The sequence below is a fragment of the Bolinopsis microptera genome, chromosome 10, assembly GCF_026151205.1.
Source record: "Bolinopsis microptera isolate Bmic1 chromosome 10, MBARI_Bmic_1.0, whole genome shotgun sequence".
Classification (NCBI taxonomy): domain Eukaryota; kingdom Metazoa; phylum Ctenophora; class Tentaculata; order Lobata; family Bolinopsidae; genus Bolinopsis; species Bolinopsis microptera.
Genome location: NC_087081.1, coordinates 17,826,226 through 17,887,173, shown reverse-complemented (window position 1 = coordinate 17,887,173; position 60,948 = coordinate 17,826,226). Strand labels below are relative to the sequence as shown.

Below are 60,948 nucleotides of genomic sequence, written 5' to 3'. Positions count from 1 at the left end.
TTTGAAATCTTTAAAAACCCAAATTCCACCCCTGCCAGCCAAAGCAAAAAAAATTTTGTTTTTTTTCCCTTCTTTTTCGACGTGTTTTGATTTTAATTTTAACCCCAATAATGGAGTTATTGAACGAATTACTTTAACCCGGGCAATTTGAATCCCCAACAACGTACTGTTTTTTTAAAATCAAAAAAAATCTTAGAAATTTTAAATTAAAAATTTCTCCGAAAAGGGGCAACGAAAACTGGGGTTGTTAACCCACAAAAAATACTTTAAATTTAAAGAAATTGGTTTACCAATTGAACAAAAGACCCCCAAAAATTTCCTTTCCCCCCCAAAAACGGCAAAAAGTCCTAAAGGAAACCCCAAAAACGACAAAAAGATCCAAAACCCAAACCCAACAAGGGGCAAATTTTCCACCCAAGTTGGCCTCAACCTAGGGACAACCCTTTAAGATCCAAAACCGGGGCGCACCAATCTGTCTCGTAGTTATTTTTACAAACCCCCCCTTAAAGCGCCCCAAAAAGGTCCTCGCTATAGGCCCCAAAAACCCCTTTGCCGAATCCCCATACACCTAAAAACTCCTCCCCTTCAAGCCCCGTTTTAACCCTCCCTCAACCCCTTTTCTCCTATCACTCCCATTAACTTTCGAGCCTCTACCCCCCTGGACATGCCCCGGGGCCCTTAAAGTCACCCTAAATTTCAAAACGAACAAAACCCCCAAACTCTCCTCCCCCCCAAACCTCCCCCCCAACCCCCATAGGTTCCCTAAATCAATTTCCCCTTGGGACAACTCCTCCCCTCGAATTCAACGCCCCCTTTTTTTCCCCCAAGAGAAGGGGGCCCAACCAGGGGCCCCCCCCTAAATCTTTAAAACTAGCAGAAAAAGGCCTAGCAGAAATATAATCCTTAGCGCTCTCCTCATGCCCCGATCCCCCCTCTTCCCAAACCCCATTTCCCGTTGACGATGGCCCGGGCCCCCCCTTTTTAGAAAAAGACAGCAACGCAGAACCTTCCCCCCCTTTCCAAAAATTCCCTCCCCCAAAGCCCCTTCAAATTCACTCAAGAACCCCCTTTCTTTCCCAACCCCCCTTTCCCTTTTCCCGAGCCCTCAATCCCCATCCACCCTAAAACAACCCCACCTCATTTCTACAGAAAAACCCACGCCCCACCAACCTCTACAGTAAGTATTCCCCCCGAAACCCCCAAATTCCCCCAAAGAACGCTGTAAACCGATCCCCTCCCCCCAGAAGAGCCTACAACTTTGTTTCACCTCAAACACCTCGAAGATGAACCCCAGACTGCCCAGCCCACTTTTGCCTTTAAAACGGTTTTCCACCCCTTCCCCATCCCCACCATCTTTGGACGAAGTTCACCACAAAATTCAACCTCGAAAACCCTTTAAACCCGACGACCGAGATCACGAAACCTCTTTTTCCCTTTCCTTTCCATCCCTCATCCCCAAAAACCTATTTTCCAAATTTTTACCCCGGAAACACGACATCAAAGTAAACCCACTAAATAAACCCCAATTCTCCAAAAACTCCTCACCAAGACGAAAAACCCCACCTCCGCCACCCCCAACGCATTTCCTAACCCAACCCTACGAAATATCTTGCTAAACAATGTCCCCCCAAAAGTATCCCGGGAACAGACCTACAGACCCCTAAACCACCGCAAAAGAACACAAACGATTTTTACAGCCCTAAACAACGCCATTACGAATCCACAGACAGGATCAAACCCGCCCCCCCCTTCATCCCTGACCACGGGACTTTCCATCTCCTGGAACAAAAATAAGTCCTCAAATCCCACCTTAACGATAAAAACTTAAACCTGAAGAACACGCCGCTTTTCAGATAAGCAACCCTCCATGAACGAACTGCCGGCCCCCAAATTTAGCTCACTAGGGGGGCCCAACTTACCAAGTTTGTTTCACCCCCTCAAAAACCGGGCCACCCGGTTTTCCTCTTCTTTTCCTCACAAGCCTATTTTTTTTTTTGAATTTTTATTGAAATTGAAAAATTTAAAACTTTTTTTACCCTCACCACTCCACCCTTGAAACCCCCTCATTTTATAATCAACCCTTAACAAACCCCCCCAGCGGGAAGACGATTTACACATTTTTTTTAAAGCCCCTGCTAAAAAAAAAAATTTCGTATCATTTTAAAATTTTTAAATAACCCCCTCCAGCAAAAAGGGGATTTTTTTTAATTTTGGTCAAAAAAAACGCGGCTATCTTCCCATAATTTTTAGTGTAAATACTAGTATTTTTTAAAATGATAAATTTAAATTTTTCACAAATCTTTTTTACAAAAAAGGGAAATAACCACTAATTGAAAAATTTTTTCCAGGCCCCACCCCAAGCCCAGTTCCTGGAACAGAAAAATATGACAATGACCCCACTTTCAAAAAATTTCCATTCCTCCGGAATCTTTTGGCGTATTTGGTGGGGGGAATGAAAACCCGGGTACCTAAAGACAAAAACAGGACTTATCTTTGATAGTCCAGTAGAGGGGAAATTGGAGATACACTTTAATACTTTGGGGGGTGCCCCATGTTTAGAAAATTTTCCCTCTTTTCCCCCCAGATTTTGGGAACTCGCGGGCTTTTTACAAGGGGCCTCCCTTCTTTCTATCCAAAAAAATTAACTTAAACTCTCAACCCCCCCTTTGCTTTTAAACCGCCCCCACCAGTCTGCAGCCCCCATTTTTTCTAAACCCTTCCAGATTTCCCGCCCCCACATTTCCTTTTTTAAAAACCCCAAACCAACTTTCCCGGGCCTTGAAAACCCCCCACTTGCCCTGCTCCAAAAAAAAAGCACCGTGGGTTAAAATCTCCAGCAGCCCAATTCTTTCATGCTCCAAGCCCAATCTCAAATTATCTGCCGAAAAGAACGGGTAGCGGGCCCGTATGATTCCCTCATTTGCAGTCTCACGTGACGTCACGAGATTTCGCAAACGTCACGTGATGCAGTGATCCCTCCCCAAGGGCAAAAGAAAAGCTTTTCCACAGTTGCAGCCCTATATCAGTTCACAGGTTCTCGCTCCCAAAAAACTATTTAGGCTTCGGGACCCCCTGAACACCAGAAAAAACGGGAGAGCCCTGGCAGGAGGCCAAAACCCAGTTATCAGCGGGGCCCAAAAACCCTAACTTCAGCATCAAAAAAAAACGTTTTTTTTCCCAAAGGGTTATTTCACTGTTATGAGGGTCACTGGTCCTTTTAATTAATGTGAAAAAAAGGGTTAAGTGAGATAAATTTTGGGTTGATTTTTTAGGGTTAAGCAAATTGCCCCCCCCCCCCGGGGTAAGTGTGGTCCCCTGCTTTTTAAGTGTGGTCACCTCCCGTAAGTGTGGCCCCCCCGGGTGTAAGTGTGGCCCCCTCCAAAAAGTGTGGTCCCCTGCCGTTGTGGGGGCCCCTGCTGTATGGTGGCCCCCCTGCTGTGAATACCCCCCTGCTGTAAGTGGGGTTTCCCCTGGGGTTAGTGTGGTCCCCTGCGGAAATTTGGGGTTTCCCTTTCTGTAATTTGTGGCCCCCCTCCCTGTAAGTGTGGTCCCGCTGTAAGTGGGGCCCCTGCTGAAAGTGTGGCCCCCGCTGTAAGTGTGTCCCCTCCCTGAAAAGGGGAAATCCCCTGCTGTAAGTGGGGTCCCCCTGCTGTAAGTGGGGCCCCCTGCTGTAGTTGGGCCCCTGCTGTAATGGGATCCCCTGTGAAAAGTGTGGTCCCCCGGGCGTAAGGGGTGGGTCCCCTGTTTGTAAGTGTGGGTCCCCTGCTGAAGTGGGTCCCCTGCTGTAAATATCCCCCTGCTGTAAGTGTGGTCCCCTGCTGTAAGTGGGGCCCCCCTGCTGTGAATACCCCCCCCGGCTGTAAGTGGGGCCCCCTGCTGTGAATATGCCCCCCCTCCCTTTTAAGTGGGGTCCCCTGCTGTAAGTGGGGGCCCCCTCGGGAAATTTGGCCCCCCTGCGGTAAGTGTTGCCCCGTTTGAAGTGGGGTCCCCTGCTGAAAATTTTTGGGCCCCCCTTTTTTAAGTGTGGCCCCTGCTGTAAAATTTTTCCCCCCCCGGCTGTAAGTTTTGGGCCCCCCTGTGTAAGTGTGGCCCCCTTTCTTTAAATTTTACCCCCCGCTGTAAGTGTGGTCCCCTGTTTTGAATATCCCCCCTGCTGTAATTGTGGCCCCCTGCTGAAAGGGTGGGGCCCCTTTGCGTAAGTGTGGTCTCCTGCGTAATTTGTGGCCCCCCTGCTGTAAGTGTGGTCCCCTCTGTAATGGGGGCCCCCTTTGCTTTTTAAGGTGGCCCCCTGCGGGTAAAATTTGCCCCCTCCCTGAAAGTGGGGTCCCGGGCTGTAATGGGGGCCCCTGCGGGTGAATATGCCCCCTCCCTGAAAGTGTGGCCCCCTGCTTAAATCCCCCCCTGCAAAAAGTGTGGCCCCTGCGGGAAAAATTGCCCCCCTGCTGTAAGTGGGGTCCCCCCCTTGAAAGGTGTGGGCCCCTGTTTGTAATTGGGGTTTCCCCCCCTTGAAAAGTGTGGCCCCCCTGCTGTAAGGGGGCCCCCCTGTTTTGAAAGTGGGGCCCCTGCTGTAAGGGGGGTCCCCTGCTGAAAGTGGGCCCCCCTGCTGTAAGTTTTGGCCCCCCCTGCTTTTTAAGTGGGGCCCCCCCCTTTGTTTGTAAGTGGGGTCCCTTTGCTTTAAGTGTGGTCCCCTTTTTTAAAGTGTGGCCCCTGCTGTGAAAAAGCCCCCTGCTTTTTAATGTGGTCCCCTGTTTGAAAGTGTGGCCCCCTGTTTGTAAATTTAGGGCCCCCCTGTTTGAAAGTTTTGGCCCCCAAGCTGTGAGTTTTGCTAATTTGGGACTGAATAAAGCCCCCCTGACACGAAACCCTTTTTGGGGGATCGGGACAAGAAAAAAGCCCCAGAAATTGCCAAGAAGACAGAAACGAAGAAAAAATAGTTAAGAAATGCCCCTAAAAAACGAACGATACAAAAAGGGAAAAACAAATCTCGGCAGTTCTTGATGAGACTTCTGGTTTGTAACTCATTTTTTCTCCTACTCCCTCTACAAAACCCCCAAGTTTAGGACCCTGGGGTAAAATTTTTTTTAAATTTAAAAACCCTTTTTGCCGAAATAAATTTTAAAAACAATTTTTAGGACCCCCACGGTTATAGCTGCGTGGCCAGGTAACGCCCCTGGAGTTCCTATGGGTTAAAAAAGAAGAGATACCCAGAAGGTGGGGGATTTTAAAAAACCCGGGGGAAAAGTTTGAACTTCGCCCAATTTTCCTCCGGAAGCACTGAGATACCTACAAAAAAGGGGAGGATTCTAACCCCACAACCCCTAAATTTGGAGACTCACAAAGCTTCTTTGAACAAACCCCTGACCCTTTAGTTCAAAAAATACTTTTAAATTAAGGGGGCGTAGGGGCACGTGGTTTTTTGGGGACGTCATGACAGGGGTTTGTGACGTCTTGCCCACGTGGTGTGAGGGTCATGACCCCGTGGTGTGACGTAAAGACACTAAATTGTGCTCACTTATGCTTCATGAGACGACCCGTGACCCTTTAGTTAAATTAATACTATTTTTAATTTTGTAAACGTCTGCCCGGGGGGTGTGACGTAAAGACAGGGTTGGTTTTGGGGGACCCCAAACCCCAAGGTAGACTCTACTTCTGCTTCATGGGGACGCCCGCCCTGACCCTTTTAAGTTCTAATAAAAACTATTATTAAGTTTTTGCCCGTCATGACACGGGGTTTGTGCCCTTATTGAAAACGGGGGTTGTGACGTCATGCCACGGGGTGGGGGGCTTTCAAAAAGGGGTTTTGGGGACGTTTGACACTAAATTAACTCACTATGCTTCATGAAAAGACCCGCTGACCCGTTTTTTTCAAAATACTAAAATTTAAATTCAGCAAATTAACGCTTACTTATCATTCAATCGCTGTACTTGGTTAAGGTATAAAATCAATTCATTTAGGCAATAAGATTAATCCATACCGACATTATATATTTTCATTTGTGATAATTATTTGCAAATAAAATTTAATTTTCGAGCTAAAATTAGTTGCATTTTAAAATCCTGTAGTGGAAGATGATAATTTGGTTTACAAACATTTTAGTAAAAAATGTGACAAAAATAGCTAAATAGTGCATGTTTTCTAAAAATAGTGCATGTTTTCTAATATTCGCCAAACCGGCTGCAGGTATTTTGCGAGATGTTGCAGTCTGCTATGAGAACGTTTACCCAACTTGCACGTGTGCGGCGCGCTCTGTAACAACTCAGCACACTCCCATGAAATGGTAAGTGCTAACTCAATAGTGGAAAATATGAGAATGGTTGATTGATATAATTTGGTAATTCTGTAATGACTTTCGGCTTTCCGCACTTAACTTTTAGTTCAGCCCTATAAGTAGGAATGGTTCTATTTCTTACTGACAGCTTGTCTACTCTAGCAATACGAGAAGAGGAAGATAAGAAGAAAGTGTGTAGCCCTACCTTTAGTGTGACGTCATGACACGTGGTGTGACGTCATGACACGTGGTGTGACGTCATGACACGTGGTGTGACGTCATGACACGTGGTGTGACGTCATGACACGTGGCGTGACGTCATGACACGTGGTGTGACGTCATGACACGTGGTGTGACGTCATGACACATGGTGTGACGTCATGACACGTGGTGTGACATCATGACACGTGGTGTGACGTCATGACAAGTGGTGTGACGTCATGACACGTGGTGTGACGTCATGACACGTGGTGTGACGTCATGACTTGTGGTGTGACGTCATGACACGTGGTGTGACGTCATGACACGTGGTGTGACGTCATGACACGTGGTGTGACGTCATGACACGTGGTGTGACGTCATGACACGTGGTGTGACGTCATGACACGTGGTGTGACGTCATGACACGTGGTGTAGCCCTACCTTTACCTCTATGAAACTAAACCTTTTCAAGTTGGAACTGTCTGATTTGAGCAATCATCTTATCAACTAAATACTTTCTTTTCGAGTTAAATTACTTTTTTATATGTTATAAATCCTAAAACATTGTGTCATGAACTATTTATATTATTGTAACAATTTAATACTTAGGTTTGATAGAACTTTCTTGTTTTGATGTATTCTATAGAACTTGTTTGTTTTGATATATATTCTATAGAACTTGTTTGTTTTGATATATTCTATAGAACTTGTTTGTTTTGATATATTCTATAGAACTTGTTTGTTTTGATATATTCTATATCTTAATCCATATAATATAGAGGAACACAGGATCCCGCTATACTATAACTGAGAGTAAGGTGTGCTTAATGTTTTTGACCTTATTTAGAGAATTAGTAGTTTCAATTTATCCCATTCAACTTTTCGGATACTTAATTATTGTTATGTTAGAAGCGACAGGTTTATAACCACCTCATCATTATTAAGATGTCATGGGAATGGGGTTTACTGTATACAACCTTCCCACCACATAAGTGAGAGAGCTTGAGGCAATGTGTAATATATTCCTTGAAACGTGGCCAGGGACTGCACATCCTTGTACCACAACGTCCTCTACAGGAGTAGAGACCAGAAAGGATTGCAGCTGAAGAACATCTACATATTATTATAGTAGTGCACCTCCTAATTAAGGGACATCAATTTTGTAACTCAAGTGACCCCTGGCCCCACATCAAAAAAGTGTATTTTTACCATGAGGTTTATCCCAAAGAGCTGAAAGACCACACCACTTGTCATGACGTCACAAATTCACAACTAAGAGTTAGTAGGCACGACTGGCCTCGGGTATGGGACGAGGTACAAGGACACATCTGAGAGAAAACTGCTAATCAACATGGCGAGGAGCTGACCATGAAGAGACACTCATTTGTTCCATTTTTTATGAAAAGCGGCAAAACCTCTTTTCAATTAATGCTTTTCATGCAAACAAGTGAAAACGAATCTTTTATGTCATATGTTAATACACTGTAGAAGTTAGCGGGAAGTTAGTTATTGCTTCAAAAAGTGAACACCTTGTCGTATCAGCAACTCCAGCTGTGTTACTAAGTCTGGACGCTGAGCTGAGATACTGAGATAATACATTTACTTGTAAGCGAGCGGCACCAGTAATATATCAGTTTTATATGAAAGGTAAGCCTATACTACACATTCTCTATGTTTATCAGCTCAATATCTACCTAACTGTGGATTCTGTGTTCAAATAATCGCAAAAAATGAACAAAATCGACCATTTCTCAGTTCGCGATATTCGCGAAACTGATTTCGCTCAAAATAATAGAATTCAATAGGGTTTCAATATTATTTCATGAAATTTTCAGAACCAACGTAGAATTGCCTAATGACCTTAAGTTTTGGAGTGGAATTTTGAGTTGGGCATTTAAAAAACTTTGGCTGCCAAATTCTGAAATGTGCAAAGTTTGTCTCATCTAAAAACATTGATAATTGACCAATTTATGGGTTAAAATCTATCAAAATTGGTGCATATGCCCAAATATGGTAATATAGTATTTTACTCATAACTCAGCCAATTTTTATCCAATTTTGATAAAACTTTATATTTGTGTTCAGGAGACTAGTAGCTACAAATGAAGCACCCCAAAGCATGGTTTTGAGCATGTTAAGGCGTTACCGCGAAAACCGTGAACGACATACTATTGAAACTTTTTTGGCTGGGTCGAAATAAAAAATTGGTCAAGGAATAAATACTCTAAGTCCCGCAAATTGGTCCCCTAGGTGGTGTCAAAATCACAAATAACCTTTGATTTATAAGCAGTATTTAAGGTATCAGGTCCTAGTCCACCTGCTCTGTAACTAAACTAACCTTTGATTTATAAGCAGTATTTAAGGTATCAGGTCCTAGTCCACCTGCTCTGTAACTAAACTAACCTTTGATTTATAAGCAGTATTTAAGGTATCAGGTCCTAGTCCACCTGCTCTGTAACTAAACTAACCTTTGATTTATAAGCAGTATTTAAGGTATCAGGTCCTAGTCCACCTGCTCTGTAACTAAACTAACCTTTGATTTATAAGCAGTATTTAAGGTATCAGGTCCTAGTCCACCTGCTCTGTAACTAAACTAACCTTTGATTTATAAGCAGTATTTAAGGTATCAGGTCCTAGTCCACCTGCTCTGTAACTAAACTAACCTTTGATTTATAAGCAGTATTTAAGGTATCAGGTCCTAGTCCACCTGCTCTGTAACTAAACTAACCTTTGATTTATAAGCAGTATTTAAGGTATCAGGTCCTAGTCCACCTGCTCTGTAACTAAACTAACCTTTGATTTATAAGCAGTATTTAAGGTATCAGGTCCTAGTCCACCTGCTCTGTAACTAAACTAACCTTTGATTTATAAGCAGTATTTAAGGTATCAGGTCCTAGTCCACCTGCTCTGTAACTAAACTAACCTTTGATTTATAAGCAGTATTTAAGGTATCAGGTCCTAGTCCACCTGCTCTGTAACTAAACTAACCTTTGATTTATAAGCAGTATTTAAGGTATCAGGTCCTAGTCCACCTGCTCTGTAACTAAACTAACCTTTGATTTATAAGCAGTATTTAAGGTATCAGGTCCTAGTCCACCTGCTCTGTAACTAAACTAACCTTTGATTTATAAGCAGTATTTAAGGTATCAGGTCCTAGTCCACCTGCTCTGTAACTAAACTAACCTTTGATTTATAAGCAGTATTTAAGTATCAGGTCCTAGTCCACCTGCTCTGTAACTAAACTAACCTTTGATTTATAAGCAGTATTTAAGGTATCAGGTCCTAGTCCACCTGCTCTGTAACTAAACTAACCTTTGATTTATAAGCAGTATTTAAGGTATCAGGTCCTAGTCCACCTGCTCTGTAACTAAACTAACCTTTGATTTATAAGCAGTATTTAAGGTATCAGGTCCTAGTCCACCTGTTCTGTAACTAAACTAACCTTTGATTTATAAGCAGTATTTAAGGTATCAGGTCCTAGTCCACCTGTTCTGTAACTAAACTAACCTTTGATTTATAAGCAGTATTTAAGGTATCAGGTCCTAGTCCACCTGTTCTGTAACTAAACTAACCTTTGATTTATAAGCAGTATTTAAGGTATCAGGTCCTAGTCCACCTGCTCTGTAACTAAACTAACCTTTGATTTATAAGCAGTATTTAAGGTATCAGGTCCTAGTCCACCTGTTCTGTAACCAAAACTTCTCTTCATTGCTCCGTACTCTTTTAAAGTATAGGGTCTGTATGTAACTTGCGGTTTTGGAGCTGAATAACCCTCACCAGCCTTCTTGGGAGAGGGAGGGGGCAGAACTTCCTCCTCTACAGCTGAAATAGTTACGGGTACATGTTGTGGTGAGGTTTGGAAATTATCATAATAATTATTTCGGAGACCACTGATCTGAGCTAGATCAGTATGGTATGGCATGGTAAGAGGTACGTGGCTGGTTTTTTCGGTATAGTGCCGAGAAAACTATCCCGCACCTACTTACCAGACCCGCAACGGATCAAGGCTGACCTTAACATAGTATAGTATAGAGCTAAATATAGTATTATGCCTTGACATAAATATTTTTTTTAAATATGAGCCACAGTTCTTTCTTCTACCTTAAACTCCACACAAACTCCTGCATCGTAAATAATACATATTGAAAACGGTTTATAGAATAAACTTACACTAAACACATACTAATTACTATGTATAACAAACTACACAGTATCGGCAGTGATTCGGCACGTAGATAAAGAATAAGAACATTTAAACATATACAAATTCTGATTACACTCAGTGTACTTGTATCTATAAGGCTTTACAATTACATCTCACTAAAACAATGAACTATTGCCTCTGATTTTTGCAATTGTCCTGCTTTATTTAGTTCTTTCATCTTTTTGACAAGTCCACTGTGTATCCTTCTCTGCTCTTTTGTCCTATCCGGTGCAAGATACACTGACTTAAAATCTTATTATTATTATTAATCAACTATATACAGCAAACACAAGATAATAGGAAATAAATCATAAAATCGAGTGGCCGAGTAGTCTCGACTCACCCATAGCTTCTCCATAAACGTCTATCATGAGCTTTGTACACTAAATCGTTGAAATTACTTAAACTAAATCTTTTATTTACAATCACAATAATATTCTTCGTCATAATGTCTTTTAATAATAAATCAAATAAATTTGAGGTCTGCCCCTCCTTCCTTTGTAGTCAAGACATCCTAAACATGCAAATCTAAAAGATAAGAAAGCGGGAGTGTCATCACCGCTTCTGAGAACGTGCCCAAGCATCTTCCATCGTGCTTTCTTGATCCTTTCAGTAAGGGGACTGACATTACATCTCTTATATAAGTTCTCGTTACTGATAACCGTAGGCCAATAGGTGTTGATTATCTGTCTCAGATGCTTCCTTTGAAGAACGTCGACAGATGCCATTACGGTTTCAGGAGCAGCCCAGCTGCTACAGTTATACAACAACACTGGCGTGACAAGAGCTTCGTACAACTTCAGCTTTCTACTCTCACTGATCTGAACAGAACTATTCAACCAGACTTTCTTGTAGGTGTAGAAGGCAACATTGGCTTTGTTGCGTCTGTTGACAATATCTCTTTCTGAACAGAGCTTTGATCCTAATAGCACTGACTCTCGCCACTCTTCATTTCCTCTGATTTTATTGAAATGGGCATCTAAAGCATCTGTCTCTGCCAAATACACTCTTGTAAACACCGTCTTTGATTCGTTAACAAAGAGACTCCAGTCCTTTAGTATGTCACTGGCAATTTCTAGTATCTTCACCAGACTCTGACCATCTTCACTCAGAAGCTCAGCTTCGTCAGCATAGGCGGACTCTAACGGGAGGCCTCTATCAGAGACTGGGGGGTTCGGTCTAGGAATTGTGACACTGATCACGGCTCTGATGTGATTCAGGGCACCGGCAAGGGTCAATGTAAACACTTTACCTGCCAGACTGTCTCCCTGGTAAGCTCCAATATTAATCACGAATTCACCAGACTCAGCTCTGTTGACCGTCACCTTGAGCTTTGTATTTGAGAGGAGGTACTGAACCAGGCGAATGTCGTCTCTAGAGCATCCTGCATCAATGAGGAGGTTGATGATGGTCTGTCTGCGGATGGTATTAAACGCAGCGGTCATGTCAATGTTGATTTTACTATACTCAAACTCGCGCCTGGTAACCACTGATGTCAACATTCTCTGAGACCAAACCAGGTCAGCACAACTGCGACCCTGCTTGTATGCCGCCTGCCAAGGTCCAGTGTACATATCAACGTGGTAATTGATTCTGTTCAAGGCTACGAGGGATAGGACTTTTCTAGTTCCATTTAGCAATGTGAGGGGCCGGATAGACTTTACCGGACCTTAAAATCTACATGTTTTTAAGTTTGTGTGCATTCCTTAGTATAATGTCCACATCGCTAGAGATTTGAAACTCAACTTGGATCGGTCGCGTTTTCTCTGAATCGTTCTTCATATATATATGACACTGACACTGATACACTGACTTAATCTGCATATCTCCAGGGGGTCAGTACAAAAACTGACCTGATAAAGGCCGGAGAGTGTCAACGTCCTCCCACTCCCCTTCTTTAGTCTCCTTAACGTCCTCCCACCCCCCTTCTTTAGTCTCCTTAACGTCCTCCCACTCCCCTTCTTTAGTCTCCTTAACGTCCTCCCACCCCCCTTCTTTAGTCTCCTTAACGTCCTCCTACTCCCCTTCTTTAGTCTCCTTAACGTCCTCCCACCCCCTTCTTTAGTCTCCTTAACGTCCTCCTACTCCCCTTCTTTAGTCTCCTTAACGTCCTCCCACCCCCCTTCTTTAGTCTCCTTAGCGTCCTCCTACTCCCCTTCTTTAGTCTCTTTAGCGTCCTCCTACTCCCCTTCTTTAGTCTCCTTAACGTCCTCCCACTCCCCTTCTTTAGTCTCCTTAGCGTCCTCCTACTCCCCTTCTTTAGTCTCCTTAACGTCCTCCCACTCCCCCTCTTTAGTCTCCTTAACGTCCTCCCACTCCCCTTCTTTAGTCTGCTTAACGTCCTCCCACTCCCCTTCTTTAGTCTCCTTAACGTCCTCCCACTCCCCCTCTTTAGTCTCTTAGCGTCCTCCTACTCCCCTTCCTTAGTCTCCTCCCACTCCCCTTCTTTAGTTTCCTTAACGTCCTCCCACTCCCCTTCTTAGTCTCCTTAACGTCCTCCCACTCCCCCTCTTTAGTCTCCTTAACGTCCTCCCACTCCCCTTCTTTAGTCTCCTCCCACTCCCCTTCTTTTGTCTCCTTAACGTCCTCCCACTCCCCTTCTTTAGTCTCCTTAACGTCCTTCCACTCCCCTTCTTTAGTCTCCTTAGTGTCCTCCTACTCCCCTTCTTTAGTCTCCTTAACGTACTCCCACTCCCCCTCTTTAGTCTCCTTAACGTCCTCCTACTCGGGCCTACTCCCCTTCTTTAGTCACCTCCCACTCCCCTTCTTTAGTCTCCTTAACGTCCTCCCACTCCCCTTCTTTAGTCTCCTTAACGTCCTCCTACTCCCCTTCTTTAGTCTCCTTAACGTCCTCCCACTCCCCTTCTTCAGTCTCCTTAGCGTCCTCCTACTCCCCTTCTTTAGTCTCCTTAACGCCGTAGATAATCAAGTTTCTCGATCTTTCTTCTTCGTCATTCACTGATCTCACGGCTTCTTACACAGTTTTTGCTGATTGTTCTGGGTGCTGTTGTTCTTGATAACATCTGGCCAACTTTTTATTTCACTTTTTACAGTTTTCTGCACCGAGCTTAAGTTTTTTTAAATCGGCCGGTGGTAAGTGGTTTAATGGGGGGGGGGGGGGGGGGGGGGTGTCATGTCCGTCTATGTCCGCCTATGTCCTGTCCTTTTTGGATTTTATGAGACAACGGACGTGTTTTTTGGGACATTGGCGGACACGGACGGACATTGGCGGACTCGGACGGACATTGGCGGACTCGGACGGACATTGGCGGACCCGGACGGACATTGGCGGACCCGGACGGACATTGGCGGACTTGGATGGACATTGGTGGACATTAGCGGACATTGGTGGACATTAGCGGACAAACATTTTGAGGACTGAAGAGCACTCAAGAGTACTGAGGAGGATGGCTGAGAAGGATGGCTGAGGAGGATGGCTGAGGAGGATGACTGAGGAGGATGACTGAGGAGGATGACTGAGAGGGAGGAGAAGGATCACGAAGACCCAGGAGGAGGAGGAGGAGGAGGAGGAGGAGGAGGACCCAGAAGGAGGACCTAGGAGGAGGAGGAGGAGAACTGAGGAGGATGACTCAGGAGGAGGAGGACTGAGGAGGAGGACTGAGAAGGAGGAGGACTGAGGAGGATGGCTGAGGAGGATGGCTGAGGAGGATGACTGAGAGGGAGGAGGAAGAGGAGGAAGAGGACTGAGGAGGAGGAGGAGAAGGACTGAGGAGGAGAAGGAGGACCCAGGAGGAGGACCCAGGAGGAGGAGGACTGGGGAGGAGGACCCAGGAAAAGGCCCCAGGAGGAGGAGGAGGACTGGGGAGGAGGAGAACTGTTGAGGACTGATGAGGAGGACTGAGGACGAGGAGGAAGAGTAGGAGGAGGACTGAGGAGGGGAGGAGGAAGAGGACTGGGGAGGATCAGGAAGACCCAGGAGGACCCAGGAGGAGGAGGAGGACTGAGGAGGACTGAGGAGGAGGACTGACGATGACTGAGAAGGAGGAGGACTGAGGAGTACTGAGGAGGATGGCTGAGGAGGATGGCTGGGGAGGATAGCTGAGGAGGATGACTGAGGAGGATGACTGAGAGGGAGGAGGAGGAGGACTCAGGAGGAGGACTCAAAAGGAAGAGGAGGAGGACTCAGGAGGAGGACTCAGGAGGAGGACTTAGGATAAATGAGAAGGAGGACTGAGGAGAACTGAGGAGGAGGAGGAGGAGGACTGAATAGGAGGAGGAGAAGGAGGGGGACTGGGAGAGGACTGGGGAGGAGGAGGACTGATGAGAAGGATGAGGAGGAGGACCCAGGAGGAGGAGAACTGAGGACCGAGGAGGAAGAGGAGGAGGATGAAGAGGAGGAGGAGGACCCAGGAGGAGGAGGACTGAGAAGGAGGACTGAGGAGGACTGAGGAGGACTGAGGAGGATGGCTGAGGAGGACTGAGGAGGATGGCTGAGGAGGATGACTGAGAGGGAAGAGGAGGAGGAGGAGGACTGAGGAGGACTGCGAAGGAGGAGGAGGAGGAGGAGGACTGAATAGGAGGAGGAGGAGGGGGACTGGGGGAGGACTGAGGAGGAGGATGGAGGACTGAGGAGAAGGATGAGGAGGAGGACTAAGGAGGACTGAGGACTGAGGAGGAAGAGGAGGAGGATGAAGAGGAGGAGGAGGACCCAGGAGGAGGACCCAGGAGGAGGAGGAGGACTGGGGAGGAGGAGGACTGTTGAGGACTGATGAGGAGGACTGAGGACGAGGAGGAGGAGTAGGAGGAGGACTGAGGAGGGGAGGAGGAAGAGGACTGAGGAAGATCAGGAAGACCCAGGGGGAGGAGGAGGAAGAGTAGGAGGAGGAAGCATCTAAATGTTATTTCCATTTTTGTCCGTTTTTGTCCATTTTTGTCCGTTTTTGTCCGCTCTATTTTTTGTCCGTTTTGAAAATATAGGGTACCGAACGGACAAAAAACATGATCCTTCTATAACAGCAAAAATTGAACATTTTATTTAGCAATTTAGGTGTCCATTAATGTCCGCCTATGTCCGCCTATGTCCGTCTATGTCCGCCTGTGTCCGCCTATGTCCGCCTATGTCCGTCTATGTCCGCCTATGTCCGCCTATGTCCTGTCCTTTTTGGATTCTATGAGACAAGCGGACATAGACGGACGTGACACCCCCCCCCCCCCCCCCCTTTAATTGATGATTTTGTGACCCAAATGTGATACTTAAGTGTCTCACGTTCTCTCCTTCTCTCCCACTCTCGTTCTATCTCTCCCTCATACTCCAATAACACATTTGCTATATAATTAGGTAATTTGGCAGTGGACCGCAAGCTTGCCTATCAAGTATTACTATTAGATACGTGAGGTGCACTCAGTATTGAATTGAAGTATGCTTTGACTGAGCGATTTTATACTTTTGCACCGTTTTAACTGCGACAGTGCAATGCGTGTTTTCGAATAAGCGGGATTATGCTTTTGCATTTCAACTGTGATAGTGAAGACTCGGCACGTAGGCCTGGGCCCTGGGTTACACTAGTGTTTTACATAGCATAATGTTTTTCACTCCAACTGTCTCACGAATATTTCTCTAGCTTTCATATTCCATGTTGTTTGCCTCATAGTAGATATTTTGGTCATCGGTTTTGTGTAAAATTCGTTACTTTAATATATTGATGTAAAATTCATTTAAATTTTGAAATAAAAATGTTTTAGCATCTGCAGCACATATAAGCATTATATACACTATTATATAATATAGACTATCTGCATTTTAGGTATCGGTATTAAAGTTAAAACTGTAGTTAATTTAGACTGTCTGCATAGTTTAACTGCACAATAATCGCCCCTTGTAGTCTAAATTTATATTCATCATTGCTAAAATTCATTCATCAAAACATTTTTCCAACAAAGTTTCCAGGTCCTCCTTCCTTGCACCCTATTTGAGATCTATACTCTAGGTCCTCTCTACTTGCACCCTATTTGAGATCTATACTCTAGGTCCTCTTTCCTTGCACCCTATTTGAGATCTATATTCTAGGTCCTCTTTCCTTGCACCCTATTTGAAATCTATACTCTAGGTCCTCTTTCCTTGCACCCTATTTGAAATCTATATTCTAGGTCCTCTTTCCTTGCACCCTATTTGAAATCTATATTCTAGGTCCTCTTTCCTTGCACCCTATTTGAAATTTATATTCTAGGTCCTCTTTCCTTGCACCCTATTTGAAATCTATATTCTAGGTCCTCTTTCCTTGCACCCTATTTGAAATTTATATTCTAGGTCCTCTTTCCTTGCACCCTATTTGAAATCTATATTCTAGGTCCTCTTTCCTTGCACCCTATTTGAAATTTATATTCTAGGTCCTCTTTCCTTGCACCCTATTTGAAATTTATATTCTAGGTCCTCTTTCCTTGCACCCTATTTGAAATCTATACTCTAGGTCCTCTTTCCTTGTACCCTATTTGAAATCTATACTCTAGGTCCTCTTTCCTTGCACCCTATTTGAAATCTATATTCTAGGTCATCTTTCCTTGCACCCTATTTGAAATCTATATTCTAGGTCCTCTTTCCTTGCACCCTATTTGAAATCTATATTCTAGGTCCTCTTTCCTTGCACCCTATTTGAAATTTATATTCTAGGTCCTCTTTCCTTGCACCCTATTTGAAATCTATACTCTAGGTCCTCTTTCCTTGTACCCTATTTGAAATCTATACTCTAGGTCCTCTTTCCTTGCACCCTATTTGAAATCTATATTCTAGGTCATCTTTCCTTGCACCCTATTTGAAATCTATATTCTAGGTCCTCTTTCATTGCACCCTATTTGAAATCTATATTCTAGGTCCTCTTTCCTTGCACCCTATTTGAAATTTATATTCTAGGTCCTCTTTCCTTGCACCCTATTTGAAATCTATACTCTAGGTCCTCTTTCCTTGTACCCTATTTGAAATCTATACTCTAGGTCCTCTTTCCTTGCACCCTATTTGAGATCTATACTCTAGGTCCTCTTTCCTTGCACCCTATTTGAAATCTATATTCTAGGTCCTCTTTCCTTGCACCCTATTTGAAATCTATATTCTAGGTCCTCTTTCCTTGCACCCTATTTGAAATTTATATTCTAGGTCCTCTTTCCTTGCACCCTATTTGAAATCTATACTCTAGGTCCTCTTTCCTTGTACCCTATTTGAAATCTATACTCTAGGTCCTCTTTCCTTGCACCCTATTTGAAATCTATATTCTAGGTCATCTTTCCTTGCACCCTATTTGAAATCTATATTCTAGGTCCTCTTTCCTTGCACCCTATTTGAAATCTATATTCTAGGTCCTCTTTCCTTGCACCCTATTTGAAATTTATATTCTAGGTCCTCTTTCCTTGCACCCTATTTGAAATCTATACTCTAGGTCCTCTTTCCTTGTACCCTATTTGAAATCTATACTCTAGGTCCTCTTTCCTTGCACCCTATTTGAGATCTATACTCTAGGTCCTCTTTCCTTGCACCCTATTTGAGATCTATACTCTAGGTCCTCTTTCCTTGCACCCTATTTGAGATCTATACTCTAGGTCCTCTTTCCTTGCACCCTATTTGAAATCTATATTCTAGGTCCTCTTTCCTTGCACCCTATTTGAAATCTATACTCTATAGTCTATGTACACTATACTATAACACTGCTAAAAGCGTATTTTCAAAATTTCTGGGAATTTGTTCCCTAAATTAGCACAACAAAATCTTGCTGGATTTATGGCTAGAATATTTCAACCCTGAAAGTAAATTCCCTGAAATTTTACCAAGAGACTACAATATGCATTCCTTTTTCTCGAAGCATGCCACGCATTGAACTGCAAGAGAGGAGGGTTTGTTCACATACGACACGACAACACCAGTGATTTCCTCTCTGAAATTCTCGTTCAAACTAATTCATCTCTTAAGCTACTGATGCATATGGAGGCTCAGTCCGATCAGTTCGGCAACACGGCCGATGCAGCAAGATTGGAAAGCTGGTGAGCTTACCGGGTTCCTGCGTGGTATGGATGGGGGGTAAGGCAGAGTAACCTCCGTATAGTTACCTGGTTCCTACGTGGTATGGATGGGGGGTAAGGCAGAGTAACCTCCGTATAGTTACCTGGCTCCTGCGTGGTATGGATGGGGGGTAAGGCAGAGTAACCTCCGTATAGTTACCTGGTTCCTGCGTGGTATGGATGGGGGGTAAGGCAGAGTAACCTCCGTATAGTGCCGGGAACTCTCCTCCGCCAGAGATAGTGCACATTGCACTGGGTAAAGTGTGCGGGTATGTAGATATTTTACTTTCTGTTCCCTCCTCTCCTGAGAAAAAGAGTACTGGTAATGCACCATAGTCAGATTTTTAATTATAATATTGAAGTGAGGTTTAGTAAGAAAAAAGTTATTTTTCAAAGAAAAGCTCCCGATCGTGGATATAATATATAGTTACTCGGGCGTAGTAACCATAGTAACTGTATATCTATATAATATACTGTATATCTCAGTGTAACCAGTAACTACTGTATATCTATATAATATACAGTTACTCGGGCGTGCTGTATATCTCAGTGTAACCAGTAACTACTGTATATCTATATCCACCCGGAAGGCTAAAGCACTTGTGTATACACCTTGATCCCGGAGAAGAAGTATATCGTCAAAAAATTTCGAATGGCCGATCAAGTTTAAAGAATGACTTTTTTGTGTGACATTCGCCCTTCCAAAAAAAAACACGACGAATGTTTGCAGCATACGAGCATACAGTACGTTATATATTCGAACACTATTATCAAACTCCCAATGTATAACATTCGCCCTTTGAAAATCTAAACTAAGCACGATAGAGCTTCAAACTGATTGGGATGTTATAGACCTCTATCTATTAGACCTTTGTTTTAAGCCATAGTAAAATTTGACATTCGTCCTTTAGAAAAAACCACAACGATATATAAAATATAATTTATAAGCTATTAAAGAGTTCAAGTAAACTATCGTCACAATTAAACACATTTATTGAGGACGTTACAGAGGGAATTGATTTAATGTAATCCGCGGATCATGAGTCCCAGGGGTGTAGGAAGCGCCCCCCCCCACATAAAATTTGGGCAACAAGGGCCAACTTTTTAATTTAGGTTTCTAAAAATTTTTCTGGAAACTACTTTTGTTCATATTTCATGCTACCCTGATCATTATGAGCCGAAAATATTTTTTCGGTTTTCGAAGTTCGTACCTACATTCGGAAGGCTGTGGATGTGATTGGTTTCATATACTTATAGAAAACGTGATATTTGGCCTGCAGATTTGAAGGAAAATACGCGAATTTGGATTTAAAGGAAAATGCGCAATTTGTCGCGAGGCCAGGATCTGAAAAACCGCGATTTGTCGCGGCAAAGATGAAAAATCGCGATTCCGCACATGCTGCAATTTCCTTTTGTCCTTACCCCGAACATCTTTTGAAATTTAGTTTTTGGCAAAAAATTTAGGTTTTGGCAAAAAATATCTAAAATTTGCCCAGATTTTACTATTTTCACAACTTCGACTTAATTTTTGTAAACTACAATTTACTACGTTTATTGAGTACTATGTAATGGAAGTGCTTTAACCAGGTGAAGCCAGTTCACAGCTTGGCTTCAAAATATAAAGGACTTGTTTTAATTGTAAATGAAAAGCTCGAATAAAATGACCTAGCTAAAAAACGCGAGATTTCAACTTAATTTGAGAGCAAGAATTGGTTTCAATATTTCGTTTTATTAAGTCTTTCCCGGGAAATATGGTTAAATTTAAACTGTAGATATTATGAAAACTGTTAAATCGAACAGCAATAAGAAACACACTCAACTAATTAATGAACCTACACATAAAGCAGGGAATGTGCTTGATTTACTGTTCACAAATGTCCCTAATATTATTACCAATTTAAAAATACTGGATCATAATGAGGCGTGCTTATCTGACCACTTTGGTATCAACTTTGGGATAAACTTCAATGTCAGCCGCAGAAAGTCTCCTAAACGCAAAGTATATAACTATACCAAAGCCAATTGGGACGGCTTGAACTTTGCTCTGAGGCGGGTCAATTGGGATAATGTGGCTGGGTCTCATGATCCACACATTTCCTGGCCTCTTTTCAAAGATGTTCTGATTAAACTCTGCAATGAATATATCCCAAAGAAAAGTGTTAAGTGTGAGTTTCAGCCGCCTTGGTATGACTCTGATTGTGATAGGGTTCTGAGAGATAAAGAGAAATGGAGAGAAAAGGCTAATGAATCTGGCAATGAGTCTGATCTTGAAAAGTTCCGTCAGTACCGCAAAGATTTTAAACGCATAATGAACGAAAAGATGAGACTCAGTGTCGAAGATGATTCTGATTCTGCCCTTATTTCCAAAAAGTTTTGGATACACGTGAAATCAAAGTCTAAGTCGACTAGGATACCTGAAACGGTCCGATATGGTGATCGTTTTAGGAACACACCAGTTGAACAGGCTAGCTTATTCAATGAATACTTCTATCAACAATTCTCCTCAAGTAGCTCATATGACATTGACATCGACATGAGCTCCAGTAACAACTTCATGGATTTGAGATTTCACGTGTTGGATGTTTTGTTAATTTTAAAAGGGGTTAAACCGGGTAAAGCCGCAGGTCCAGATGGTATCCATGGCACTGTGTTAAAAAATTGTGCGAGCACTCTTGCAAAGCCTCTAACCATGATTTTCAACACCTCTTTTGTGACTGGATGTGTGCCGGAGGAATGGAAGCTTGCTTCTGTTGTTCCGGTACACAAGAAGGGTGAAAAAGGATCTGTTGAAAATTACAGACCCATCTCACTGACATGCTTAGTTATGAAAGTTTTTGAACGTTGTATTTCGAAAGAGTTGCTCGCAGCTTGTGAAGGGTTAATCGACTGTAGACAACACGGTTTTGTGAATGGGAAGTCTTGCACTACCCAGATGGTCCCACTCACAGACAACCTTGCACTGGCCCTGAACAATAAGTCAAGATCCGACATTGTTTATTTTGATTTTGCTAAGGCATTTGACAGTGTATCACATGACTTAATCCTTCGCAAGCTAAAAAATTTATATGGTATTGATGGTCTGATGCTTAGATTTTTAAAGTCATATCTACAAGACAGACGACAGCAGGTTGTTGTAGGCGGAGCTGTCTCAAGCATGCTTCCCGTGCAATCAGGAGTGCCCCAGGGATCTATTCTGGGACCACTTCTGTTTGTTCTATTCATCAACGACATGTTCTCGTGTGTTTCGGAGGATACAAATGTAGCATTGTATGCAGATGACACCAAAATTTGGAGGGTCATCGAATGCTTTGAAGACCACTATATTCTCCAAGGAGATATAGACAGGTTGTTTGCCTGGTCAATCGATAACAAAATGACTTTTCACCCTTCAAAGTGTAAGGTGTTATCTGTAACTCTGCAAAGAAATGTATTAGACAATCTCCCTTTTAATATTTATTGGTATAATCTTAATGAAGTCATAATTGATTATGTGGCATCCCATACAGACCTTGGTGTAATAATGAACAACAGATTTCTGTGGGGTGCACATTGTGATCAATTGATATCTAAAGCAAGCTCAAAGCTTGGGCTCTTAAAGAGAACCTGTCATTTTACCATGGATAAACGCCAAAAGAGGGCTTTCTACCTTACCATTGTAAGATCAATCTTTGAACATTGCTCAGTTATATGGTGTCCTCAGCGATCGACACACATGTCGAAGTTTGAGGCAATCCAGAAAAGAGCGATCAAATGGATCAATGGACAACAGTTTGATCATTATAGTGATATTGAATTCTATGAGAAGCAGAAGGAGCTTAAAATTCTACCCATTAGATCTAAGTTCATCCATAATTCAATTACGCTCTTCTATAAAATAGTAAATGACTTGGTAAGTATATCTCTACCTGAATATATTACTGTTGTTGAAGCTGGAACAATGAGGTACACAAGGAGCACGGCATCAGTCATTGAAGGACTTGACACCAGCACATATACCTGCTCTATTGTACCAAACTGCGATAGTTTCAGAAACAGCTTCTTTTATAGAACAATGCTTCTGTGGAATGCACTGCCAGCCTATGTTAGACAGACTGAGAAAATTTCTATTTTCAAAACAAAGCTAACTGAATTTCTCTGGTCTTCTGACTTATGCTGGCCTGATTAGATGGCCCATCATGGAATATTATTATATATATATTTTACTTTATGAATGTCATACTCTCTATAATTTGCCCCTCGCACCTGCAGTAGAACGCGCCGTTTTTTCTTTTATGAAACAACCCTAAACAAGCGCGTCACGCAGTACGTGAGTGGCTAGATTGTAGATTGTTTTATTATAATATTATTTAATTATGTTATTTTGTTGTTATGTCGTGTAAGTTTGTGGAGTAGTAGCAAGAAGGTATCGTATACATTTAAATTTTTTCTCTTGATTATTTATTAATGATTTTATGTAGGGTCGGCACCAATGTTATTATGGTCTTACCACCGTGTTTTGGTTCAGCCGAAATAAATTTTACCTTAATGTTTTTACATATTGTTTCTCACTCCAGCTGAGTCTGGTAGTGTTGAGTATCATGAATATTTTTCTAGCTCTCTTTTTCCATGTTTTTGCTTCACAGGAGATATTTTGGTCTTTTTATTGAATATAACTGTAATACATTGATGTAAAGTTTATTTGAATTTTGAAATAAAAAAATGATCTGACTAATACTGACCGTGATAATTTCTAATTTCTGGACTGATGAACTGTCTTTCATTCTCACACCTCTGCTTTGAAATATTGGCACACTTCTTTCTGTCAAGTTGCTTATCCAATTGCTGCTGTTTAGCCAAATACATCTCCGTGTAACTGGTCTTATTCTTCTTACTGGGCTTTACCTGAAAGTGTGACAACGCATGAGGGAGTGTGATAACGCATGAGAGAGTGTGACAACGCATGAGAGAGTGTGACAACGCATGAGAGAGTGTGACAACGCATGAGAGAGTGTGACAACGCATGAGGGAGTGTGACAACGCATGAGGGAGTGTGACAACGCATGAGAGAGTGTGACAACGCATGAGAGAGTGTGAAAACGCATGAGAGAGTGTGACAACGCATGAGAGAGTGTGACAACGCATGAGAGAGTGTGACAACGCATGAGAGAGTGTGACAACGCATGAGAGAGTGTGACAACGCATGAGAGAGTGTGACAACGCATGAGAGAGTGTGACAACGCATGAGGGAGTGTGACAACGCATGAGAGAGTGTGACAACGCATGAGGGAGTGTGACAACGCATGAGGGAGTCTGGCGACTTGGGAGGGATAATAGGAGTGTGATATGATATTATGATATATGCCTTGGTACCACTGCAAACCACTGATTTGGAGATATTTTTTGTGTTTAAGGTGATATCTCAAATTGGCATAAAGAAATTCGCCCAAACTTACAGTTAAACAGATGATCCGTCCTATAACCATCATACTTTATGGAAAGTTTCAAGAAAATCGTATAGTAGGATACCCATGCTTTTAGTATTTACACAATAATATAGTAGGATACCCATGCTTTTAGTATTTATACAATATGGTCTACAACTTTCACCCAGGATAATGCCTCATGATGTCGTTTAAAAAAAATTCTCATTGCTGTATTGTATATGTACTATTTGTAAAAGTTTTAAATCAGGATCCAACATAAACCATTGTCCAAAAAACCTAGCTTCGGAGTCGCTGTCAGACAAGAGTGGCCCAATCCTACCTTAATCTGTGAGATATTGTTTGTAGGATGTTTGAAAGCTTTTGGGTGCTGGATATCATTGTAAAGCACTTCCGCTTGGTCGTTTATCCTCTCAACTAATCTAGAGCTGGAACTTGCCTGACGAGTAATTACAATATAAAGAAAATAGAAAAATTAGCAACGAATTGACGACAAAAATAGCTGAGCCCAAGATTTTCAATTTGAGTAATCATGTGACGGCACACCACCTTTACCACCACATTTACCACCACCTTTACACCACCACATACCAGTTTAGCCTGTAAGAGTTCATTCGAGTCCCTAACACAGCAGAGGACGTTAGAAGAGTTGATGTATTCCATTGACAAACTGGACAGCAGATTACTTTGCCTTTCTGAATCCTGCCGTCTTATCTGGTTTGTTTGAACATTTTATTGACCGATAAGAACAGACCAAACTAAAAGGTGAATTTCAGAATTGTTTTTGCGATTATTTCACCGAAAATTCAAAAAGCCAAATTGATAATAAGGAAGCGATAAGCAATTAATATTCTAAGAGAAAAGAGCACAAAAATCGAACCACAAAATCATCAGAAAGTTTTCTCCTGTCGGTCCTCTTTCCTCCGGACAGCACTTTGTTTACACTTCTGATGGAGAACTGAGGTGCTGTAACTCCATCGCCTGAATGATGTGACGTCACGTGGTGTGAACTCACTCTCCTTATGTTATAGTGAAAATGGAGAGAGTTCTGAAACGCACGTCGCACAATAAGTACTACTACTATGTCACTATTATAAGTTTCACCAAGTTACAATTTCCATAGTTTCCTTCATATCGAAAATGGAAAGGCTTACGGATGGATGGCGAGTTATTAATTAACCTTGGGTAGGTAGTGCACCCCCTAACCTTGGTATTCTGTTCTAATGAGAGAGTGTTTTCGGAGAGTTGTTGAGGGGTGTTGGTGCAACATTACGGGAATCTTACTTTTATCTCCAATCTGTGAGGGGTGAATATCATGTTGCAGAGGTTATATATATAGGGGTGCACCTGTCAACTAATCAGGGTGCACCTGTCAACTAATCAGGGTGCACCTGTCAACTAATCAGGGTGCACCTGTCAACTAATCAGGGTGCACCTGTCAACTAATCAGGGTGCACCTGTCAACTGATCAGGGTGCACCTGTCAACTAATCAGGGTGCACCTGTCAACTAATCAGGGTGCACCTGTCAACTAATCAGGGTGCACCTGTCAACTAAACAGGGTGCACCTGTCAACTAATCAGGGTGCACCTGTCAACTAATCAGGGTGCACCTGTCAACTAAACAGGGTGCACCTGTCAACTAATCAGGGTGCACCTGTCAACTAATCAGGGTGCACCTGTCAACTAATCAGGGTGCACCTGTCAACTAATCAGGGTGCACCTGTCAACTAATCAGGGTGCACCTGTCAACTAATCAGGGTGCACCTGTCAACTGATCAGGGTGCACCTGTCAACTAATCAGGGTGCACCTGTCAACTAATCAGGGTGCACCTGTCAACTAATCAGGGTGCACCTGTCAACTGATCAGGGTGCACCTGTCAACTAATCAGGGTGCACCTGTCAACTAATCAGGGTGCACCTGTCAACTAATCAGGGTGCACCTGTCAACTAATCAGGGTGCACCTGTCAACTGATCAGGGTGCACCTGTCAACTAATCAGGGTGCACCTGTCAACTAATCAGGGTGCACCTGTCAACTAATCAGGGTGCACCTGTCAACTAATCAGGGTGCACCTGTCAACTAATCAGGGTGCACCTGTCAACTGATCAGGGTGCACCTGTCAACTAATCAGGGTGCACCTGTCAACTAATCAGGGTGCACCTGTCAACTAATCAGGGTGCACCTGTCAACTAAACAGGGTGCACCTGTCAACTAATCAGGGTGCACCTGTCAACTAATCAGGGTGCACCTGTCAACTAAACAGGGTGCACCTGTCAACTAATCAGGGTGCACCTGTCAACTAATCAGGGTGCACCTGTCAACTAATCAGGGTGCACCTGTCAACTAATCAGGGTGCACCTGTCAACTAATCAGGGTGCACCTGTCAACTAATCAGGGTGCACCTGTCAACTGATCAGGGTGCACCTGTCAACTAATCAGGGTGCACCTGTCAACTAATCAGGGTGCACCTGTCAACTAATCAGGGTGCACCTGTCAACTGATCAGGGTGCACCTGTCAACTAATCAGGGTGCACCTGTCAACTAATCAGGGTGCACCTGTCAACTAATCAGGGTGCACCTGTCAACTAATCAGGGTGCACCTGTCAACTGATCAGGGTGCACCTGTCAACTAATCAGGGTGCACCTGTCAACTAATCAGGGTGCACCTGTCAACTAATCAGGGTGCACCTGTCAACTAATCAGGGTGCACCTGTCAACTAATCAGGGTGCACCTGTCAACTAATCAGGGTGCACCTGTCAACTGATCAGGGTGCACCTGTCAACTAATCAGGGTGCACCTGTCAACTGATCAGGGTGCACCTGTCAACTGATCAGGGTGCACCTGTCAACTGATCAGGGTGCACCTGTCAACTAATCAGGGTGCACCTGTCAACTAATCAGGGTGCACCTGTCAACTAATCAGGGTGCACCTGTCAACTGATCAGGGTGCACCTGTCAACTAATCAGGGTGCACCTGTCAACTAATCAGGGTGCACCTGTCAACTAATCAGGGTGCACCTGTCAACTAATCAGGGTGCACCTGTCAACTGATCAGGGTGCACCTGTCAACTAATCAGGGTGCACCTGTCAACTAATCAGGGTGCACCTGTCAACTAATCAGGGTGCACCTGTCAACTAATCAGGGTGCACCTGTCAACTGATCAGGGTGCACCTGTCAACTAATCAGGGTGCACCTGTCAACTAATCAGGGTGCACCTGTCAACTAATCAGGGTGCACCTGTCAACTAATCAGGGTGCACCTGTCAACTAATCAGGGTGCACCTGTCAACTAATCAGGGTGCACCTGTCAACTAATCAGGGTGCACCTGTCAACTAATCAGGGTGCACCTGTCAACTAATCAGGGTGCACCTTTCAACTAATCAGGGTGCACCTGTCAACTGATCAGGGTGCACCCCTGATTAGTTGACATATCATTGATTAATATAATATCAACATAACAATTTATTCACCTGTCTTTTATTCATTGCTCCATGATTTTTCAGAGATGAGTGGTAGTTTTCTAACATCATAGCCATACTTAGATTAAAGTTACATTGTTAATTTTCAAAATATGATTATCATTGGTATAACTTAAAGCCAGAGAGCTAGAGGGGTGGGGGGGGGTCCAAGGTCAATTTTAATCATTGTTGATGTGATAGCGCTACTGGAGACGATCAAGTATCGAGGAAAAACGTATTCTGATTGTCGTTTTGCCTCACGAGCCATATAAACCATGACTGCATTGAAGCTGCCGCCAACCTGACTGATGAACAGATATGATCAGTATCTGAAAGATGTTTAATACTTTAGTCGGTAATATTATGGGGGAGGGGGGGGGGGGGGAATTAATAATATTTTTATTAACAAAAACACTCAGTGTCTATTTAGACACTCAACTGCAGTCAAGCATCGTAATTTCCCCGTCGAAATTTTCTAATTGCAAACGAGTGCATTCCAAACATATGTTCCATGAATGCTATGTAGTTAACCTGAAATGGTTGACCACGTGACGTCGTTACAATTTACAATTTAGTTCACCAGAACTCCCGAATAGGTCCGACTAAAGTAATCATGTTACTGTCATGTTACTGTGAAGTTTTTATTGCATGATATTGACAATAATGTTCACCACAACTACAAACGTCATCGTGACGTGGAAAACGTTCTCGAACTGTGGAACACTCAATAATTGTCAAGCATACTTATCATATGATCAAGCATATTATCTAAGAAACATTCAGAAAGTGTCAAGCATGACATCACTGTTTAAATATTGCACGTGAATGTAGGAGCATTATATAGACACGAGAAATAAGAAAGTAAATAAACGTATACGAGGATCAAAATAAACGAAATATCAGAGCAGGAGGAAATTGAATAAGGTTTTCTCGTGTAGTTTGAAATATAGGTTCCGGTTCCATTCGTTTGATTCGATTGGGGAATTCCAACACTAGCACAACACTAATAACGCCTTTGTGGTAAATCGGAGTTTTACTGTAGGTATTATCAATTATCAGTGAATATTATCAATATCCAATACAGTACTATAATACATAGCTTAGGTACTGTAGATACTATAATAATATATATAGGTACTGTAGATACTATAATAATATATATAGGTATTGTAGGTACTATAATAGTTTAAGTGTATTGAATAGTAGAAGAGTAAGTACTAAACTACAACACCTATTGTAGGTACTATAATAGTTTAAGTGTATTGAATAGTAGAAGAGTAAGTACTAAACTACAACACCTATTGTAGGTACTATAATAGTTTAAGTGTATTGAATAGTAGAAGAGTAAGTACTAAACTACAACACCTACTGTTACTCAGTCTCTTCCCACAAATCAAGGTTACAAATCCTACTGCTACTCAGGGGGGGGGTGACATGTCCGTGTATGTCCTGTCCTTTTAGGATTCTATGAGACAACGGACTTGTTTTTTGGGACATTATTAGTTTTTCTGGAAACTACTTTTGTTCATGTTTCATGCTACCCTGATCATTATTAGCCGAAAATATTTTTTCGGTTTTCGAAGTGAGATGACTCACTTTGTGTCCAGAAACACCTAATAAAATTGGAGAATGATCTACTTTATCGGGCAGCTCTCTTAATGGGCCTGGCCAGCAGCATATTTGTGCCTTACCAAAGGGCAATTTTTCATAATTACTGTTTCTTTAGAAAAGAAGGAGAAGGAGGACTGAGTAAAAGTAAAGGTCAAACTTCAAAAGGTCAGCAAATTGTTCGCAATGGCCGACTCATGCACAACATATACTCAAAAACGCTAATTTTAGGAGTGATTAGTAAATAAGTTTAACTACTGCATGATTTGTGAAAATTCCAACAATTTTTCATTGGCACAAATTTAGCCAAAATGTAATGACCAAAATTCAACTTTTAATTTATTCATTCCATGAAACTATGACATGTACTATGAATACCGAACATAACATAATTCATAAATGAATACTGCAGTGTAAAATCCGGATTGGAGTATTGTTTATCCCTTTATGAGTCGCATGGTTGCAATGTATTCTGTGTAAAATTATATTGATCCTGTTTGATGCGACAAGGAAAAATGCTCTTATCAGGAAAGGAATTTACTCAACGTTTCAATGTTACAAAATCGTATTCATGATCTAAAAATATTTCTTTTAAAAATTAAAAACGTTAAAAACATATATCTGAGGCAAAATTTGTGTACATCAATTTATTTTTTAAAATTTGTCAATCAACTTTATCCAAAAATGCGATACAAAAAAAGTCATAACAAAAATTCATAACAAAATTGATTAGTTCATACGACGACAAACTTTTATAGTAATTACTGTACAGTCCTAAAACTACTACAAGACTAAATATACTACACATGATACATAAGCATGGAATGCTACAAGGGGGAACAGGTGCATGATGTGAAGTGTGTGGAGAAAAAATGGCGGGAATGGTATTGACCAATGAGAAGTGCGAAACGTGGGAGCCAAATATGGTTTGATTGAGGCTAAGGGTTAGTGTGTCGAATGCAAGGCAGAAGTGTGTGTGTGTGAGAGGTGGTCCCTGTACTGAGAAAGTAAACAAAACCTATAAATATCACTGAATATCACTACATGTGTAGACGATCCCCTGTCTGTAAAGTATAAAATATGTTACACCCTGTTATTATGTACTTGTAACTGAAAAACGTTTAATGGTTTCTAACTCATCTCTCTTGTTAATGTTAGGTTTACACTTTACACTTACTACAGTCCTAAAACTACTACAAGACTAAATATATATACTAAACATGATACATGAGCATGGAATACTACAACGGTGAAAAGGTGCATGATGTGAAGTGTGTAGGTATGTATCTACATACATGTTACATGACGAGATCTCCATCCAAAAGGATTAGTCTGTTTCGACTGTGTCATTACTTTGTATTATACAACTTCGGCGGGTAACATTTCTCCATCCCTTTCGATCTGCAGCTAATCTTCTCATACAATCAATCATGAGTCCATTCCGATCCAATCTCTGCTCAGCATCCTCAATAAATAATCATTTAAGCTCTTCCTAGGCCTGCCTCTTGATCTCTTCCCATGCTTGGGTTTCAATTCAAGTAGATAGTTGGGCAGCCGATCTTCAGGCATTCTACTGACATGTCCAAACCAACACAGCCGTTCTGTTGTTATTATGTCAGCAAGAGCAGTTATTGATGCCCTTCTAAAAACATCCTTTTTTAAAACAAATTTTTTAAAACAAATTTTATTTTATACCCACAATCAATTCATATTTAGTTCAAATATTTAAAGTCAAAATAACCATTTCACATAAGTGGTTATATTATAATAAAATAATTTGGGATAAATTAATAAATTAATTTACACTCAAAAATGAACAAAATATACACAATTTTTACCTAGTGCAACACTGGTTCAGCGCGCGGCTGATCGAAAAAGTTTGATTTGATTTACTAACTACAGTGTACAGCGTACATGAAAAATTACTTACTGAATCTTTTAATACTAGACACATTTTAATTCAGATGTTGTTCAATGAGTTAGCCACAAAAATGTTCAAATTATGTAGGAGGGTAAAGGACACAATTGCTAGTAGTGCTTCTTTGTGCCCGTTGACTACAATGAACATTTTGCGGAGTTTCTCCAGACGGCTTTTTATCGGAGTGCGTGTTATTTACTTGGTTATGCACAAGCCAGGCCAACATTTTGTTTTTGTGTCAGCCGTGCTACCAGGTTGCAGAGTATTATAAACACTAAACAATTATACACTATACAAATTTGCTAATACAATATCATGCAGAGTCCGATCTAGCTGCAAACGTCAGACACCACAGTTCAGCCGCCAAGTACCGTTTAAGTGAACACCGAAACACGAGGTTTAGATGTCATTTTGTAAATCACTTTATGGATGGATAATTCAGTAATTGTTGAAGAAAATTACAGTCACTGCCATCTGTAGCGTTATGTCATGGGTCTGATTAACGGCCAAGAATAAACGTTCGTGCGCGCTTAAGAAACCCGCGCAAATGTTGAAGTCTTGAGTAGCTGCGGCGCGCTTTTAACATATATTACGTATAGCGCCGTACAGAAACGGCAATATTTAAGTAATTAAGTATTTGTTTACATAAATTCCACGTTTTTATCAATAATCTAGCATGGTCCAAAACTGTTAAAGTTGTCATTATGCCACTCATTATCGAACCTGCTTTGGGCATCTAGAAGAGATCGGTTTAGCCTTGATTTGATTGAGTTACAGGATGTGTTCACAAAGTCAGGTTTATTCTGTGGATTGGAGTCCTTGAATTGATTCCAAAGCCAAGAAGATTTATAAATAAAGTTATGGCTTGGCTTTGGTGGTATTAGACGATCATCCCTCAGTTCAGACATGTTAAGTAAAGAGTAGAGAGATATGGGTACCCTATATTTCACTATTTTAAAAAGTTCAGTTATAGTACGAAGTTTGTAAAGATTTTGAACAGTAAGGAGTTTATGACTGTTAAATAATGGTTTGGTTGATTCCTTGGAATAGAATTCAGCTCCTAGTTTTTGACAACATAAGGGTCTAACAAGTTTATTATGAACTACCGATTTAGAGCGGACACACTTTGCACATGGTTTAATACGTGGATTAACAGAGTTATTAACATTAGACTCATATTTACCCAGTATTTTACATTGAATAGGTCTAGAACGAGCACATGTTTTGAATTTGTTTTGGTATGAGTTTGCATCTCCAAAAATTATTCTAATACATCTCTTTTGTGTTAAGAATACAGGGTTGATAACTTGGTTAGAGACACCACCCCATACTGAGATGGCGAACGTAAGGTGTGATTCAAATAGTGTGTGGTATATCTGCTTGTGCAGTTTTATAGGTAGACAGTTTTTTATGCGGTAAATACGTCCACAAGCACTTCTTAGTTTCTTATTTAGTGATTCGATGTGAGGTTTCCAGTTCAGTTTATCATCAATCAGCACACCTAGAAACTTAGTTGTTTTAACACGTATTATTATGGAGCCGTCTATGGAGAGATTTAAATCATCGGGTGTACTGCATGTAGACGATTCATTTACACGTTTGTTTGGGGAGAAATACATATAACAGCTCTTCTTAGCGTTAATATGTAGTAGATTACATTTCATGTATCTAGAAATAGACGAAAGAATATCGTTAGCTACATTATAAACGTCTTTTTTCGAGTCTGCAGAAACGAATAGGTTAGTGTCGTCAGCAAATAAGATAAACTTGCCTTTATTAGATACGTTGCATAGGTCATTTATATACAGGAGGAATAGTAAGGGACCAAGAACAGAGCCTTGGGGAACTCCCCACTCAACATGAAGTTTATCGGAGTTTTCATTTAAGACGTGAACATATTGGCTCCGGTTTGACAGGTAACTTTTTATCAAATTCAGTGCGTTGCCCCTAATTCCGTAATTATTTAATTTGAATAAAAGCTTCTCGTGAGATATCGTGTCGAAAGCCTTACTTAAATCAATGAAAATGCCAAGAACGTGTTTCCTGTCTTTTAAGTGTGATTCGATATGGCTAACAGATAAGTTCAGTGCGTGGCTTGTTGAGTGACCCTTTCTAAATCCAAATTGGTTCTCATAAATGATTCTTTTAGCAATTAGGAAGCTGTACATACGTTTATAAATAAGTTTCTCTAAAATTTTTCCAAATACTGGTAAGGTTGATATTGGCCTATAGTTTTCAAATAGTTCCTGATTATCTTTTTTATAGATGGGACTTATCTTTCCTAATTTAAGTTCATCTGGGAATATCCCCTGTTGCATGCAATGGTTAAAGTGCTTGGCTAAAAAGGGAGATATTATTCTAGCAGACTTTTTTATAACGTGAATTGGAATGTCACTAGATTTACCATTTGTGAACTCATTAATAATATCTATAATTTCATACTGTGTACAATCACTTAGATATATACTTGACTCACAGGTTTTAGGTAAGAAGTTTGAGAATGAGGGAATTGCATCCAGGGTTATATAATCTTCAGAATAATTTTCATTTAGTTTGGATGCAATCGACTGAAAATATTTATTGAATTCATTAGCAATCATCCTACGATTTATTATTTTTTGATCGTTAAGGATAAAACATGGCTTTATTTCACGCCTGGATTTTCCACGAATAGTGTTTATGATTTCCCACGTTTTCTTACTATCACCAGAGCAGTCAGTTAATTTACCTGCATAATGATTCTTCTTGACACGGTCAATAAGTACCTTGAGATGCTTCCTGTAATCCTTATATTCAAGGTATCTTTTTGCTATATTCATACAAGTGAGGCAATTACACTCCTCGCGTTTAATATTATTATTATTAGTTAGCAATAAACATTTTTTCTTCTGAGACTTTTTCCACAAATCATAGAGCGAGTCTTTCGTTCGAATTGAGGTAACAATACCAATAGTAATCCATGGGTTGTTCAAAGCGTTACGTTTAGATAATTTCGGTTTGTCAAGTTTGAATGCCTCGTCTAGGTGCTTCTGAAAAGTAGTGCAGAAACTACTGAAGTTTTCAGGAGGATTGGTATGTAGTTCATTATCAATTGATGTGAGAAAGGCGTCTACATTTGAGGTGCTATAGTCGTAATATTGTGCGTGTTTAAGTTTAGGTTCATCAGCTACAAAATTAAGACAACTATTGATTTGAAAGATGGCATGGTGGTGAGAAACATTGAGTTGCAACGTTCCTGTAAACAACGTGCTTTCGATTTCATTAGTGAAAATATTATCAATACAGGATGGTTTACATCCAGGCTTTTCGTGTGTTTGAATAGATATCGTTGGTGAGTACCCTAATCCGAGCATTATGTTTTCTAATTCTTGTGTGCATCTTCTATTGCCGTTATGGAGGTTAATATTAAAATCACCCATTACATGTACATTTAACTTTGGGAGTTTACCCATAATTACTTGTAGCTCAGCGAGAAACTCGTCAATGTCTCCACTAGGGGGTCTATAGATTACTCCTACGTTTATAGTTTTAGATTCTTGATGAATAGTCACAAAGAGGCTTTCTAAATTACTGGTGACGTTTGATACATCTACATTAACGACTGCATTAAAAGCATTGTGAACATAAACTGCAACGCCCGTTCCTTTCGATTTGTTATGCATTGTAGTCTGGTAGAAACTATTGAATCCATTAATAGGGTAAACGGAACTCTCTTCTGGGCTAATATTGGTTTCGGCAAGGCCTATGATAGGGAAATTGTGTTTGAGGCACTCTAATTCAGATATGAGATGGTCGAAGTTGCTTTTATTGCCGTCGATATTCAGGAAGAAAGAGCCACCATTTTTATGAAGATCGGCACTAAGTTCGTTATTAAATTTGTTGGTGGAGTAAGGCTTACAATATTCTAGAACTTGTGACATTTTCAGAATCAAGGGGTCGTTGTTATTGTTATCCGACTTACTAATCATATCTTTAAACGGGTTGTACTGTTTAAGGATTAGCGCTTTGCACTGACTACAAAAGTAATTTGAGTTGATCACGGTTGCTTCAGAGTTTTTGAAACATTTTTCATGTATAATGCAATTACATTTAAAACATTCAACAAATTTTTGACCTAAACATAAGCTCTTAAGGCAGTGACTGCATTTTTCCTTATTTGAGAAAGTTACCATACCTGGTAACTGTACCCGCCTCCTCCTCTGGCAACTGAACTGAAGGGTCTCCCGTCAACTCTGCTAGTCGGTCCTCTTCGTTTATCAACTCCTCGGTGGAGCCTGGAAAATATGGTTTGTTTAATTAGGCCAGCAAGGACCCTAGCACCTAGTTCGTTAAGGTGAAGCGTGTCAGGCCTGTTTTGTCGATCAACTGTCTTGGACAATTGATGGACCAACATGCCATAATGATCAGCAAAGCCATTAAAACCTTGCACACTCTGAACACCAGAACTCATAGATGTAAGACCGTTCGTCAGCAGTTCATTAAACAAGTTAACTTTTCTATTCAAATCAGCAATTTTAGTAGGAAGCAGCGGGCAAACATAAACAAAACATTTAGGGTTCAGCAGCTTAATTTCTTTTATTTTTGTTAACAGCGAACTACATACACTTCTGACGTTACTTTGAGGTTGCTTTATATCATTTATCCCGCACATGATAACAACATTGCTGTAGGATTGACAGCTGTAAGGGTCAATGTTGTTGATTATAGGCGCCCATTCTTTAAGGCCAGGCATGAGTTCACCAAATGTATTACGTTTATTAGTCCCAAACTTGAGCATTCCTGTATTTGAATCTCCTATCAAGATTGTAGAGTTTTTGTTCTTCCAGTTAACTGATCTGAACGTGAGGCTATATCTGATGTCCTGGGTGACGTTACCTTCTGGAATTGAATGAGTGAAAAAGTCTTGTGATTTTCTTGTCATATGATAGAGTGATCGGTGGGTGGATGTTAGGTCAGACTTGACACCAGACTTTTTGTCAAGGAACTGGATGGAGCATTCTTGGCCGAGGGACAGTGTGAAAATGGATGATTCGACATCTATAGTGGGCTCGTCGTCTGAGTGGCTGGGAAGTGAACTATTAGGGCCTTCGTACCTATTTATGAGACATGAATTGATGACAGGAGGTGAAGGATGCCTCTCAGGATGTGACTTGAAGGTGGGGTGCTGTTCGTAGAATAATTCCTTTTGTAGGACATTGATTTTCTCCAGTATCGGCTGAAGCACCAGGGGGATTGGGGTTGCATCGGCACCAGATTTGGAACCTGTATACGTGTAAGGAGCTCCGAATGCAACAGTTGAGCGGCCTGATTCAGACACAAATGACAATGACTCTAGTGATGTGGTGATATTTGAGGCTGTATCTTCATTGATGAATTCTAGTTTGAGGTCGGTGAAGCTTTTCTGATTGTGCTCTATGGTAGTTGTGGGTTCAGGGACAACTGTGGGTGGGTGGGTGAGTGGGTGGGTGGGTGGTGTGACACGACTAGGATGGACCCAGGGCTGAGAGCTTGATGGTGCTTGGGTGATTTGAGGGCTGCTTGAGGAGGCAGTTGATTTCTTAAGGTCATCCATACTAGACTGAAGCTCAGTGATCTGATTTTTCATAGTTTTAAGTTTCTCATCAACCTGACCTTCTTGGAGGGTCCGATGTTGAATATGTAGCTCAATGTCTCCTAGCTTGAGTATTCTCTCAGAAATGGTCTTGGTGGTAGCTCCGAGATCGTTTGTGTTGGATATCAGCGAAGTTAGTTTCTCCTCCATTTTCATGACAGTTTCTTCAAGATCAATGTTTTTATTCCTCAGATTAGACATATTGAGAAGTAAAGTCTCGATCTGTTGGTTGTTACGGATGGTCACGCCAGGGGCACTGAAACAAAGCGGACAGAGCCAATCCTCTATCTGTGTAACAAACTGTTCGGAAATACCTTTTAGATTACAACAATTGCTGTGCCAGGTTTGAGGGCAAGAGGTACAATCAATAATCCATGAGGTTTTATCACTAGTTCCACAGGGACATTTATCATACCTGATGTCCGGTTTCGAGGTTTCTCCTGATTTGGTGGCTTTCTTCGGGGCCTTTTTGGCTGGGTCCTTTGCTATATCCTTTGCTGTACGGTTGGGGGTTGCTGCGGTCTTGGTGTTGGTGTCTTTCTTTAATACCATATTCACGGAAAACAAGATCATGGGGGTGTGCCAGGTGCCTCCGAGGTGCCACTTTCATCGAGTCAGCTTCGCCTGAAATATATAGATCATGGGTGGTGGTCTGGTGGTAATGAGTTGAAGCCAGGGAATTGATGTTGAGAGACACTTGAAAATTTCATTGATTTGCATGTTGAAACTGAAAGGTAATTTAATGAAATAATTAATTAAATAATAAGACATATGGTGACATGATAGGGGGGGTGGGTGGGGGTGGTAGATGGATCTATTCATGCTTTGTTTGGGGAGGGTGGGTGGGGGTGATGGATGGATCTATTCATGTTCTGTTTTGGGAGGGTGGGTGGGGGTGGTGGAGGGTTCCTTTTGGATTATTTATTATGTTCGGGGAGGGATGCAGATGAACTACAGGCTTCAGAGTGAAGACAGTAGAGATAAATGGGGGTTCCTTTGAACAGGAAACATTGTGGCAGGCATGTCTGTTTGACAAACCTGCCACAAAAGGCTAGGAGTCAAGGTACAATAAACTTGAATAGTTCAATAAGTAAGTCAACTTAGAGAATAATTCATATTCATACTAAATTCAAGTAAATAAATATATAAAATCTAATCAATCCTAAAGAATAACTCATACTCAAATTAATCAGTATCATTATCATTATCATTATATAGACACTCTCCAATATCATAACAATAGTGTAAGAACTTTCCGATAAATCAATATCAAGTAGATCATACTCTCCAAAACTACAGAAAATACAAATAATTCAAGGATGTGTCCAACCAGAAGCCGGCAGTCCATGTGTTACATAGACTTTAAGGGATGGGGTAAGGGAGGGGATTTGGATGATCTGATGATTTATGAGGTTGTGTTCCATGATCTACTCATCTTCGGTTAGAGCTTCATCTCCGACAGTGGCACCTCTTCACACACCCTGCAACACCCCCACAGATCTTTGATCTTTAGCAACACATGGACATTGGGCTCCTGGCCTCACTTGACATCCTCAAATTATTTGTTATATAGTAGTGTTGATAGTATTAAAACTCAACTTACTCGATGGAACCACTTCACTCTCAGGATTTTGCGTAAGCAGTACTGATGGAAAGACTCCAATCTTCTTGTCTGCACTTGAGTCGCGTTCCATATCTCACATCCATAGGTCAGAATGGTAAGAAGAAGTATGTATCTAGTCTGGAGCAAAATGGCGGGAATGGTATACATATTCCCGGTATACATTGCAACCATGCAACTCAGAAACAATACTCCAATCCGGCAATAAATGGCATAGAATTGAAATTTTTGTTTATCTGAAATTTTTGTTTAATTGAAAAACAAATTGTTGGGAGGAATGAAGTGTTGTTACTAAAAACTTCAGTCTTGTTGCGACAGAAACTTTACAATTAACACTATATCATTAGGATGATGATTAATCACTCTACACTCGACTGTCACGTGACTTTTTCAACCCGTTCTCTAGCTGATCCTTAACGAATATTCAAAACCTTAAAACTTTAATGTGATCCCAACCCTAACCCTAACTCAATCCTTAACAAAAGCATAATTTTCTGAAACCCTAACCCTAATGAAAAATTAGATTAACTTCCTTATACGGTAATATCACGTGATCGAGACAGTTTTTCGCATTTTAACCCTATGTCATGGGGGTGATTCGGAATCAGCGTTTGAAAATACATCGATTCATGAAGTTGGTTATAACTGTCGGGGGCCCTTTTAGAACAATCACCTAAATCGACTGTAGAGTGACTTAGCTGTTAGCACCCTCGATATTATTAGGTAGTGCGTCATTGGCAGTGAGCTGCGCGTGCCGACTGTAGGATGGTTTTAAGCGCTAATTTCGGCAAGCACAAATTTTTTTCAAACAAATGCACATTATAATGAGTAACCTTCCCTCAATTAAATTTCAATAAAAATTGGTACGCTTATCACAGGGGAGGGGCTGAAACCAAGCTTTCGATCAAACGCTGCCATTTGTAAGTCATTATGCATAATTGAATTACACATATTCGTATGCAGAGCTTGGCTTACATAATGCACCAATTTCATTGAACGAGCGCATCCAATTTTTGGTTTCAGCCCCCTGTGTGCTGCTAACTGCTGCTAATTCTTGTTAACTGCTGCAAATAGCGCAAACTTAATTCTAATATTAAGTTTTACACATTTTACAAAATAAAAAGATGTAAAACAATTCATAAAAATATAATGCTCATTTAATGTATGACTTTTTGTCCTCGACTGTTAATTTGATTTTGAAGGGATAGGTAACTAATAACTTTAACAGGGCAAGGAATGTGCACGCCTGAAAGCTGTTGCACACTCTTTTGCAAACACACTTTTTAGAGACAAGCCTCATATTAGGACCAGAAGAAAATTGTTAACAGACATTATGGGTTTTGTTTATATTTGTTACTATGGGTTGCAGTTTTGTTGTGACAGAAAGTCTAGTACATTGTAGTAAACAAATTTTTAAAAAGGGGGTCCCCCAACCCATGTAGCTGAGACACCTCACAGTAGACCAAAGTGGATCTTGCTTGTAAAAGGTGTATCAACTACCGCCGAAGCGGTGGGTTGGGTGTCCCCACCTGGGACCATATCGCCCGCAAAATTTTACACAATATAAAAGCTACAATAAATTATCTATAAAATTTACATAAACAAACTTGAGAGACCTCATAGCTCGTCTTCTGAGGTATGAGATTGAAGGATACGTCATCCAGTCTAATGTGCTGGGCTTTTTGTCTTCCTATGATTCCCCTGAGTGCTGTGAGTGTGCTTCGTAGCAGATCAAATCTGAATCGTGTTCTGATGTGATTTTTGACCTGGCTCTTAGCTCCTTTATTGTGGTCAGCTATCATCTCAGAGATACGATCTACGAACACACTGCAGAGTGGTCCCATACCTCCAGATGTTGTAAAGACTAGTGGGACAAAGGACCCTTTCTCTGACTGAAGTACTCTCTCTTCATATAATAGATTCAGTTTAGTTAAAATCTGGACGGCTTTAATCCGTAACCGGGTTTCTCCTCCGGAGTAGGACCTCAAATTTTACTGGTAGAGGTCCGCCGTTCGGCCTCCCTTCTAAGGGAATCCACGGAGATAGGTGCGAATAATGGGCTATCTGGATAAGCCTTCAAGCCCTCGCGGATCCTTAAGTATCGTCCTTTCTGTACTGGCTGTGCACATGAGGACTTTCCAGCGACCTGTGGGACAATATGTCTGCCACTGAAATCAAAGCAACATGCAGAGCAGAATTATTAAGACATGATCGTCCCGAGAAATAATGGCCAGATATGCAAGCAGCCAACTGACCTTATTCCTCATGAGAGCCATTCGGTATGATATTGAGCTAAGACATCAAAAGACTCTCAGAAAGCCTGTCTCAGCTCACTATTCTGGTTGAAAATGTCTGGAATTTGAATGCTTGTATCAGTATCATAAATAATTGAAATTACATATATTAACTCTCTTCCGGCAATTTGCTATACTTTGACTCAAGAACCATGCATGATTAAGTCTCCGGAGGTGTCTCAAAATCAGTAATAGAAACTGTGGATGGTTAAACTTGCACATGAAAGGGATCGGCTGAAAATTTTGGCATAGCTTCCGCTGTCCCCGAAGGATAAAACTGTCATGAAGTCCTTTAGATCTAAGTAAAACAAAATTTTAAGTAAAACAAAATTTAAATTGTATTGCCATTACAATGAATAATTATATCATAATAAATATACGTAGACATCCGATAATAAACTTGTTACATCCAGTACAACCCAAGATGTCAGCCGACTAACAAAAATTATTAAGAAAGCTTGCATGTTCATAGTTTTTCTAACGAGCATACTTAGGCTGTACGGAAATAGCTTTAATTCTACGTCATATTTTTTTTTTTTTTTTTAAATGTTGGGGCACCCACTTTACCTCCCTATTGGGAGGCTACGTCCGTCAGTTAGTGACTAACGTCTATTGGGGTTCCTCTGGTTGTAGGTGTCAGTAGGTTTGGGTCACTTGGCATGGGCTAGTGATCCCGCCCCTCCACAGGATAAAGCCTGGTGAGCGACGTTTCCCGTAAGGGAAACTGTCATAATGCTCGTTCACGGGAGAACACCACCCATGCCTGGATGTTCTCCCGGGTACTCGATAGAACAGGCTGCCCCCTGTCATTCTAGTGGGCTGACAGGAACCTACCAGGCATGCCTGAGCCTCCGATGGAATTCACCCATATCTTTGTTGTTTTTGTGTTATATCTTTGTCTTTGCGCGGCTCAATTTCCGCGCTATACTAAAGTGCTGATTCACGAATTTACATGCGATATTTGAATTTTGAGTAGACCCTTTTTTGTCGCAATTTGGCAATTTCTTTGTTCACGTAATTATTGCTAATTTTACGTTTGCTGGTAATAATCTAAGTGCTATATCTCCAATAGCTGGCAGTTTGTCTGATTGTTAGATCCCCTCTAACTGGTAGCGGCCCTAAGGCTGGCAGTTTGTCTGATTGTTAGATCCCCTCTAACTGGTAGCGGCCCTAAGGCGGCATGTGAGTGAATGAGTGAGTAATAAAGTGAGGTGTAGGAGAAGTGGGGGAAGAAAACATGAATATGAAAGTATGGTACACTGTTGCCAGCTGACTCACCAGCAACAATGCAAGTCCAAGAAGAAAGAAGGAGAGACACTGTCCGTTATCTGGGTGTGCCACCACCGACAGTGCTCCCACTTCTGTGGGGCCGAGGGTGTTGGCTCCAAGAACCAGCCGTGAGCGAACAGCGCCTGACCCCCTCTATGGTTAAATTTAGAATAACAGGACTATGCTTTTCTCGAGGCCAATCCGTTCAGTAACCAGCCGACCCAGCACCACCTCTGATGGAAGATGTGGTTCGGATTGGACTTCGCTAGGATTTGTCAGTTTTTCTGTAGACACTAATGCTCCCTCGAGGAAAGACATGAGCCCCGGCGAAGCTGACCAAAAACGTGGCAGGGATTTTCACCCTACATTCTACGTCATATTAAAAACTTTACATCATTTTTGCGATACAAAAATAAATTTTAAAATAAATAAATTATAACTCTTTTGCTGCTTAGGCGCGGCACCGCGCTTGACCCACATGCTATACAGCGTGTAGCAACACAGCGCTGAAAACAGAAAATGAAGAAGCTATAACATATAAGCGGTGCGCCGCGCCTAAACCTAATACCATACATTTTAAATATTGTCAAGATATTAAACGAGTTTTGCGACTTAATATAGCATGCTGACTTTGTAGGATATTACGATTGTACCCGTGCCAGTTCCAAATGTGAGCTAGCGCCTAAACCAAAAGCAGTTGGCAAAAGGAGCCAGTTGCCTGCTAGAGCTTTACTAGCACCCGATTTACCACTTTTGAAGCACAAACTCAAACCTAAAACCGGCCGAGCACAAAGATATGTTATCGCCACGATTGGGTGGATTGAATCCCAGAATATTTATCAGCACGCAGCACTAATAATATAAAGTTCATTATCGAATTTTAGATAGGCCATGGATCGTTTAACATATATAAAAAGGTTATTAGAGAATAACTAATGTTTGGTAGTTGGTAATCGATATTGATCAATCATTTAAAATAGTATTTGTGTTTGTTATTATTAACTATTGAGTTACGTTCGATTAAAATATTAAAACACTACTACATTTCACTAAACAAAACGACGGGGACACAGAAAGGAGAAGGACATTACACATCATACGGACGGAAGCTGCTGTTGAGTTAACGAGTATCTGATTGTATTAATTATGGGTTTCTTGTTCATTAAAATAATTGTGATCATACTTGTAAAGTATATTGGGCTGACACAGCTGCTGCAAGGTTAACATTGGGGTAAAAAGCCGGGAGTGTGATACACGTTACGTAACACGTATGACGTAAGAGATACAAAATATAAAATATAAATGAATGGTTCTCGGACGTAGCGCGGCGTAGCTTAAAATAGCCATACTGTTTCGGTACATGTTCAACGTTCCTTTACTGGCAAGGAACTTGCTGTAGAATTCTCCTTTACCGGCAAGGAGTCTGCCGTTTTTTGTTTTTGTTTGTTCCTTTACCCACAAGGAACTTGCGGTTGGATGTTCCTTTACCGCAAGGAACCTGCGGTTGGGGTGAGGTGTAGGAGATGTGGGGAAGAAAACATGAATATGATAGTATGGTACACTGTTTCCAGCTGACTCACCAGCACACAGTGGGCTGTGAGTGGGGGTCATGCTAGCATAGGGTATTTTAGACCATCACACATGCCCCTAACTTTGTTTCTAAGGTAATTTGGGTACAAAAATACGATTCCAATCATTTACAGGGCCGAAAATGTCTCAGAAAAAAAATTTTGGGCCGATTTTGAGCAATCTTGTAGTACAAAAATAGGAGGCTGATCCCAGGAAAAGTTGTTTTTTTAGAGGTTTAATCAATTTTAAAGCTCTTTTATGAACTGTAAACGAAGAACAGCTATCTTAGGAACTCAAATCTTTTTGAATTATGAAAAAATATTGATCAGAACAAAAGTTGTGCCTATTTATATGACCAAAATTTTCTGAAACACCAAAATTGTTCCTGTTATTTTCAAAAATTTCGTTTAAAATCACGATTTTTTGGATTTTTATCAATTTTAACTATAATAATTGTGATATTTTGATTTTTCATCCATATGCATCTGGTCTAGGGTGCAAAAAATGCCACAAACATGGAGAATAACTAAAATATGTCAATTTAATAGCAAAACTGAGCTCATAAATTATCTAAAAATGCAGCAAATTTTACCCAATTTTTGAGTTTCTTAATTTTGTAAACAGAGTTGCCCAAAACTGCCCAAAGTGATTCTTATTGCATCTGATAGGGAATTGTCTAAGCTTTCTGATGATACCATGCATTATACCGAACTATTGCAAACCAACAACGATTTCTGTCGTTAAATACCCCAAAAATTGCCTAAAATACACGCCATAAAAAAGGCGCGGTCAAAAATCAGGTGAAAATGTTAAAGTCACACAGTTTTTTTTAGATGGCTGAGTATTCTTAAGTACTATACTGTATTTCAATTATTAAAAACTGCCTTGATCAAGCATTTTAGCCCAAAATAATAAATATTAGGCAATTTTTGGCTAAAAAAGGCAAAATTTCTTGACAGTGAAAAATGCTATTTTTTCACGCGACGCCATTTTGGCATCTTGCAAAGTTTTTAATTACGGTTTTTTGCATGAAATCGGGCTAGCGTTTTACAATAAGGAAAGCTTATTTTCAAAGAAATTTAAGAAAGTCGATTTTAGGCCTATGCTAGCATGGTAGCCCACTGTGCAGCAACAATTTTTTTTTTTTATTTGAAAATTCAATTAATCATTATATATATAAATCAAGCGTTACATTTCAGCCATGCAAAATTACAATGACATATTTTGATATACTAAATGATAAATGGTACTGCAATATAAGTTGCTTAATGTTTGGCCGGATGACAACTAACGAGAAAAATAAACTTGATTATATAATAATTAATTCGGCTGAACCAACACATAGCAAGAGCCACATTAACGTTGGGGCCGTCTACCAAATTTGAATGACAAACATTAACAAGAAATCAAACATATCATAAATAATTATAAGGATTTTGTTCATTACAATTCCGTCACAACTGATAAAGTAAAAAGAAGGGACAAGCAGATAGGAAATTGGACGGACAGAATTGTAACCAACAAAAACAAATTTCTGAGACTCATAAGACTGATGAGCTAATCTGGCCAGACTGTATCGGCAGCCCAGAGGTACTTGATCAGTTTGGCCTTAAAAGTAGAAATCCGCTCTGACTGCCGGATACATACTGGTAGACTATTCCATTTCAGCATAGATCTATGAAAAAAGCTATTTCGGAAGGCATCCGAGCAGGGCACAGTGGTACTCATGTAAGTTGAAGTATCCGACATATCAATTATTTGAGCATTGTGCCTAGTGTATCGGGTGCCCTCTGGACGGCATAGGACTATATATGTAGGGAGCGAAACTGGAATTATGCTATTTACTATTTTATAGAAGGTCATAAGATCGTTATAAATAAACTTCTGTTTAACAGGGAGAATATTTAGTTTCTTTTGCTCTGTAGCAAGTTTATCGTCATTATAACTGGAGTAAGGTTCACCATTGATCCATTTAATAGCCCTCTTTTGGATAGCAACAAACTGTTGAAGATGAGTTGCAGATTGAGGGGACCATATGACAGAGCAATGTTCAAATATAGACCTAATTAACGATAAATAGAAGGATCTTTTCTGCCTTTTATCAGTAGTGAAATGACATGTTCTCTTAAGTAGTCCAAGTCTAGAGGTAGCTTTGGAAACAAGCGCTTTACATTGTGCACCCCAATTAAACCTGGAGTTTATTGCGACTCCTAAATCTGACTGAGAGGGCACAAAGTCAATATCACTTCCAGAAAGTTTATAAAAGAAGGCATTGAATGGCAAGTTATCCAGCACGTTTCTTTGCAGGGACACAGAGAGGGCTTTGCACTTTTGTGGGTGGAACTTCATTCGATTTCTCACTGACCAATCATATAATCTATTGATGTCATTTTGGATTATGTGATGGTCAGGATAACCAAGAATCTCCCTCCAAATTTTAGTGTCATCTGCAGGAATTAAACAGGAATTAAACAGGAATTAAACAAAATTGGGTCAAACGGCAGATGCCGTGTCTGACCAATATAGGAATAGAAGGTTTAATATTCAAAACTACCCCAATGTAACAAATAACCAAACAAGGTGGTAAAAGTAGATAGCCATGTAAAAGAATAAAGCACAGATAGCACAGTCGTATGCAGAAAAAACTCAGCCAAGAGCACTCAACAATGACAAAGAAAGTATCATACAATGTCCACACACTTATCAAAATATACAAAACACGACATTCATTCAGTATTTTTCTTCGGGAACCTCCGTTCATCGACCTTATTTAAAAACCGTCCAATGTCTCTAATAGTTGTTGAGTCGTCGAAGATTTCTCCCGGTTCTTCTCTCATTACTAACAGGTCCCTCGTTCGTTGATGCAGGTTTTTGCGTAGGTCTTCGTATAGGGGGCATTCGTAGAGGATGTGATGCTCATCTTCTATCACTGGATAGGCCCCTGGTAGCTCATAGAGAAGATCTAACAAGTCATCGTCATTTGAGCAGCAATGTCTGCAGGCCCGATGTTTTATGTTAAACCGCTTTTTGCCGTAGCGACCAGTTTCAACGTTAAAGCGGTGGGAGCTGCTTCTGAATTGCGCGATCTTCTTTGAGCAGTTAGGTTTAAGATCAAGGGCTAGATACGTCTCTTGAGCAAACTTTCTCTTCACTAAGTTGTAGAATGATAGTTTTCTGTTAGATGTCCTTTCTGTTTCCCATGAGTTTATAAACCACTTTTGCAAACTCTTTCTAATCTGGCTTGGTCTTAATCCTTGGTTTCTCTCTGATGCCTCGATGGTTTCTTGCATCTGCTCGAGAGTGGAGAACCAGCTCAGGTTTAGGGTCGCCTGCTCTTCGAAAGCGTGTCTAGCAAAGCAGTCACGACCGTCTACAACCATTTGTTCAAGTCTTTCTTTGTAGTTAAACACTTGCTTTGATAGCGTGATGCCTAGTGGATGCCTGCCTGTGTCACCCCATATCGCAGCATTGGATGTTGACTTCCTCACCCCTAAGGTCCATTTCAAAAGAGACAAATGAAAGTTCTCTAGAGGGTCCCTGGCAATGAGTGTACACACGTTTCCTGTTTCTGGTGTGGTGCTCGTGTTTGTGGGGAAGTTGCGGAACAGAGCTGTGCTTGGCAGCCACACTTGGCAACCATACGACACCACAGGTACAATAAGTGTATCATGTAGCTTGAACAGTATAGATTTCCTGATGTGGCGGGTATCAATGTAGCTTTTCAAAGAGAAATAACTTCTTAATGCTTTTTGCCTCAGCTTTTGTTGTGTTAGCTTAAGTGATCCGCTCAGAGTAAATGTAATGCCAAGGTAACAGTACTCTCTCCCGGAGGGGATCTGTTGTTCTCCCAGTTTGAACTCATGACTTTCCTTCAGATGCCTTCCTGTTGGGTTAAACACAAGGACTGAAGTTTTTCCAATGTTTACTGTCAGGCCCCATTCTGAGCAGTAATTGTTTAGGACATCAAGCATTTGTTGAAGACTGTGTTTGTTGAGGGCTAGAAGGACAAGGTCGTCTGCCCATAGCAGATGAGTTATATCTGTATCATTTAGGACAGGGACTTTCACTCCTTCGATGTTGTTGAGATCATGTGAAAGCTGGTGGACAAAGCATTTAAACAGTTCAGGGGACATGGGGTGTCCTTGCTCGGTACCACATAATATGTCGATCTTCTGTGACAGCTTGTCTAGTAGCTTCACTTTGGCTGAGGAGTTTGAGTACATGAACTTAATGCACTCAAAGAATCTCCCTTGAATACCCATTTTCCACAACTTGTATAGGAGTGCCTCACGACAGATGGAATCAAACGCTTTGGCATAATCGACAAAGCATGTGTATAGCCTTTGGCGTTTCTTGGTGACATACTTTTCCACGCAGGTTGAAAGTGTGAAAATGTGGTCTGCTGTCTGTGCGTCTTTACAGAAACCTAGTTGGTTGGCTGTATCAGGATCACATTGATCACGGAATGATATCAATCTTTTCAGCAATATGCTTGCAAAGAGCTTTCCGAGATTGCTCGCTACAGCGATGGCTCTGTAGTTGTTTGGATCATAGATATCACCTTTTTTGTGTAGTGGTGTAACTACTGATGAAGTCCATGGGTAAATTGATAGGCTTAGGCAGTGGTTGAAGAGGTTGAGGACTGCTTTGAGCATGGATCGTGTTGAGGCTTTGAAGAATTCATTAGAAATTAGATCTTCGGAAACTGCCTTTCCTTTTTTAGTGGCCTTAATGCAAGCACACAGCTCTTCCATCTTTATATCTTGATCCAAAAGCTTGGTCAGGTCGTCACAAATGTTGTTTTTCTGCATCTTTGACTGTAGCTCTGCGATCTTAGAGTCTTTGATGTTCTTTTTGCCGTAAAGTTCACTGAAGAACTTGCAAAAGTTGATCATATCGAAGGCATCAAGACTGGTTGCAGGCGATTTTGTATTTTTAAGAGCTTTGAAGGATTTCCAGCAGATGTTGTTCCCTGTTTCTATGTCCTTGCAAAGCTTCTCAAAGAATTCTGATCGCTTATGTCTGATCATCTTTCTATATTGTCGCCGAGTGTCGTAATAAGAGTCCCTGAGGAGCTTGTCCAATGGGGATCTTCCATACTTTTTTGCTAGGATGTTGAGTGTCCTCTTAAGACGGATACATTCACTGTCAAACCATGCCATTTTTGGCTTTATTCGACTCTTCTTTTTGGTGCTACCATATTTATTATGTCTCGGCCCTTTCTGACGACTTGAGGCGTTTTTTCGGGGCATCACTTGTTCAGCAACCTGATGATACAGCTCAACAATTTGGTTGTTAAGGTTAAGAACGTCTTGAGGGGTTTTGCATGAACTTGTAGCCAGAGTTTCTGTCTTTTCCTTTATACTAGGGTCACCCATAGCTAGCAAGAATTTGAGCTCAGCATTATCCTCACATGGCCATTTGTACTTCCTGGGCGCGTCCTCGAGGTCACGAAGTATTTCTTCTGAAAGGGTTATGTTGTGTCTCAGGCTAAGTGTTGTGACAGAGGGTTTGTGATCGGAGAATTTGTTCAAATCAAGGACTCTAAAACTCTTAACGATCGCTTTTATGTCAGCTCCTACAGCAACATAGTCTACAACGCTAGCTCCGCCATAATTCACCGATGTGAATTCCCCTAAGGAATCGCCAAGTACGCTGCCGTTTAGGATGGTTAGATTTGCACAGGCCAGAAAGTCAAGGAGTAACTTTCCTCTAGGATTAACCATCTGGTCCTTGCTAGAACGATCATTGAGACAGGGGTGGCTGCGTTGGCTAAATGGGTTTGCAGCAGATAATGCTTCAGTATCTTCCTCGATGGTGTTGTTCAAGGTTGCAGTCCTTGCATTGAAATCACCTGCTAGTATCACCTTCCTACCGTTTTGAATACTATTCATGGTGAAGTCAAGTAAGTTGTCTAGAGTTGAAGCATCGTCATCGGATGTACTTTTGCTTGATTTCAATCTCTTCTTGTAGGAAGAGTGCTCAGGGGAGTCGTATAAGTTTATGATAATTAATCTGTTGTTCTCCCAGTTTGAACTCATGACTTTCCTTCAGATGCCTTCCTGTTGGGTCATAATAAATCGACAAAGCATGTGTATAGCCTTTGGCGTTTCTTGGTGACATACTTTTCCACGCAGGTTGAAAGTGTGAAAATGTGGTCTGCTGTCTGTGCGTCTTTACAGAAACCTAGTTGGTTGGCTGTATCAGGATCACATTGATCACGGAATGATATCAATCTTTTCAGCAATATGCTTGCAAAGAGCTTTCCGAGATTGCTCGCTACAGCGATGGCTCTGTAGTTGTTTGGATCATAGATATCACCTTTTTTGTGTAGTGGTGTAACTACTGATGAAGTCCATGGGTAAATTGATAGGCTTAGGCAGTGGTTGAAGAGGTTGAGGACTGCTTTGAGCATGGATCGTGTTGAGGCTTTGAAGAATTCATTAGAAATTAGATCTTCGGAAACTGCCTTTCCTTTTTTAGTGGCCTTAATGCAAGCACACAGCTCTTCCATCTTTATATCTTGATCCAAAAGCTTGGTCAGGTCGTCACAAATGTTGTTTTTCTGCATCTTTGACTGTAGCTCTGCGATCTTAGAGTCTTTGATGTTCTTTTTGCCGTAAAGTTCACTGAAGAACTTGCAAAAGTTGATCATATCGAAGGCATCAAGACTGGTTGCAGGCGATTTTGTATTTTTAAGAGCTTTGAAGGATTTCCAGCAGATGTTGTTCCCTGTTTCTATGTCCTTGCAAAGCTTCTCAAAGAATTCTGATCGCTTATGTCTGATCATCTTTCTATATTGTCGCCGAGTGTCGTAATAAGAGTCCCTGAGGAGCTTGTCCAATGGGGATCTTCCATACTTTTTTGCTAGGATGTTGAGTGTCCTCTTAAGACGGATACATTCACTGTCAAACCATGCCATTTTTGGCTTTATTCGACTCTTCTTTTTGGTGCTACCATATTTATTATGTCTCGGCCCTTTCTGACGACTTGAGGCGTTTTTTCGGGGCATCACTTGTTCAGCAACCTGATGATACAGCTCAACAATTTGGTTGTTAAGGTTAAGAACGTCTTGAGGGGTTTTGCATGAACTTGTAGCCAGAGTTTCTGTCTTTTCCTTTATACTAGGGTCACCCATAGCTAGCAAGAATTTGAGCTCAGCATTATCCTCACATGGCCATTTGTACTTCCTGGGCGCGTCCTCGAGGTCACGAAGTATTTCTTCTGAAAGGGTTATGTTGTGTCTCAGGCTAAGTGTTGTGACAGAGGGTTTGTGATCGGAGAATTTGTTCAAATCAAGGACTCTAAAACTCTTAACGATCGCTTTTATGTCAGCTCCTACAGCAACATAGTCTACAACGCTAGCTCCGCCATAATTCACCGATGTGAATTCCCCTAAGGAATCGCCAAGTACGCTGCCGTTTAGGATGGTTAGATTTGCACAGGCCAGAAAGTCAAGGAGTAACTTTCCTCTAGGATTAACCATCTGGTCCTTGCTAGAACGATCATTGAGACAGGGGTGGCTGCGTTGGCTAAATGGGTTTGCAGCAGATAATGCTTCAGTATCTTCCTCGATGGTGTTGTTCAAGGTTGCAGTCCTTGCATTGAAATCACCTGCTAGTATCACCTTCCTACCGTTTTGAATACTATTCATGGTGAAGTCAAGTAAGTTGTCTAGAGTTGAAGCATCGTCATCGGATGTACTTTTGCTTGATTTCAATCTCTTCTTGTAGGAAGAGTGCTCAGGGGAGTCGTATAAGTTTATGATAATTAGTTCATCGACAGCACTCTCACTTCCTAGTTTTATCCTTACTGATTGGATGTCACTACAATTGGATGTTATTTCTTTGATATCCTTGGCAATAGACCTGTGGACACCAATGCAAAGTCCTCCTGAGCGACTGTTTGGTCTGTTAGCATTAAAACATTTGTAGTCTGGAACAAATATTTTACTCTTGGTTTCCTGAAGACAGAAAATGGGACAAGAAGTGACGATGGCAGCAAATTCAGTATCATCAATTTTCCTGCCTTCTTTCCCGTTTGAAGCATCGTGTATGTTCCACGAAAGGATTTTCAATGTCTCTCTGTTGTGGGAAGGCAATCTGATCAGGACATCAGTTGTTTTGGGACTATCCATTATGGTTTTTCTTCTGTTGAGGTTTGATTGAGTTTTTAGTCCCTCTTGATAGCTCAATGTCGAGAGATCTAAATAGCCCGTCACGGAGATGAAGCCACAATTTCCGAGCCCCTCGTTCATCGAGACCCAACAAGACTCCGTGTGGTCCTACGCTGCGCTGGATGAATCCTCCGAGATTGTCATTGTTTTGCGTGCATATTTTTATGTCTAGGCTAGCATTATTCTTGGATTTGACGTATTCGCTTAGTTCAGAGTTTATCTGTCTTATGGTACTGCTGACTTGTGGATAGCCGGGGAGTGGAATAATCTGCGAAACACATATCTTTGCTGAGGTTGCTTTTGTTAGGTCATCCAAGATTTTCTTCATACCATCTAGTATCGTGTTTCCTGGCGTATTCATCAGAACATCAAGTTGCCCTAGATGGATATAAATGGCTTCAGGGTTGATTTCTGAGACTTTTTTGACTAAGTTTTGGTCCCTGCTAACTGATACGGCAGTATCATATTCTATCCTCTTGACATCAAAACGTTTCGTGAATCTTGATTCGTCGAAGGTATTGAAGTGTGCGTCGTGAATGACTACACATTTCCGGGTGTGCCAATGTTGAGGATTGAAGTTGTCACGACGGTACGTTTCACGGTTAACAGGGGTGCCATCACTGTTATTTTTGCTTTGTTTATTGGCACCAGCAGTTGTCGTGCTTTTAGTGGTTCCCTCGGACAAAAAGGTGACTGGGTCTTCAGCCTTTTGACTCGGCATATTCTCTTTCTTTCCTTTGTGTGGTGCCGTGCGTTTTTTGTCGTTTGGTCTTGTAAGGGGGTCCTCGGGGGTTTTGTTGGCGGCATCGTTTTGGTGTTTCGGTTCAAAACTATTAGCGCGAGGTTTGTTAGCAGACTGGATGTTACCTTCTTGACCTGCTGTGTTGATTTTAGGCAGATCTTTGAAACACGCTGTAATCTCTCGGCTGATAAGTTCAAACCCTTCTCGTTGTCCTTGGAGAATCTTGTCTCCTAAATTATTCGTAGCGCGTCTATTGAAACTTTCCAAATGACTTAGGATCGCACATTTTTCGTCGACTCCATCATATTGGTTGGGATAATTGACCCCGTTCGAATGACTTCCGGGTACACTCTTCATCCCCATGATATCGGATTTGAGTTTGCTGAGTTCTTCGCTGTGTCTAGCCTGTATTATGCGTATCTCATTGAATTGGTTCGGCTCGTTGTTTTTCATTCTTGCGAGCTCGCTTTTTAAGTAGTTAACCTCCTTGGCTGAATCAGCTATCTGTTTTTCAAGTTCAAGGGTCTTGGATCGAAAAACCTTTTCTGCCGTTGCTCTGTGAGCTTGGTCTTGGATACGTTTCCGTTCTTTTTCTCCTTCTATCATTCTGTCCATGATATTGTCGATAGAGTTTTGCTGAATATTTAGGGTATCAAATATTGTTTTGTTTTTGTTGACCAGCGTGGCTAGAGATTTCGAGCTGGTTAGTGGGGCGCTGGAGTTGAGTTGACTGGCTAAGGAGGACAGAACTGAATCTTGGTTTGCTAGATTTTCTTGGAATTCTAGTAAGTTCTGCTCAAGGAGTCGTATTGAGTTTTCTATCGATTCGTGGGTGCTGCAAGGGACCTTAATTTTGCCGGGGGTTAAGATCTGTCTTGCTTTCCTCGTCTTCTTAACTTTGATCTTTACTTTCTTTTCTGTATTCTGCGTCTTGCCCTGTGCACTGTTACTGGAGCTGTTGTTCGAGTTACAGCTTTTGTAGCCCTTTCTGCTAGAGGCATTGCTGAGTTCAGAAGATATTGACTCAGAGTCAGTCTCAGAGTTAATGAGATCTGGAGGATTTGCCTTTCTAGCTTCGCGCCCAATAGTGTTGACGTGGTCACGCAGCAGTTTCTTTTTATTGTCAACAGGAGTTTGCGGGTTGAAGTTTATTTCAAACCTTTTGAGTTCTCGATCTAGCGAATCAACTGCCATTTTCTCGACCAGACTAGTTATGAGAGGTGCTGACGGGTACGTGCTGTATTTGTTGTCAATCACAAGGATAAAAAACGCTTTAATTGCAGTTTGACTTCGCTCGTTTGTTTTCTGACTGGTTAGGCCACAAAGGTCTATCCACTTGTTGAGATTCTTAGACGAGGCACTGTTAAGAATCTTGTCGCAGGTATCTCTCGAGAAAAATCGCAGTTGTTTTTCAACAATGGTGGTGTCGTCTTGTTTAACTTGTGAGTCGGGCAGACTTCCGTTGTCACCCTCACAATGAAGTTGTTCAGGGGCGGGGACGTTGCTTGCTAAACCAGTTATCCCTTGTACTGCGTCAGTTAGGGGACTACAGTGGGTGTTTTCGGGAGCTGGTTGGAGAACAATTGGCGTCCTGTGTCGTTTGCGTTGCAGTTGTACTAGTAAGTGAAAATCTAGTTCATCCTCGAGGGGTTTTTCTATAGCCAGGCTAATGCTCATATCCCTTCTGGTCTTTTCTAGGACGGATAAGGCTGTAAGGTTGCCTAGGCATAGGTCAAAGACATCCATCAGGTCGTTGTTGAATCTCTTTGGTATGATGTTAACTGCACGCTCTCGGCCTAAATGGAGTAACACTAGTGCATCAGTGACTTCTTCGTCTCCCTGTAGTGTGATAGGAACCTTGTCGCTCCTTCCAAGTAGACTAGTAACTCTGAGCGAGTTAAAGGCAGTGGAGGGCGATTCCAGGTTTGTGTCGTGGTAATGACGATTGAGTTTAACCAGCAATTTTGACAGAATATCTGCCTTATCATCATTTTCAATAGCCTCTATGTCTGACAGGTTCCAGGTTAAGCTGATGCATTTGCTGTGGGCTTGTTGCTCAAGGAGGTGTACTTCAGACGCGAATAATCTGGTTGATTGGTATTTCTCATTGAGAGCATTTTCGCAGCGACAAGATTGACTGGCGTGACGATCTCATCATCTTTAAGGAAATCTTGTTTAATATGGATCAGCGTGTTCCTACCTGGAGAGCAGTCATGGTACCCTTCGTCGTCAATTCTGATACACTCGAGTTTGCGGGGTGACTCAAAGAGGTCCTGTGAGTCAGCTGCGGATTCAGAGAGGTACCGTCTTTTAACGGGCGTGTCACTTGCAAACTCATACTCAGTCTGTGCTCTGAGCTTCCTTTTCAAAATCGCAGAAGGTTGCTCATGTTGAAAGATACTCCCTACAGACTTGCTCCTTGAACGAATTTGAAGAGTTCGTGAACGAGGTGAGAGCAAGTGTTCATGTTTAGGGCTGTGTAAAAGAACAGGAGTAATCGTTGGTTTTCCTGTTCCTGTATAGTATTCACCGTCTGTATTCGGGTCGTTTTGTTTCTTGACGGGGGTAATCTCGATCGTTGGCAGTGGTCTGGGTGGCTTGCTTCTGGGTTTCGGGGTTATAACGAGATCACCTCCTTTACCTAGGGATATACTCACGCTAAGATCGATTGTATCGTCTAAATCTAAATCCGAGCTGATTGAGTGGTTGCCGAATAAGGACAGATTTCCCAGAGTTTCAAATAACTGTTGCGATATTCTTCCTAAAATGGTCTTGTCCAGCATTTCGACTTTCCCTGTTGGGGGGATCGGACTCACACACAACGGTGGGTTGATCGGTTCGGAGTCTGATTCACATCTACTGAGGATCTTCGTTTTGCTTCGCTCCTCACCGTCCTCGCCGTCTTCGTCATCATCATTGTTTGATTGGGAGCTTCCTGGGTTTGACTTTCTAACAAGGCCAACTCGTGCTGTAGCACGATTGGTTCTGTCATTAGACGTAGATTTCGAAGCTTGGCTGCCGGATGAAGAGGAGGACTTGTCATCATCGCCTTTAGAGGTCCTCTCTGAATCTGACAGGGATGTCGAGGGATATTGGGTTAGTGATTGCTCCCGGCTAGCAGCTGTCGTGTGAAACTCTGACTCTGTGTCAGGTATTGGTACAACACACACATGCGAGTAGTGGTGTATACATGTTTTGACGTTGTTTGGCGAAAGAGCGGTCAAAAGCAAATGAGGACGCAATACAGGCAAGAAAGGACAATCTCTTGACAAATGAGTATTCGGTTTCGGACAGACTAGTAGGTAGCAGTGCGACTGATTGTGTTCGCGAACTGATATTACGTATCTGCACTGGTTTACACAGACAGTTGAACTGCAGATAGCGCGATTAGTTAGCATATCACGTGACGTGTTGGTATCGGTGTTGATTTGCATGTCACGTGACATACTGGTTGCATCGCGCTCAGAAGTTGGGTTCAAGTTTCTGATGATGGGGAGATAGCGTGCCGCACACTTCTCACATAGCATGTATATCCGATATTATACATAGTGTGTAATGTATAAGGCTGCTGCTGCTGAGCAGCATCTGCTCTCCCGGAAATAGCGGTTAATTTAGCAGGGTAAGTATTGCTAAATTCCCCGCTTGTTGAGAGGTGGTTAGCACAGGCTACCATTTCGGAGCTCAGGGTGCGAGAGGCCAGCTGTTCTGGCCTGCGCCGCGGAACGTTTTTACCAGTGTCAGAGCTTACTTTAAGATTTGCTTTTTCTAAGCAGTAAGCTAGACACATCATGATGTTGGTAATTTTGTTAGCAGCACATATTATGTAAATAGCAAAATAGAACGTGTACACACAGGCGGATAACTCAGTGTAAAATATTACACATAAAGCACTGCACACATGTGTGTGGAAAATGTGGAGTGTAACAAGAGCATAAAATGATCTCGAAACTTCCGCCTTACTCATGGTCATTTTGCAAGGACTCAGCTGCTCATTATCTTGTGTCCCCTTTCTCCTTGCTGTAGTCTCCTTGCTGCTGTTGCTGTAGATTAGCTTTTCACATGTTGTTGTGTTTCCAGCTTCACTTGTCCTCGGAGAGTTGGAAAGTGTGGTTAGTTTGTGAAACAAAGAACAAGGAATTTTACTGGCACTGGGATCGCAGGTTTGTAGTAGTGATAGTGGTTCAACAGCAGGGGGGTTAAATGATGGGGGAAGCTTACACTGGTGAGCCAGACTCGGGTGGCTTTTAGGAGAGGAGAGTAGGACCGCCCTTACGGGCGGTACCACCGAGCCTGGTTAGGGATACGTAGGGAAGGAGGAATAAAGGAGTTGGGAAAAGTAAGAAAGTGGGGACTTACTCTCTGATAAGAGGCCCAGGTGGTTTTCAGGAAGGAATGGGACCTGGGGGCAAGCCCCAGGTACCACCGGGCCCGGGTCTTGCACGTTGTGTTTGAAGGTGATCTTTGTTCTGGAACTTTCTGGAACTATTGAAGAGCGGTGGAATTGTAACAAAACAAAACGTGCGCGTTACGATAAAGGGCATAAAGGGCGATATTGGTGCCTTCAGAGACACAGGAGAACATGTCATTTATAAATATTACAAACAATAAAGGGCCAAGTATAGAACCTTGAGGGACACCAGACCGAACTGGTAGAGAAGAAGACGTTTGGCCTCCTATCACTACTTGTTGTTGTCGCCCCTCAAGATAGGACTTAATAAATTTAAGCATTAGTCCATCGACATTAAAAATATTCTTCAATTTACTTAAAATGAGGTCATGCGAAACGCTATCAAAAGCTTTCGCAAAATCAAAATATATTATATCAGTCCTGGACCTGTTATTCAATGCAAGTGCAAGATTGTCCGTGAAAGGTATCATTTGGGTTGTGCATGAACGTTCATTAACGAAACCGTGTTGTCGGTCATCCAACAGATCAGAACATGCAGCGTATAATGCAGTCTTTATGCACCTTTCAAAGACTTTCATTACAAGAGATGTTAACGAGATAGGCCTGTAGTTCTCAACCGAAGACTTATCGCCCTTTTTGTGCACTGGTACTACAAGTGCCAGCTTCCAATCAGGGGGTATGCATCCGCTCGAGAAAGACAGGTTAAATAAAACACTAAGTGGGTATGCAAGGCTTTGGGCACAGTTTTTGAGGACTCTCCCATGAATCCCATCAGGGCCAGGGGCCTTGTTAGGATTTAACTTTTTAAGAATCAACAGAACATCTTCTCTACTAAACACAAGACTTGAAAAACAATCATCACGAAAATCTATGTCAATGCCATAATCGCTCTCTTGAGAAAACTGCTCATAAAAATATTCGTTAAAAAGGGCAGCTTGATCAGATGGATTGTTTCGAAAGCGATTGTGATATTTGACAGTTTCAGGGATCCTGGTTGACTTTGATTTAGATTTAACGTAGGTCCAGAATTTCTTGGAGATAAGAGCATCATCGGAGTCATCCTCAACACTGAGTCTCATTCTTTCGTCCATCAAATTTTTAAATTTTGTGCGAAATGCACGAAACTTTTGTTTATGAGACTCAGAGTTGCTCCCCTTATGCCTTATTCTCCATTTCTCCTTATTTCGTAGGAGACGATCACATTCGGAGTCATACCATGGGGGCTGGAACTGAGACTTAATGGTCTTTTTAGGGATCCATCGGTCACAGGCTGCACCGAGAACTCCTCTGAATCGACTCCAGGCAAGATAAGGATCATTACACTCAAATATACTATCCCAATCGATGCTAAATAACTCAGAATTCAGGCCCCTAAAATTACCTTTACTATAATTGAAGATCTTTCTTTTAGGCTGCTTAATATACTTGGTCTTAATATCAATGTCAAATGTGATACAAAAGTGGTCGGACATACACATTTCGTTTTGATCTAAAACTTTAACATTCTTAATAAGGTTTTGAATGTTAGTGAACACAAGATCTAAGGTGTTGCCTGACTTGTGAGTAGGGGAGCTAATAAGTTGTGTATGTCCGAGGTCATCAGTGAGAAAATTTACAAAGCTAGAATGTAGCTGGCAAGATGACTGACCATCTGGCCAGGAAATCGAAGCCAAATTAAAGTCACCTACCAGAATGTGCCTTTGCAATTTTCTGGCAGATGCTAAAGTAACAAAATGTTTCTTGAAAGATTCAAAATTCTCTAATCCAAGCGTTCCTACTCTATAAAATGTTGATATACAAAAGTTTCTTCCACACTGAGTCTTAATTATGATGGATAATAATTCAGCTTGAACACTTACTTTAGAGAACTTTAGACTCGAGATATCAATGTCTGTTCTATGGGCAATCAGAACACCACCACCGTTTTTTCTGAATTTCTTGGGCTGGGTTGCATCCACTGGATGCGATCTTAAGGATCGGTCAAGCCTAAATACTTTGTATTTGTCAGGGAGCACCTCATTACTGAGAATGGAATTTTTCAGCCATGTCTCGTTTAGAATAATGATGTGAGGCTTATGTTTGTAGATATAACCATGGAATTCATGTATCTTGGTCATATTTAGTGGTGGTGTTCCTGATGCTAAATCGCGTGTATTTAGGAAACCATGGACATTATTGTAAACAACGGATAAATTTGGTCCAGGGTTCAGTAAGGAACAATTACAAATTACTATCAGGGAAATATTAAGGAGAGATAGAAAAACCAGACCACACCTAGACATGACCCCAAGCCAGCTGCTGGTTATATTGAAAAGTAACTTAACAGTCTGTTTCGGTGACATGGTAGGTGACAGTTCGGTTTTTGAGGTAGATAGCAATTTTACAGAAATTGCAGCTAAGGCTGTCCCAATGCCCCCTCCCCCCTATACACAAGTTTAAAGTGTCTGAGAAAAATGGTACAAAATATTACCATAAAGTAAAGATTTATGGATGACCTCAAACATGGTACAGAGTGTATTTTAGGTTGTAGGGGAGCACCAGGGAGTATATTAGCATCGATAGTCAAAGAAAATATATACAAAATAACATAAAAATAAAATATACCCAATAGAGCACATAACATATGACGAGACAGAAGACAGGACAACAAATTTTCCCCGTTACCTCTATTACTTTTCCTGATGATAACATACCTAGAAAACATACCAGTTGCAACACGGTGTTGTTGAGCCGATATTCCCATGGAACTTTAAAGTATATTATTAACAGAATTGTGTCTCGCCGTTGTGTTTTGTTAGGTATTGTGCTATAATATGAAGTAACATACATTATGCTATCACTTCGTTTGAATACATATAAATAACATCCAAATGATCAGATCCAATAGGATACTGATGCAGACAATGAAAAATTTAAATATTGAATTGAATTACCACATCAGTATCCCAATGGATTAAACCACTTTGAGTGTATGATTCTGAGATAGAACTTTGCCAACACTGGCATCCCAGCCTTGGGACTGGGATGAATATCATAAAAGCCCCTATTGTCACATTTAGGAAATAATCTCTCGTTTCTGTATCCATAGCGGTCTAAGAAAGCCCAAAAAACATCAAGGTAAAACAGTTTTGGAGAGGGATGTATAGGAGATGAAGGGGAAGAGGAAGGTGTGGTTAACTTTCTGAAGGAGAGACTATACCTCCAACAAATTTCATTGTCAGAAGGTGCAACTCCTGGGGCAATCCTGTGCCTCATGACTTGCTGTGCACCAGGCTTCATGATGTTCAGTGTGCCATTGGTGGCAGGAAGGGTGAAGTCTGCGTTAATCAACTCTTGGGCTGACCTTGACCTAGAGGCCCTAGTTGTGCGTTGTTCTACTTGGGTTGTATCGAGCACAAACTCAAGTGACCGTGGAGCCCCTATTGAGTAAGTGCAAATGGAGCTGGACTGTGATATTATTAGGTCTTCATCGTCTTTATGGAGGCTTAACTTAGCTTGCTGAGTGTCGTACCTAGTAACAAGGCAAGCATCCATGTTGTTGGTGGTGGAGGGGAGGTCATTAATAAGTCCCATCAACTTAAAGATGCTAGGGAAGTTGTTGATGGGATGTGGCTTGTTAACTATGTTACCAAAGCAGTAGTCTTCTGATGAAGGGCTTAGCCATAGGGTGTGGACTTTTTTAGATTTGCCTTCAAGATTCATTAAATCTAATTCTTCTGTGATTTTCTTGAATAGATTTTCATCCATTCCAGGGAGGACTGGAACGTGCTCTACGAGCGCATGTGGGCTATACGAGACATTTTGAACAGTAGTTTCCTTCTTCGTTTTCTTTTCCTTCTTCTTTTCATCTATACGTTCTATTTTAGAAGCAAGCTTTTTCTCTTTCAGACTGTCCAGGATACTCTGAGTAAGTAGGGTATGCATGTGTTGCTTTACTTCAAGAGATGAGTTTTGCAGTAAGGCGAGGAAGTTGGCGGGCAGTGTTGGCATCTTGTTGTGAAGTGTGGGAGGATCGGGAGGAGACTGGGTGATCCGGATAAGAGATCAACAGCAGGATGTTTCAGTGGCACCGTTGTAAACCCTAGCAATCTGGATCTGAAACAGTTAATAGGCCAGAGATTTATAGTTCAGAGTGAAAAAAATTTGAATTATAATGAACAGAGGTGTTGTAAAG

The 60,948-nt window shown here is 41.5% G+C and overlaps 2 protein-coding genes across 2 annotated transcripts; both read right to left on the bottom strand.

The window, feature by feature from the left end:
* Positions 1-7,271: 7,271 nt before the first annotated feature.
* On the bottom strand, positions 7,272-27,640 carry LOC134821683 (uncharacterized). Its single transcript, XM_063832388.1, has 9 exons — positions 27,571-27,640; positions 25,305-25,395; positions 24,979-25,079; positions 24,690-24,812; positions 24,421-24,537; positions 23,397-23,559; positions 18,839-18,982; positions 10,108-10,292; positions 7,272-7,277 (listed from the first exon to the last, which is right to left on the bottom strand). The coding sequence occupies exons 1-9, from the start codon at positions 27,634-27,636 to the stop codon at positions 7,272-7,274; spliced, it is 996 nt and encodes a 331-aa protein (XP_063688458.1). The 5' UTR covers positions 27,637-27,640.
* Positions 27,641-49,518: 21,878 nt separating this feature from the next.
* Positions 49,519-51,585, bottom strand: LOC134821682 (uncharacterized). Its single transcript, XM_063832387.1, has one exon. The coding sequence runs from the start codon at positions 51,583-51,585 to the stop codon at positions 49,519-49,521; it is 2,067 nt and encodes a 688-aa protein (XP_063688457.1).
* Positions 51,586-60,948: the final 9,363 nt, after the last annotated feature.

What these genes read in the sequence shown, in the direction of transcription:
- LOC134821683 (XM_063832388.1), bottom strand. Translation starts at nt 27,636, where the DNA reads ATGGCTATGATGTTAGAAAACTACCACTCATCTCTGAAAAATCATGGA. An exon ending in AACTCTTACAGGCTAAACTG is followed by an intron (nt 24,538 to 24,689) that starts GTATGTGGTGGT and finishes ATTACTCGTCAG; the next exon opens with GCAAGTTCCAGCTCTAGATT. An exon ending in ACAATATCTCACAGATTAAG is followed by an intron (nt 23,560 to 24,420) that starts GTAGGATTGGGC and finishes TCACACTTTCAG; the next exon opens with GTAAAGCCCAGTAAGAAGAA.
- LOC134821682 (XM_063832387.1), bottom strand. Translation starts at nt 51,585, where the DNA reads ATGGATAGTCCCAAAACAACTGATGTCCTGATCAGATTGCCTTCCCAC.